Below are 72,089 nucleotides of genomic sequence, written 5' to 3' on the forward strand. Positions count from 1 at the left end.
GCTAGGGTGAGTCTAGACTAAGGCCCAAATTCCTCCACATTCTTCCCATTTAGCTAATTCTAGAGGGTTATAAGCTGCATGATCAGGTAACAGCCCTACTCCTGGTATCGATTTTCTGTATTAGCTACTTTTTTTCATTTCTGTGATAAAAAGTACTGGAAAACCAATCTAAAGAAAGAAGGGTCTGCTTTGGCTCACAAATTGAGTCCCAGTTCAGTTCACCCTGTGGCTGCCAGGATAACATTGAGTGTCTGCTGTCCCCAAACATGGGGAGGGAGGAAGAATGTTGGTTTGATGCTTAACTCACTTTCTCTTTTTTAAGGTTTTTATGCAGTCTTGGACCCCAGCCCATGGGATTAAGCTGTGCTCACTTAGAATGGGTCTTCCAGCTCTCAGTTAAATCTCTCTGGAAACATCCTCACAGACACACCCAGAAAGGGTCTCCTAGGTATTCTAGATTAGTCAAGTTGCTAATGAAGATTAACCATTACCAGTAGAGTTTGTGTGTGTGTGTGTGTGTGTGTGTGTGTGTGTGTGTGTGAGAGAGAGAGAGAGAGAGAGAGGGAGAGAGCATGTGTGTGCACATCTGTGGATGTGTTTATGTATGCACGTGTAAGAATTCCTTCCCTGGAGAGAGGTAAATAAACATCCACCTTCTCTTTCTAAGACCCTGATAACAACCCAAAGAACAATTCCACCAAAGTCTGAAGTCCAACTTGAGGAACCAATGAATTTATTGGACTTACTTAGAGAGTATGGGTGAGGGGCTGCTGCTGAAAACAATGTGGGCAATTCTAAAGCAGCACCGGCTTCCCTACAGAGGCATAAATGCTTTCACGTCTAGTGAACTTTCCACGGTCTACCTTCTCACACTGCTTGGAACCACGAGGCCATGTGCAATTAGTGAAGAATCACACACATGGTCGGGAGGGCGCGGCAGTGTTGCAGCTGGAACCCCAGTTGAGGGTCCAATGACTCTCCCCATCCCCTCCTTCTGTGAGGGAACATCTACAGATCAGAAGCTCTACCACAGTGGTGTCTTGCAAGCAAGCCAGGCTGATGTGATGAAGATGGCAGCTTTTCTGCTTAGAGAAATACATCTACAACAGTCTCACTCTTCTCTCTGTGTGTATGCCCTCTCTGTCTCTGTCTCTATCTCTCTATCTGTCTCTTTGCTTCTATCTCTCTATCTCTTCTGTGTCTCTGTCTCTCTGTCTCTGTCTCTGTCTCTGTGTGTCTCTGTCTCTCTGTCTCTGTCTCTCTCTCTCTCTCTCTCTCTCTCTCTCTCTCTGTGTGTGTGTGCATCCGTGTGAGTTTACATGAGGAAATCAGAGGTCAGCCTGGCATGACATTCCTTAGGACACTATCCACCTTACCTTTTGAGACAGTGTCTCTTACTGGCCTGGAATTGGCCAAACAGCAAGCCCCAGAAATCCCCCTGCCTCCACTTCCCCAGTTCTGTGTTTACAAGTGCTCACCATCACGCCTAATTTTCACATGGGCTCTGGAGACCAAGCACAGGTAAAAGCTTGCATAGCAAGCACTACCAACCGAATCTGTCCTTCCAGCCCCTGCCCTCACTGCTTTTGTTAAGGGTCTGAGAGAGAGAGAGGAACGGAACCTGAAATATAGTCAGTGACTGGATATTCTTCCCAGGCATGATCCATCAGTGGGAATCATGCTTACGTGCTTACGTTCAGGGACTCTGGCTGGCAGTATCTCACGAGATCTCAGATACTCCGACCACTCACATGCACTAAACACATGGCTTCTAATGGTAGAGAACTAATGGTGTCTGTAGGAGTTAAAACCTTAGATGCTGTTGGCGTTCCATCATTAGAAAGCACGGGTCTAGACAGTTTGAAAACTCTTCTTGGTGTTAGGATTCCATTGGCCTTTTAAGTTCTCCTGATTTTGTGTTCTGAAGAATCCACAGAATTCTTTCACAGGACAGTCAGTTCAGTATTTGAAGACATCCCCACCCCATCTTTTTATGACATGTGTTAGAGATCATTTATTCAACCTTGGAAGACATCGAGCTGAGAAATTTTCTGTCCCCTTATCAGTTCTAAGTAGTTCAACCAGAGAACAAGGGATTCTTTTTTAAAATATGAGATGAAATGCAAAACTCCCATTAACGGAGCCTGGAGACTATGGGAAGGGCATCCTGTTGGGCTTCGCCAATATCCCCATCTGGTTGTTAGGGACCCAGCTCCACATGGATTGTAGCTCGTTTAGCTGATGCTTTTCATCTTGGAGGGAAGGGCATCACCGAGCTGTTCCCTGGGGTACATTGTCCTTCCCATCCCTACCCCAAAGTGTCAGTCTGGAACAGCAATGCTGCCACCACATTGACCAGAGATACTTCTGTGGAAGGCAGCTCTCCTGTTTTTTTTTTTTTTTTTTTTTTATCATTTGGAATAATCCCACCTGTGTATTAGGATTCCCTGAGCCATTGGCTTCTGAGCTGGGCACTCAAGTTTGGTCTCCAGCACCCACGTGAAAAATTAGGCATCGTGGTGAGTACTGTGAACCAGCACTGGGGAAGTGGAGGCACATGGATCTCAGAGGCTTGCTGGTTGACCTGTTCCTGGCCAGTAAGAGACACTGTCGTAAAAACAAAATGGACAGTGACCCAAAGCATGACATCTTGGGTTGACCTCTGCGTTCCTCATGTGTACCTTCAGGGAATGGCTCTTGTGACTACATCTTGAACTGCCTCTCCTCTGTTTTCTTTAGAAGTTTTAGAGTTTTAAGTTTTAGATAAGGGTCTTTTCTCTGTTTTAAGATGATTTTGATATAAACATCACAGGTATTTATTTATCAATGATATTTATCAAATGAACATATGCGCGCGCGCGCGCGCGCGTGTGTGTGTGTGTGTGTGTGTGTGTGTGTGTGTGTGTGTGTACTAATAGGCTTCTTTAAATGTTTCTCTTCCCAAAGGAAAGGTATTCTCTATTATAGACATAGCAAAATCAGCCAAAATCTGCAAAGTTATGTGATTTAAAAAAAAAAAAACCTAACTCAGGGATTGAGAAACATTTCAGTGCAGCGTCTGGGCGGCAAATCAGTCCCAGCAAGGTACATGCTCTCTGTCACAAGTCTTGATCTCTGCGACTGAGAATTCAGCCACAGCCAGAACATGAATAAATGGATTTGGCTACACTCCAAAAAAATGTTATTTGTGAAATGCTCACCGGCTGGGTTGGACCCACAGGCTGTGGTTTGCTGAGTGCGGGCTCTGTAATGTCAACTCAGATCTCACCCATACACGAGAGCATGGCATAGCTTTGCCTTTCCGGTTGCTTGGATTCTCAGCTTCATTTAACCGAAACTGGCTCTGTTCTGTCTTCCTCTCTCACAGAGGAGTCTGGGGAAAAGACAGTTCCTTTGCAACATGCCCGTCACCCCGCGTCTGTCTCGTGCGCTGCCCGTTTTTAACACATGGTTTACATTGGCCACAATTGCCCCTGTATCAGTGCTCTTTCTTCATTTCTCATTCGGAGGCCCACGTGCCAACCTTAAAGGTGACCTGACTAGGGTACCGCCACTCTCAGCCTCTCAAGCACCCAGCTACTTGCATGTGGGGATGCCTGTAGGAAGGACGTTTGGGCCAGGAGAAACTCCCCGTTCCCAGATGTCCATCTGTGCATGTACTTCCTCAGCCGATCCTTACCTCCGTCCTCCATGGTGATGAGCTCGAGGTATCTGACCAAAGTCAGTAATGTGCTCAGCTCTTGGCTTCTGGACTTCCGAGTGAGTGCGTGCGTGTGTGGCTCCACAGGTGAAGTGGATGGCAGAGCACCACATCAGGGGCATGTATGTGGGTGTCCGCACATACACTGGACACAGAAAGACAGCTGGCTCTTGGCATGACTTGAGGGTCTCATGAGGCCTAAGAGCTTACACAGTGCCTTCTGAGGGCATGTCCTTCACGCCCTAGTGACCTCCCATAAGGCCTCACTGCTGAAGTCCATGACCCTGCGCCATCTTGGCCAAGACTCAGTTCAGGGGTTCCGAGGAATACCGAGCATACAATTGCAGCTATTTCCAAGTGGAGACATTCCATTCATATAGTTCCCTCCCGGGGCTAAGCTGGAACTCTCTTTTGTACCTGTTGCTTGATGTACTGGGACAGAATTGCAGCTTAATAGCTTGCACTTTTTAACGATAGTTATTTACTGTGATATGAAGCTGGCCCCCGGCTCTTTGGCAGGTCTCCCGTTCTTTGTCCTTCCTCTCCCAACACGTTCACAATGTCCCAAGCTGTTCTCTACCACCAAGAGCTGGCCTCGGCTATTTCTCCTAGCCCAACTCCTTTTAAAGAAAGAGCTTTTGCTTTTATCTAGCATTGTGTGGCTTCTGTCTCCTGGGCATTTTCATTATCTGTTTATGTGAGCCTTGACTGGCCCTGTTTCTAAATCATTGAGGTGGAAGCTGAAGCGCCTTATTTAGGCACCAAAAGCCAAAACTATCTTTGAAATGGAGCTATGATCCCACAGACATGTTACACATGCTTTGTTGTGTGTTCCTTTCTGGCTTCTTCTTTAACTGCTGGGTTATCTAGAAGCACATTTTTGAAATTACTGAACTGGGGGAGATTCTCCACACTTTCTGCCACTGGTTCCTATCTGACCGGGCTGTGGTCATGGGACACTCTGATAAGTGACTTTAAACCCGGTAAGCGACTGGAAACTTTGCTCACAGCCCTGAGCACAGTTATCTGGATACACACGTATCAACAGGATGCTCTGCTATTGTTGGGGCAGATGTCCTATGGGTGTCAGTGAGGACCACGGCCGTCCTGCTGAGTTTTGCTGGGTTTCTGTCAAAAATTAATTATGAAGACAGAGGAACTGAAACTTCCAGCTAAGCCGTGGGTTCAAGAAGGCACGGGGAAGAACTGACAAATGGGGTTAAAGCAAATCACTCACACGGGGAAGGAAAGGATGAACAGAGAGCTATCCAGTGAGGAGGACCTTCCCCAGCTATACTCAGGACAGAGGAGATACTGCTCTCTTGCGGAAAGATTAATAAAAAAAGATCCAATCAACAATTGTGAAAAATGAATTTGTCATTCTTAAAATAAAAAAGAAATACAATGACCAAAAATATATTTAAAATGTCACTAAATTTGGTCCTTTGACCATGCGCCATGGTTCTTGGATGTTGTTTTATTGGATGTTTGAATGTGGTATTTACTCAGTCCTGTCTTCCATCCCTGCCTGGTCTTCTTCTGCCTCATCACGTCTGTCAGGGGTGGTTTCCCTGCTCTTGAAGGCTTCTTCTCTTTTCTGTTTGCTGTTTTTCAAGCTGTTTCTGCTGACCTTCTCTTCCATGCTGCTGGGTTCATCTGTGTCTTGACTCCTTTACTTTCCTGGTTCATCTCTTTCTCTTTCTCCTTTGAAGAAGTTATTTTTAGAAGTTGCCATTTGAATTCTTTACTCAGCTCTTCAACTATTTCAGTGTCACTGGACTCATTGATGGAAAAGTTATCTCTCAGAAGCATTGTGTTTGTCTTGCTTTTTCATGGTGTTTGTGTGTGTATGTGTGTGTGTGTGTGTGTGTACACGCGCACGCGCTGCAGCTTGCATATCTGTTTTGTTTGGTTATCTCTTCTGGATTTATTTAGGCATCTTCTTCATAAGCAACCAACTCTGGAGGGATCACTATCCAGAACCACTCAAAAGGGAGATGAGTTCTTGGCACCATATCAACACTCAACTGATAAGAGTTAGAAACACACTTACAATTGATAACTAAAATAAAACATCAGCCAATACATAACCTAAGGCAATAAAACATCAGCCAATACATAACCAAAGGCAATAAAACATCAGCCAATACATAACTGAAGGCCACACAAGAGAAAACAGGCAAGAAATAATGGGCCACAGCATGAAGTTAATATCTGGGGCAAATGTAGAAAGAGTAAGTGAAGGAGAGAGCAGAAAAAAGAAAACAGAAAACAGGGAACAGAAGCAGACAGGAAATGCTAGGGAGGACAGGGAAAGAAAGGGGAAGGGGAAAGGGTATGAGGCAAGAACGATTCCCCATGACAAAATGAACAAACTCGATGAGCTAAGGGGAGTGAAGCACAAGTTTTAAAATAATGAAGTGTGGGCCTGGCAAGATGGCCCAGGGGTTCGGAGGATCCACCTGGCGGCTCACAACCATCTGCAATTACAGTTCCAAGGGATCCGACACGGCACCCTCCCCTGGCGTCCATAGGTCCTGCACATACCTGATGTATGTCCACAGAGGCAAAGTTCTCAAGTCTCTGGCTTGTGTGCCGCCCACTGGTCCCTTCAGTGCTTCCTGTGGTGCAGCGCTGTCCCGATATCCACTTGCGGTTTTTCTAAGTTCGACCTCTGTCTTACAGGCACACTCCCACCCAGCCAGCATAGGGCTCCAGGGAAACGGGCTGCTTAGCACAGGCTTTAACTATGGGGTGTCCCGTAGGACCACTTTGCAAGTTATCCTTTTTCAGTTCCTATTCTCTCATCCTCCTGAAAGAGTCCCAGTCCCAGAGGCTTTGAGGCTGTCCAGCAAGGGATAGCCAAAGACCAGCAAGTGGTGCATTTTTGTGAATTTCTCTTGACTGGTTCTTGCAACCATACTGCCTTAGGGCCAGCAGCTCTAAGACATATGGTACAGCCTCAACTGCTTGGAATACTTGTGAATTGGCCTTTAGGTGTTTCGAGCTGGGAGCAGAGCTTTCATGTACTTAACTGCCATCTCTGTGTCTTTTATTTCAGAAGGAAACGTACCAATCTTTCTGTGGTTGGTGTTGTCAACACAGTCGAGAATCACAAGGGAAGAGTCTCAGTTGCTGAGCTCAGGCTGGCCTGTGCTGGACTGCCCTGATTGCCTTACTTGGTGTGGGAAGACCCAGCCTGGAAATGGGTAGCACTGTTCCTTGGCTTTGGGCCCTGAACTGTAATGGGTACAGAAAGCCAGCTGAATATTAAGCTCCAATCGATTCATTCTCTCGCTCTTGGCTGTGGTTTTCCGAATAGCTGCTTCACGTTCCTGTCTCAACTTCCCTGTAAAAACAGATTCTAACTCGGAATTGCCAGCTAAGATAGACCATTTCTCCCCTAAGCTTTGTGTCTGGAAGTTTTTTTTTCAGAGCAATAGAATAAAACTAGGCTGAACTTGGTACGGAGGAAGGTGGAGTCGTTGCTGTGATCTGACCACATGGCTTTTAAGGGCTGTTGTAGCTAGCTGTTCAGGGTAAGACTGTGGGGGTGTATGGCGTGTTGGACTGGGCTCAATAGCTCTGTGGTAGTATGGAACGGTAATGGTGCCAGAAACATGAACAGCATGGTCTTACAAGGTCTCAGTGGGAAACACAGCCTCCATCAGTAACTGCGCCAGTAGCCATCTGTGTGGTATCCTGGCCAAGAGTGAGGCTTCATTTTGCTTGTATCCTGAGAATGCAAATGTGAGTTTAATCTAAAGAAAACGGACTGGTTTGTTGGCAGAGGCTATTTTGAGGGGTGATGTTTGGCTGGAGCTGAAGCAGCAGCTCTGACAGAGATCGGCATCATGGCTCTCAGAGAAGCCTCCAGCCCCGCACTGGAGCAAGGGGAAAGTGTTCCCTCAGAGTCAGCACAGCTTGTCAGCTGCAGTCCTAGTCCAAGGGGACAGGCTATCTCTCAAACTGGAAGCAGACCTGGCAGTATTGTGTCATCTGCAAGAACCTGGTCTCAAATGCAAAGAGGAAAGATTGAGGGAGTCACAAGGAACAGCTAGGTCGGCCACCCTGTGGTAGATGTGGCGAGGCCCTGAGAAGCACTGCCTAGAGCTGTGAAAGGGAGCCTCAGTTACAATGGAGACTCCAGATCACAACAGATGCCAGGACCAATGTCCACCAAGAGCAGATGTGAAGTGGGATCTGCCTGAGCCTGAGAGAGCAGCTCTCTGCTGAGGAGACAGAGATGGAAAAATGGGGCTGCCATGTCTTGTGGAGCCCCACTTACACTCCAGCCCCATGTGCTAGTGAACCACTGGCAATGCGGTCATTTCAAGTCACCTGAGATAACTCTTTCCCATGTAGTAGTTTCAGGACCTCTCCACACAGGAAAGTGCAAGTGCAACTGAAAACCCTCTGCCTCGATATCCTCACACTCACATGATGCTCAGCACAAGATCACCTCACTCCATTCCTAGCCTGTTACTCACAAATTACGTCACCAACCCTGACAGGACACAGCTGGCTTCGTTCCAATGCGCTATTAGAAGCAGGAGCCATCTGTTCAACCTAAACTGTGTACCTGGCTGGCAGCAACCCTGCTGACTTTACTACTCTTATTCTCAACACTTGGCCTTCTGAAGGCTTCATTTTCTCAACTGTTAAACATGGTAACAGGATTTCCAGGATTAAGTCAAATGTCAATTTAAAAATATTTCCAAATGATTTTTAAAAATTGTTATTTCCAAAGATGATTTTTTAAAAAAAGCCACCCCCCCAAAAAAAGCAACAAAACCAGGAATTAGGTAGCTTACCACAAAGTCAGAGGTGAGACAGTTTCTATTTAATTAAGAAATTCTATCAGAGGAGTCAGAGGAAAAGGAGGGTGAATTTTATCTAAATATGTTACAGGCATGTATAAAATTCCCAAATAATAAAAAGGAGAAAAGTTTTTAAACTTAAAAGTATTTCTGAGAAAAGGACAAACTTATAATGGGCCAACAGTTAAGACCAAGATATGAAATTTCTAGAACCAGCTTTAGATGAAACAGTTTACGAATTCAATTAAATATTTATTGAACAAATGCAGAATAAATGAACCAGGGCCGTTTTAACCTGAAGATACATTAGCCACCTCAAATTTTCAAGGGCTGCCATACAAGAACAGAATAGATGCGCTCAGCATTTCTACACAGGCTGCGCATGCGCAGCAGGGGCTGCAGCTGAGCTGTCCCTCAGCTCAGAGCTTCCTTCAGCACACCTGCACTCCATGCTCCTCCCTTCTTCTCAAAGGAGGCACCAGACCTTGGAGTTTCCCATGCACACCTTAGTTGAGTTCTCACTGCAGACTGTCTGGATGTCTGTCTCACAATGGATGCTCGCACACATGGGGAAACAAATGTAGCATTGACAAGCTCCTCTCTAGGGGACACCAGGTCCGCCACCACTCAGCTCCTTCTGATTCTACATCACTGATTCCTTGTTCTGGGATAGGAAGGAGAGCAGATTCTCCAGAGCGTGAGTGACAATGTAGGTAGCATCCTGCCCGGGACAGTCCTCCTCAAATCCCAAGCACATCACTTCATCGAGAGGCCAGTGGCACGCAGGGGTGTGGTGTAGGCCACAACACCCTCTATGCTACTTGAAGCAGGACAGCTTGTGTTCGGAGTCCAGTCCTTGACAGAAACTCGATGTATAATACTGATGGCTCCAACCAAAGTTATCAATACAAATGAAAACTGCTCCAAGGACATTCCAAAGTGTCTGAGGAGAAAACTGTACAATGCGCTTCATCTTCTATGTGCATTTTATCACACCCAAGGACACAGAGGCGCTCACCCTGTTCTGAACTCAGAATAAAACTCCATGTCTGTTTGCCAGTGACAGGGACTGAAGGTGGACCTTGAACTCAGAGTGATCGATCAGTTTTCCAGGAAAGCCACATAATCGGTGAGCCTGGCAAGCTGCTGCTCGTTGGGGATTGGCGGGACTGGGGCGGGCTCTGCATGATAAAGAGGGATACACACTGTAAATGAGCACCCTATGTGTGGCAGAGACAGCATCCACCCCCACCCGGCCACCAGCCCACGGAGGCCTTTCTTCTTTCTTTTTTTTAAATTCAATATATTTTTTATTTACATTTCAAATGATTTTCCCTTTCCTTGATTCCCCCCGTCCCTGAAAGTCCCATAAGTCCTCTTCCCTCCCCGTATCCCCATCCTCCCCTTCCCGCTTCCCTGTTCTGGTATTCCCCTACACTGCTGCACTGAGCCTTTCCAGAACCTTCCTTCTTCTTGGACATCATTTAATATGTGGATTGTGTCTTGGGTATTCCAAGCTTCTAGGCTAATGTCCGCCTATCAGTGAGTGCATACCATGAGTGTTCTTTTGAGACTGGGTTACCTCACTTAGAGGCCTTTCTTAGTACACCCCACTTTACACAAAAATTATGCCTGCTAAAGGCCTGGACAGTTCTGAACAGTGGGCACAAAATCTCCATTTTAGCAGCCTGGTTGTGTCAGACAGACATGAATGCACGTCAGGACAGCTGCTGATGCTGCAGCAGGCCATGTAAAGTCTCAAACATGTCTGGTGTGCAGCATCTCGAGACTGCAGCTCGCTTGGACAGCCCCTACTTGGAGGACTTGGGTAAAGAATAATTTCGAAGTGCATCTCATGGGCCTGGTCCAACCAGAACACTGCACTGTGGCCAAGCGACAGCAGTGAAGAAACGCAGGGGTGAACACACCAGAGGACATGCTGGATTGGGCACACCAGGCTGTGGGGACCTTCAGAATACAGTCCAGAACCTAGAGGCCTTCAGAGGACAGGGAGGCTCTGCAGCTGGCTAGGGAACCTCCAGTTCCCTTTTTGTTGCCATGCATATCTCTACACAGTACAGAAAAAAGATTGGCAAACAATACAACACTTAAAATTTCAATGTGAAAACATGTACCTGATAAGGGAATAAACCTGTTCAAGGAGACATCCAGGGCTCCCGAGGCTAAACACAAAAGAAAAGACAGTTACACAGAACTAAGAGAGGCCATGTCAAGGCCGTAACGCCTCACTCCCACCACAAACACTTGGCTCTCAAATGGAGATACGAATGTGCCCCTTTAAACAGTTTAGCTCTTCAGTCGTCCTTATAACCTACACCTGTGTGGCTGAGTGCTGCCAGCTGTCTAAACAGCAGGTGCCCAGAGCAGGGGAAGGGAAGCAGGGTTGATGCAGGAGGATGGTGATGAGGGCAGGGCGCCTGGCTCTGAGGACTGCAGAGAGGACACTCCTGTACCCTGGAGGAAGCAGCACTCACAGGAATGAACGTGGCTGTCTCCTGAGGGTGACATGAAGGGGCGGGGCAGGGCAGGACAGGGCAGGGGACTGACTTAAAAGGAGAGCTAAGCGACTACTCAGGTCAGTCACAGGAGTCTCATGTAGGTGACCTTCAATGCCACTCTGCTCTCACATCAACTGTTCCATGCTTCTGTGTCATGTGTCTGAGGTCCCACCTACCTGGCTTCCTGGGAAGAACCATTCTTGTGGTGGAGTCAGCCTGCCATCCTTGCTCCAACACACCTAAAAGTGCAGAGTTCACAGAGATGGGAGAAGGGCACAGCACTGGCCTGCATGACCCAGCCCTGCCACCCTCTCACCACGCTCAGGTGTTGTGGATTTACTAGAAGGTTACTACAGATAACTTATTTAAAAATATTCTGAAATATACCAAAAGCCTCTCTGGGGCTGATATCATCACTGACATGCTTGGTAAGACCTGAGTCTCTAATTCCAGATAGACACAAGAAAGTTCTAGGATGGCCCTCACAGCATTCTATTAGTAACAATGGCAGCAGGTGTATGCACCCCTGGGTTTAATGCCCCACCTCCAAACCAACTGCCCACAATACAGAACACTGCCACCCATGCCACAGCCTCCAGCACCTGCTGCCCCACGAGTCTGAAACTGTGCAGACTTTGTAAACATAAGAATAAGAATCACACTCACGGGGTTGGAGGAGCGAGAATGTCAATCACTGTAAAACAATGTAACCAAGCACAAGCAGTGTCCTACCACTGGGTTAAGAAGCTCAGCAGGCATGGGACTGACATTTTGAATAGGTAAGGGTTTCTTAACCTGGGTAACTCGGTCAGTTGAGAACTGCTTTCTTAAGTAGCGTGCAGATCTACACAGCTGCTACAGGCAGGCACCCTCCTGTGCATTACAGGCACTACAGAGAGGTGCTATATGAGATGTGCTTTATATCACTTCCTGAACAAGCCCACCACCTAAAGTGCAAAATCATTCTTGGTCTGCAGTTCCAGAGCCACAGTGAACCTAGGGCTTATAAGATTTCTGTTCCCCTCTATGTAACCAAGCTCCAAGTACCTTTCACAGCCTCTTCCACAGGAAGTCCTACAAAGGCTGCAAAATCATCTGCAACGATGGAGGTATAAGCTTGAGAGACCAGGGCGAAGGCGCGTCTCCTCGTTGCATCTATTGTGGGAGGGGAGGGTTGGCAACAGGAACCAAGAGAACAGACTCTTAAACATGGCACAATCATCCAGGTTTTATATACAGGCAAGACTAGACCCACCCAAGCAGACACTGCATGCCCAGAAGGTCTGAGGGACTCTATGACCACAGACATTCCTCACACCAGACTGCACAGGGACAAAAGCTACAATGGCAGCAACATGGAAAGCAACAGCCACAAGATCCCCGGTCACAGGAAAGCAAATGTTCATGAACTTGAGGCATGAGCCTTTTAAATTTCCTTTGCTTTATTTCCCTTGTGAACCCTAGAAGGCCGCCACGGCCGCTGCCCTCTCAGAGGGTCTCTGATAAAGGGCCCCTCGGTGCAGGTGCACACACCTTACCTAGCACCTGCTCCTAACTTCCAAGTGTGCAATAGGTCAGGATTCTAAACCCAAGCCTGAAGGCCTGACATTCAAGAGAAGGTACTGCCCTGCATACAGCCTTCTGTATTTCCCCATTCTCATACACCTACGTAAGAAGATTCCAGAATGAGACAACTGCCCCCTCCCACACAGCCTGTCTTCCTAGTCAGTGCCCTTTTGGAAATATAGAGGCTCCTCCAGAAGGCTGCCAACCGGTTAACAAATATTCAGAATTCATAGTCCACAGTTGGGGGCTGAACATGGAAACTCAACCCCTTACCACACTGCAACTCCCCTCTGCACTCTCGGGCAGCCAGGGTAGGTCCCTCCAGGCACCTGCTGCTCCTGACCAGTCAGTCCCTCAGCCCGGACTACTCCTCACATTCCTCTCTTGAGCTCTGAGCCCCACTGTTTCACGGTCTGAAAGACACCCTTGCAGTACTCCTGTGAACATGGGCTTACTGACAGTACCGCAGGAACCACATGGGGCATGACCTAGCCATAGGCCTTCCCACAGGTCTCAAACAATGGCCCTGAGATAACGGTGTCTGCTACCAAGCCTGGAGGCCTGAGTTCGTCCCCAGTGCCATGTAAAGATGGAGGAGAGAACCCTCTGAGCCTGCATGCACACCATGGTATGTGCAGTCACACACATCAACAACACGCTGACACTATGCTGCATTCCCTCATTTCCCACTGAGCCTGATGCTACCACTGCCCCTTGAGCCCACCAACCTCCCTGTGCAGGGAGTTCCCTATGACAGACAGTCATTTAAAGAAGCAAGGCAGCAATGGCGGGAACACAGAAGCAGCACAGAGCATGCGCTAAACCTCCCACCATCTAAATTCACTGTCTTATACAAGTATTTTGGTCAGATTTTTGGAGTAGGGAATAGACAGGAACCTAACGTGAATGAAGAGCAGCAGGCTGTGGAGATGCAGGAGAGGTCTAACAGGCAGAAGTAGGCTGACAGTAGATGCTGACGGATAGTCTGCGTTCTAGTGACAATCGGCAGCCACACCCTTGCTCCCCTCCCCATCTTGCTCTAGCTGCCATCCCTCCACATCTCTGGAACTAGTCCTGTCCGACAGGCGCCCATCCCATCCGTCAGGCTCTGTGTGCAGAGTGGCTGCTTCAACAGGCACTCGCTCCCTCGGTGCTCTGCCAGCCCTTTCTGGCTTTCTGTCTTAATTCTTGGCTAGTGGTGCTGTTTGGGGATGTTGTGGGACCTTTAAGAGGAGAGGGTATGGTTGTTTTTAACTAGCAAGTTTATCATACACTGAGAAGCAAAACTTCAAACTCTGAACTATTCCAATCTGTCCTAAGACTGCCCTTCCCAGGCTAGCATTTTACAGAGAAAAAGATTTAGGGATCAGTACCATTTCAATCTCAAGAAAATCTTCATGCACAGAACAGAACACTGTCTCAGACATGACCAGTGTTGTCTTACAACAAGAAAATGAAGGCCAGCAGGCGGACGTGCTAGAATGAAAACTCCGAAGCCTGCCTCAGAGGTCAGTCTCCAGCATGCTACACTAAGAGTATGGTGTCTGAGGGCTGGAAGCAACTCTTAACTCACAGGTGCAAGATGGTCCGAGAAAGACTAAAACCCACACAGGAATACTTGCTGGATGGGTTGGGGGCTCCTACCCAAATCCTGCCAATGAGCTTGTGTTCCAAGCTGCCGCCCCCCCCTCCCGCCCCGCAGTCACATGACCTCATTCCATATTCCCCTTCCCCACCCCATCTACCCTGAAATTCTACTCATGTTTATTCAAAGCAGCTCTTTCTGTTTTGTTGTTTACAGTGCTGTGTTGAATGCTGCTCCAGGTACTGCTGCTAAGAGCTGAGTGCAGCTCCCCAGCAATCCTTACCCTCTGCTCCCTGGTACACCCATGTCCTTACTATGCCAGAGGACCTGCCCACCAACTTAAGGAATACTCACTAAAGGCAGGTTTTGACTAAGAAATGAGTGACAGGAAGCACTGAACAACGTAAGAGAGCTCACTGTATGAATGTGTGTGGGGCCACAAAGGGTGTGTATGCATTCTGCTCTTCCAGGACCGGGGTCTTTTTCCTAGCTCCCATGCTGGGCGGCTCAGAAACGTCAGTGAGCCCACCCCAGAGGATCCAATGCTGCTTGCCTGGATTGATCCCCCTGCACAATACCAAGAACCCGAGTGACCCAGAAAGACCGAAAGCATGACAACGTGAGAAAGGAAGGCAGGCTGCAGGGACAGAGCTATCGTGTGTCAGTGCCACATCACGCCAGTCTCTAACCTTACAGAGGAACTGAAAATACAACTGAGTCTCCAGGCACTGCGACGGTTCCTTTTACCAGAAGTATAGAGGGGACATAACAGCTATCAAAGACCAAGGCTAACGAAATCCAAAGTTAAGTTGCTACTTTCAAATACACAGACAAAAAGACTTGACCTGCAGATACCACAAACTTTCGACTGCTGCCTGGTTTCATGTTAGCAGCAAAGAGCACTTTCACAAGGCCACATGTGACATGTAGCAGTGACCCAAAAAGGAAAGGACAGTAGGGACTACAAAGTGAGACTCTCTCATGGACTTCTGTATCCACAAAAGTAATGGTGAAGAGGATAAAAGACATTGCTAATGAGATAACTGCAATCTGGAATCCACAGTGACATCTGCTCCTGGTATATTCCCCAGAACTCCCAGTAATGAGACGAAGAATCACAACAGCATAGATCTAGCTCAAGTCTGAAAAGTAGCCCCCAAATCAGAACTGTCCACTTCAACAGCACACACTGACACAGCACAGCACTGTAGTGCTCCAAGGACAGCCTTAGTGCACATGACTTAACCACAAGGAAACATTACCTCTAAGGGCTTCCATGATTGGCTGCACAGTCTCTGACCACTGGTGGGCGTTGATGGTCGTATAGATCCCAGGGAAATCTCTTTGCCAGATTCGCTGTCCAACTGCCCAAATTCCCCCAAGTTCAGAATTTGCCTGCAATAAAAATTGTTGTCTTTGAAAGTATTCACTGAAATTAATAATGACCACATCTTCAAAAAATATCAGAAATGACAAGATTCGTTAGCTGTATCATTAAAATACACTCTGTTAATTTTAGGAGATGAAATTACTTTTCTAACAGGTTTGTCCACCCTGCCGGCCACAGGGCCATGAATAGGTATAAATTGGGAAACCTTTTCTTCTTAGTAACTTGCATGCCCAGTTCTACACTATGAACTCTGCAGATGATGACATCATTTTGCAATGTCCAAAGGTTGGATCTGCCTGATTCTAAAATGCTGTGAGCAGTTATGTTAACAATTTCTATAATTAATGTTTTTATTGCAATTACAAATGGAAGCATGAGAAAGTAAAAAATATTTCAGAATGAAGTCTGCAGATCAATTATCTTAAGCACTGCTGTTTAAAATTGAGATGCTAGCACTTCTCCATGGGACAAAACTAGCAGAAAGCTGATAAGGAGGCCCTGCCGATTAGAGCCACTTGCAGCCCTCCCAGCCCACCCACCCACGTGGCCGCTTCCTTCTTATCGTGTGCAGCCCGTCTCCTGTTTCACTCTTATAAACAGAAGGGGAAGGGAAGTAAAAGTAAAGTGAAGTTAAGACTTACTTCATGCTACCTGGCAAGAAACTGTTCACAGCTTATTTCATTTCATCTCCATCCCAAGTAAGAAATGTAATTAACACAGTGATCTTATTGCAGTGACTATCTGAGGACACAATGACAGTTTACAAACAGCCATCATTACAGCAAATCAAGTAGTCTGCTGAAATTCCTCAGCCCCGCAGCCGCCTCCTACACCTAACTGGCCAGCAGCTGTGTGCCACGTCAGCACGGCAGGCCTTATGAAACCATCAGCACGTGAGTTTTGAACCATCCCATTACAGAAACATGATGGTTTGGAACTTTAACCTTCACCTAACAATGGTTTCTATGATATATGGGAAAGAAAAGAGGAATTGGAGGCTGTCATTTAGGTAAATGCAGTATTCTAAAAGCCAATAGGGGACACTGCAGGAGTACTTACAGACTTTATAGCAGGTGGGATCCTCTTCCACAGATATCTTGCATTATTCCTAATTTACACAAAGATCAATTACAAACAAGTCATCTCAGTCAGTCCATGAAATGACTGGCCAAAGCACGGAAACAGGCCATGGCATAACTCAGTTTTATATGAATTTGTTGAGGAAAAGCAGTTTTCCAGAAAAAAAGGACATGAAATAACTTTTTTCCAGGTTATTATTATTTTGTTTTTGCTGATTTTTTTAAAATTAACAATTCAGATCCTAAACCACAGCAACACATTCAAACTACAGACTTACAACCACTCAGTACAAACAATGTGTCCAATTCAAGGCTTTGAGTGCCCTCCCCCAATCTATGTGTACACCGTGCTGTTATAATTTGGAGCCATTCTCCTACGGAGTACAAAGCTTAAGGGGTTGGCACAACTATAAGACACACAACCACAAAACAGAAACAACATATGTATGTGTAATGAAGGAACTCCGGTTAGTTCCTGTAAAAGTATCACAGTGGGTCTGGAACTGCGCCAGGCCGCTATTCTCTAGCCCTCTCAAGAGTCTGCTTCCCACCAAGGAAGACTAATTCAAACGTGTCTGCCTCTTCCTGGCTTTCCCAGTGCTGCCTCCCAGCTCCAGCTTCTTTTCTCCCACTGAGTACATATATATTCTTTCAGGGCTTCTCTATGTGGTACTGTGCTGGAGCTGGATCTATAGAGCAGGCTGACCTCAAACTCAGAGATCAGCCTGCCTCTGGCTCCCAAGCCTGGGGATTAAAGGCATGGTGCAGCACCACCCAGTCTCTGAGTAAGTTAAAAGTAAGTTTTAATGTAAGTTAAAAACACTTGATTTTTTTTTTTAAGACTCTATTGGTTCTTGATGCTAGTTTCTCGCAAGAATTTGCCATGTGTTTTTAGGTGTATGTAAAACATATATGACAAAAAAAAGAGCTTAATTATTCTTATGACTAAACAGGAAACAAATATAACAGGATTATGGTAAAAGACACCTATCTGTCGTATGTACTTCTGCATCATCTCAAGGAAGCTGCTGCTCTTCGATTTAGGTAAAAGGCACTAACTACTTACATGTCATTCTGGAGCAAATACAAAGCCAGAAGCTGACCGTACACTGGCGGTGTGGCAATTCCTCCAGGAGCCTAGAGAGGGGGGAATAAAAGAGGGGGAAAAAACCTCATTCCCTAATAAACTTTCAGAAAAGGGAAAATTAAAACTTAAAAAAATAAGTTTTCCAGCACTACGACAGACGCCGAAGAAAAGTGCTCAGGGAAGTATCAAAGATTAAAATCTGAGTTTAGATCTGTTGTGAGCTGTCATTTATCTCCAATGGGTTAATCAGTTTCTTTCCATATTCACAATTATTTAAGTGACATTACCTTGGAAGGTCTCAAAATTAAGAAAAAAAAAAAGGTAAGAAATACTTCCAACCGGTTCTTAATGCACGATTTTTCTGGCCGTTATTTTAAAAGGCTAAGTAAGCTTAAAACAGAAGACTACCAAAGGGTAGTTATCCTCAATCTTTATTCATTCAGCAAGGTCTGCTAAATACTCATCGACAAGCTGCTGCTGTCTCCTTTAGTCGGTGAACCCCTCCTGCCCCCCTCCCCCGCTCTCCCCCCTTCCTCCCCCCCCCCCCCCCCGTAGCTCAATCTGGCTTCAAATTCACCGGCAATCCTCCTGCCTCCGCCTCACGTGCGTCCACAGGATTCCTGTACCACTATACCCAGCCTATTTAGTTAACTTTTTATCCTATCGTTATAAATGGAAGAAGCGTCTTCTGACCACAGCAAGGAGCTGGCTGTGCTCCTTGCAGGCCGCGGCCCGGCCCGTTACCCTGGAAACTGCGCCCACCCGACCGCCCCACCTTGCCGCGCTACCTCAAGCTCCTGGTTCTCGCACTGATCCAACAGCTTTCTGAAACTGAAGGCGTTGTCCGCCATCACCGCCACTGGCATCTTCCCGGCCGCTCTCGCCGCCACCACCCCTGCCAGACCAAAGCACAAGTTGGCCCTCGGGGCGTCGCGCCCGCGATGACGTAAGGAGCTGCCTCTCAATACGCATGAGCGGGCGTGTCGTCATTTCCTAAGCGACGCCGTGGCTGAGTACCAGGGCCGCGAGCGCTCTGCCCCGCAGTCTCTGTGCTCTGGAGGACCAGCCTCAGGCTTGGAGGAACTGGTTTTCTGAGTCAGACCGCTGCCACCTGGAGGGGCTTGACGCAGTTTGGATTCTCCGCACCAGGAAGAGATAGCCAGACTGCATCTTTCACAAGTGGCTGTGGGAGAAGAGTAAAACCGTTGGACCTCCACGCGTTTTGAGAACGCTGAACTGTACTTAAGTTAAGGTGTTACAAGTCAAAGAACTCTAAACCTGAAATTCTTCTTGGCTTGGGCTAAGCACACATCCCTCTTCTAACAAAGCACTTCGCAGCCTGAGACTCAAACCGAGACTCTTATGCGCGCGCGTGCGCGCGCACACACACACCCACACACCCACACACACACACCCACACACACATTTTTTTTTTCTGAAAAAAAATCACCTAGCAATTGTCAGCAAACCAGGACCCCTGTCCACAACCTGCATGGAGCTACAGACACACCCTCTCCAAGTAATGGGATAAGTTTCTTCTCTCTCTACTGACCATCGAACAGATTCCATTCTCTGATAATCCAGTCTTGTGAGGTATGAGGCCAGGAGGTCTGATCTAGCCTGTACTGGTTTTAGGTGCCTACCCAGATAGGTAAACCATGTCTTATAAGTGACTTTGCTAGGAGAAGTTCTTATTTACCATCTTATGCCTGTGCACGCTTGTGAATGTGTTTGATTAAAATCAAGTACATTATGGGAAGAGACATGCACACTAGAAAAAGGGAGGCAACATAACTAAAACCTTTCAATCAAAACAGAATGCATTGTCCCTTAGCAATAAGACTCCCCTTGAACCTCATAAAAGCCCCAAACAATAGGTGCCGGCTCATGTGGCCAGCTGTTGTCAGTCATGACAGAATATTTCCTTCTGATCTGTAGTACGGCTTTGCTTTTGTATAAGGTTTCCTTGCTACTTTGCAAATCTGGATGCCTGAATTTCAGTTCTGGGCATGAGAGAGAAAAACACCCAGCCCAGACCCTAACTAGTACCGGACACAGGAAGCAATGATACAGACACCAACAGCTGCCCCTTTGCTGTCTTTTCGGGCAGAACTGGAGACTGAAATGCAGGCCACATGCATAGTTTTAACACTGAGCTGTACCCCCGGGTCTCCTTTTACTCACTGGAGACGAGGTGTTACTAAGTTGCCCATGCTGGCCTTGAACCTTTGGAAAAGCTCCAAGCTTAACTCTCACTTCTCTATCTGCCCAGTCTCAGTAGACTCCAGCATCGTGTTACCACCTGTGTGCATCTCATGCACACACACACACACACACACACACACACACACACACATTAGAGGTGAGTGAAGTCTCTCTAGCCTGGGCCACTGGTGTGCCTGACCTTTCCTGATAAGCCAGCGCTCCTTAACTCTTCCCTGCCCAACGTCTTTGACACACAGCAGAATCTGGGCAAACAGGATGTACATAGTGTGTAAATGTTCCAGTCTGCAGTCAGGGCGCCATGAGCTTTTGACCTTTCTCCAGCTCCGCCCCCACCACATCTCTCAGAAGTGCATCTTTGCACCGGGCAGTGGTGGCGCACACCTTTAATCCCAGCACTTGGGAGGCAGAGGCAGGAGGATTTCCAAGTTCGAGGCCAACCTGGTCTACAGAGTGAGTTCCGGGACAGCCAGGGCTACACAGAGAAACCCTGTCTCAAACAACAACAAAACAAACAAACAAACAAACAAACAAAAAAAGAAGTGCATGTTTGCCTTACTGAACTCTCTCTTCTGTTCCTATCCACACTTCTCTGTCTAGATCCTTGTTTAGGGACATAAGAACCTAGAAATCTCTGTGGGTGCCCACCAGACCCTGTATTTGCCTATAACACTGATAACACTGAATGCTATATGGAAAGGCAGTACACTTTCTTATGACAGATTTCCCTCAACTTGTGCGTGCTCTGTTGTCTTAATGGACATCACTAGTAAAGCCACATTTTAGACAAACATATCAAATACTTGAAGACAGTAACAGCCATTGCTGATGATTTAAGTATAACGGAGATATCTGTTTAGAAATAATTATGTTTATGTTCTGGTTGCAATATAAATATAGGGGCTGGAGAGATGGCTCAGCAGTTAAAAGCCCATGGTTCTCTTGCAAATAGCCTGAGTTTTAGTTCCTACCACCCACTTCAGGAAGCTTACAAAGCAACTGCTTATAACTCCAGCTCTGGAATCCAACACCTCTGAACTCCAAGAGTGCATACACACACACACACACACACACACACACACACACACACACAAATAATAATAATATTTTAAGATATTTAAAATAAATCTTTTCTTTCTTTATTATTTAAAGATATCTTTAAAATAAAATACTTTAAAGATTTTTAAAAAGTTAAAATATTTTCGAGTTCCATAACGAATTGCCACTAGGTTACAATTTAGGTTTCAAAAGTTCACTAGAGAGTTCATGTGTTGGTTTAGGTCGAACCTTGGCACTCTTGGGGGCTGGGGATGCTGCTGGAAGCTTTCGGAGGTGGGAAGTGGTGGTGGGACCTTGGAGTCACTGGGAGCATTTCTTTGAAGAGGACAGTGAGACAGCCAACCCCTTCCCCTTTCTCTGTTTCACTCCTGGCTGTGAGAGGAGTTACATGGCTCCACGAGATACCATGAGCACACACTTCCAGAGGCCAAAAGCAGTGAAGCTTTCCAACCTTGGCCCAGAGGCAGTGAGCCCAACTCTGCCTTCTTTGCCTGGTGCATTGCTTATCTCAGCTATTTATTATAGCAATGCAAGGCACACGAAGACACAGCATCAGCTAGGGGAGCACATGGCTACCACAGCCAGAGGAGTGCGGAGAGATGAAGTAGCAGGGCTCTATCTACAGCTGCAAAGAAGAGGTGGGCTCCGATGACATCAGAGATCATGTACATAAAGCTGAGGACCAGGATCTAAAAATTCAGTATGTGGTGATGATCTCCCAGTCTGGATGAGGCTATGATGAAAGTGTGGGTCTGGATTTTGTATCCATGACCCCAAGTCATTTCATGTACAAAGTTGTCTCTACTTTCTCCAGTTCTTCTCACAGGGAGGTGTGGTCACTAGAAGACTAGAAACCTTATGAGGGTAGCTGATTCAAAGCTCTGCACTTTCTACCACTCAATCTATTTCAAAAATCTGCTCCGTTCTGCTCCATTCTGGAGTCATTGAAAATGCTTAAGACCCTGGGAAAAGAGACCTCCTGAAGGACTTGGGTTCTCTCTGAAACAGTGGTTCTCAACTTTCCTAGTGTTGTGACCCTTTAATACAGTTCTTCATGTATGGTGACCCCAACCATGAAGCTATTTTTATTGCTACTTCATAGCTGTTATTGTTGTGAATCATAGTATCTGATATCTGATATCTGATATTCTGGATGGTCTTAGACGATGCTTGTGAAAGGGTCATTGGACCCCCCAAAGTGGTCACGATCCACAGGTTAAGAACCACTGCTCTAGAAATTTCCATGCTGTTAACCCACCCTGGACAGCAAAGCTAAGTCTATGAGGACTGTAGAAAATGCCAAAGATCTGAACGAGGAGACCAGAAGGCTCAACATATTTGAGCTCAAGTGTTATGCAAACAAGACATTTTTCATTTTATTATTAAAGCAAAGAAAACATGAGGCAATATCTACTTCAGCAATACAAGCATAGAGAGGGCGTACACCTGGCGTTCCGCCTTGTGAATATTATCTTTGGTCCTGTGAAAGAGCCAAGGATATCCCTCCCAGCTGTTTGCCTTTCCCACAGACGTGCCAGGGCATTTCCTTCACGTCCTTGCTTTCCAGGGCATCCTCTTATTATACTTCGTGGAGTTCTTTCTAGGAAGCCACCTGTGGGAAGAACATTCTTCACTCTGCCCCATCACAGTTCACGGTAAGTCCATGGCTCCCTTCCACAGGCTCCCATGCCACATCAGCTCTCTAGCTGCTTCAGGACCAGAGTTGCCTCAGCTGTCCCTGATGCCGTGTGCCAGGTGCGATCTCAAAGGAAGCCGGAAGGAACAGTCAGCGAGTGGCTGGCTCTCTGCCACAGGGCTCTGTCCCCTCTGTCCTCAGATGACTCCATTGTGTCATGACAACAGGAAGCAGGGGATGCTTGGGCTGGGAATCTGAGGATAATATATGGAAAGAACAATTTATGGGAGTGTCAGCAAGATGCTGGGCAGCTCTAGGAGACACAGCCCAGGACTAGTCAGAGTGTGACATCACGGCCACCCTACACTATTCAGGGGTGTGGTCTGCTTCTGGGAGAGGAGCAGGAGGCACATCTGGAATGGTCCTCAGTGAAATGATCATTACAAATGACAACTATTTCTAAGGAGACTCAGTCCAAGGAAATGATCTTAAAGGGATAGAGCCAAGAAGAAACATTTATTGAAGAAACTCCACTAAAACATGACAAGATGACTGGCATTTGAGCCATGAACTATGTGCACGTGTGTGTGTGTGTGTGTGTGTGTGTGTGTGTGTGTGTGTGTGAAGAATGAGGAGTCTTCTCTCCCATCACCTTTCAAACAAGGGGATTGGTATCTCCTCAGGAAGGTTGGATGCAATTCTAAACCTAATAGGCAGACTTTCAGGTAAGTATGAGACTTTAGAAGCTCCCTTCTTCCCCCAGTTCCTCTTCACTAGACAAAGAAAAGAGTGGGAGGCTCTTCAGACTTTCCGGCATCCATCCTTAACTTGTTTGTGAGGCATTGATCAGGAAGACTGAGGTGACTGGAGGATGACACCCCAGCACCAAGTCCCTGCCAATGGCACAGAGACATTTGTTCCCAACAGCAACCCCTCCTGTAGGAGAAGGAACTCTGCCAGCAGCGATACTGAGTTTCTATGAACATGAGTCCCAGCGAGTGGGGAGGGCAGGTATCACTCAGAGCTGCTGCACAGGACACTGACAGAGGATGGAGAAGGCCTAGTCACAGTTCTATTGCTGTGAAGAGACACCATGTCAAAGCCAACCCTTGAAAGCATTTAATTGGGCTTACTTACAGCTTTATAGGCTTAATCCATGTTCACCATGGTGGGAAGTTGGCCGTATGGTGCCGGAGCAGAAGCTGGGAGCTTTACATCCTGGCCTGCAGGCGGCAGGCGGAGGAAAGAGACGGCCTAACTTGGACCTTGGAAACCTCAAAACCCATTCCCCGTGGCGTGCCTTCTCCAACAAGGCCAAAGCTCCTAATCCTTCCCACACAGTTCCACGATCTTCTGACTGAGCGTTCAAATCCATGAGCCTGTGGAGGCCATTCTCACCCAAATCGCCACCACCAAGAAGAACTAAAACAACAATGCCTGTGGCTGAAACTAAGAATTGAATGTGGTAGAGAAAATCAAGGAAAGGTGAGGGTGTATCTTTTGAAAGTGCGACAAAATCGGTAAGTTGGACTGAATTGTAAAAAGGGAAAGAAAAAAAAAAGACTAATTACATGGGTGAAGGACTTTACAGCTGACTTGACTGAACAAACCAGAGCTTAAAGAACTGCTAAGAAACTGAACGCCAACAAATGAGACAAGACAGGACCCAAAGCTGCAAACTGATACAGCTAGGAGAAACTTTGGAAAGCCAGTAAATTGCTTGAGTCTGTGAGGGAGAGCCCAGTTGTGTGGGTGTATGTGTGTGTGTGTGCATGTGTGTGTGCTCGCGTATGTACATGCGTGTGTGTGTGTGTGTGCACATGTGTGTGCATGCGTGTGTATGTGTGTGCATGCATGTGTGTGCATGTGTGTGTGTGTGTGTGTGTGTGTGTGTGTGTGTGTGTGTGTGTGTGTGTGCATTGCTAGTTGATCCCACCAAATGCAGTGAGGATTCTAGAATTTTGGTTTCTTTAAAAGTACAGAAATATAAGGAAGTGTTTTCATTTTAATCCCAGGTGTGGGAATTTGGGGCTGCTTTGCAGCAGCTGACTATGTTTTGCCTCATGCTCTACCAGAGGCCTGGTTTTTGCCAGCTGCAGATAGTTTCTGAAATTGTGTGATATTGGGAATTCTGGGAACATTACAGGGGGTATATCAATGCTAGCACCCAATATGTGGCATTGGTGGTTCTTGGTTGTTGGGGGGGGGTGTTGTAATTTGTTAGTAGTCATGTTCAAAAAAGAAACAAAAGGAAAGAAATTAGATTCAGGGATCTCTTTCTCCTCTATTTTTCTTTCTCTCCTATCTAGTAATGGGGGGTGAAACTGGATGGGGGATAAAGGGTAAGAAAGAGAAGAACCCACAAAGCATCTAAGAGCTGCCCCAACCAAATATCTAGAAGACAACTCAAATCCTTTCCTTCAAAACTTTCCTAAGAAATAGAAGAGAAGGGCCTTTCTGAGTTATTCTACAAGGCAAGAACCACCTGGGTGTCAGCAGAGACAGTTCACAGGTAGGCTGTAAATAGGTTTATTTATGAATATAGATGCCAAATGCAAATATGCTCAGAAATATAAGCAAATTGGTTTCAGCAGGGCTTTGTACCACTACAGAGATTTATGCAAAGTAAATCAAACATCCAAAACTGAATCATGTGATACACAATATCAACAGAATAAAATATGGATTTAGTATTTTAGATGCAGAATAAATTACATACACACATGTATGTGTACAGCAGATATAGTTAAGATTACTGCTAAACAGGATGAAATAAACAATTGAAGATGATGATAGAGAAAATCAGCTTCTCTTCATAATTCAATACTCAATGGACTATGGACAGAAGACTTCACCCTCAAGTTCATAGACAGAACCCATGTAGACAACACAGTTGTAGTGATTGAAGTTGACAACTTTCTCCGATCATCAGTAAAATCAGCAGCTGCCATTTTTACTCTACACTGTAGTAGTGGTTCTAGATAGAGCCACCAGCCACAAATAAATATGTGCATGAATTAAATGCACAAATAGACAAATGGCATTGTCTTATTGCCATAAGGAGACACCATGACCATGGCAACTCTTGTAAAGGCAAACATGTACTGGTTTACAGTTCAGAGGTTTAGTCCATTATTGTCATGGCGGGAAGCATGGCGGCATGCAGGCACACATGATGCTGGAGAAGAAGCTGAGGAGAGTTCTACATCTCAATCCCAAGGCAGTAGAAAGAGACCGTGTGCCACACTGGGCATAGCTTGAGTACTCCAATGGTGACAGTTGGAGGAGTGGCCTTCCTCCAACAGGGCCACACCTCCTAATCATGCCACTTCCTGTGCACCAAGCATCCAAACTCCTAACTGTAAAGGGGTCAGACCTATTCAAGCCATCATGGGCATCTAGTTGGGAAAAGAGGAATAACCAGTCTGTTTAAGGTGGCAATCTGGATGATGGCCCAGAACTCTAAGGACAAGGCTAAAGACTTGTAGGCTGTTTGCTAATAGAATCTGGGAAGGTGGGTGATTCGTTGTTAGTTTCGTTTCTAGTTGGTTTTAATTCTGTAAATTTGTTTACTGTGAGTCCTTAATGAACAGGTGCTTGGTAAACACTTGCTGACTTGTTGGCCGGATGTCCTCTTATTCGGTCCCTGATAATAGAGCCTTGCCTTCTCTCTTCCTGCCCACCCTGGATGCATTCCTGTTAGCCTTTGGCCTGCACCAGCAGGATGTAATACGGTTTTTAGCACCATTGAAACCCTGATGTAGAGGACGCTGCACAAAAGGATGTGCAGAGTCCACTCCTCAGGTCCCAGTAAAGAGGATTTGACTCACTGTGTTATTCTACACTGGGTTGGTGCCTGGCTAGAGCTGTTGCTATCACTGGTATCTTCTGAGGGCTGGACAGGGAGCCTGGGCTGATGTGTCTCCAGGAGTCCTCGCTCCCTACTTTACATGTGCAAGCCTCCAGGATGCCCAGGTCTGCCTGTAGAGTGTATTCTGCCTTGCCTGGCTTCCCCATTCATTCATCCACGCCTACAGAAGCACCGAGAACGCCTATCCATTCTCATAGCCGAGGGCTCTGGCAGCATATCTATTGCTCTGGAATCTTCTCCCTCTGCATTTCCTCCTTCCCTAGTTTTTAGAAGGGGAGGGGGGTTGTACACATGCAGTTGTCTTGGGACCAATGAAGGTAATTTTGGACTGGATCCTGCCCCTGCCTCAGACACCAGCCATGGCTGGCATCACTAATGAATTCCATCTTCCTTTTCTGCCTAGCTAGGGAATCAATTCAGAGCTTTTATCCAAAGAGAATGTGTGATAACTCCCATCAATGAACGGGGTTGGTATTACAGTACAACCTGCCGCCATCTCTAGGCCAGAGTGAAAGATGCCCCCAGACTTTTGTCCACAGATCTCTTGAGTCATCACACTCTGAGCACTGGGTCAGGGTCTCAGTCTTCTGAAAGCATGTCCAGAGATGAATCAAGTTTGTTTGTGCCCTGTGAAAGTCCTCTTCCTGTGCCTGTTTCTCTCCTGCCTTCTTCTTTCTCCACTCCCAGCCCAGCCCAGCCCAGCACTCTTTGTGCCCAAGTCTTACTGTGTCACAGTGACTCTCGAGCTAGATCTGTGGCAGCAGATTGAAGTGAGTTGGCTCTGAGTGTCTCACTGAAGCCTTCTCACTGCCGCCAGCCACCTTCTGGGGAATGAAAGCCTTCCATCAACTCTCTGGCCCCTCAGTGTCCAGCCCAGCTTCTTACACTAATGCAATCCATAAACTCTCCCAAAGGGATAAGCTATACTTTCCTAGAAACAAACTGGAATAAGGAGCTACTATACAGAAGCCATTACAAAAAATCAAAAATCAGAATTATATAAATAAAACCCGAGTTTATTACATGGTCAGGAGAACCTTTTTCCAGGCACTTGACACCAGTGCACTTGAGAACTCGGGCCTGGGAATCCTGGTGTGACCACTCTAGTGGAGAAACATCCTTACCTCATCTCACCTCTAGAACTAACAGCTAACATGCCCTGGGGGGCTGTCTTGAGGGCTTCGAGGTCACATATCCACTTCCTTATTCACACAGGACTTTAAGCCAAATCTGTTAAACCTCTGATAATGAAACATAGATCTTATATTATATTAACTATTCTGGAAAGAACACAATTCTCCAGGAGTCATTTGCTGGTTTATCTCCTCTAAAGCAGAGGGAGGGGAACAGCCAAGTAGAAGCCAAACTCAGGCTGATGCCAGACTGACCAGCAGGGGGCGCGCTGCCACCACTGCCAACTTTAACCTAGTGTAGGATGGTTTCTTAGTCTCTAGGGTTTGTTTGTTTTGGTTGGGTTTGTTTTATTTTAGTTTTAGTTTCCCCCCAGCTCAGGACAGTTCATTCCCTACAGTTACTTTTCAAGTAGAAATTTGGGACACTGCTTTCGAGTAGTCCATCTACACGGAATTGTGTCTCTCAGCCCCCCCTCTCTGTCTACCCCAATTCACATGGTCCAAATGCACTGCACACTGGGTGAAAGGCTAAGCCTGGGGCACCAGTGGGCAAATGGAATTCCCAGGCAAGAAGGAAGAGGGTGGAGCTTAGGAAACTTCTCCACTGGGGGGTCCCCCAGTCTCAGAGTTGGGGAGGTCACTTCCTAGTGATCAGAGTCCAGTTTCTGTCCCAAGGAGCTTACAGTTTAAGGCAGAGGATCCGATGTGGGAATAAATGGGGGCTCCTGGGATCTTCCTAGGTTAGCCACCGTTCACCCCAGCAAGACAGAGAAGGTCTCCTCTTCAAAACAAGGAGATAGCAAGTACAGCAGTGCCTGGCTCACTGCCTCTCTGATTTGTAGTGGAGGCAAAGTCAGGAGCATCCAGAAGAATGGAGGCTGGGCATAGATTTCAATCCATCCTGACTCTGACCTCTAAGATGCTGGTCCTTCTTGTATCCACAAAGGTAGAACTACCTGCAGCCAAATCACCCAAAGTGCCTCCAGGCTATTTATGGCCAGCCTGATCTTGTGAGTCTAAGACTCCCAACATCTTGTACCGTCTCTGCATCCTTTGGTCCAAGTCAGCAGTGTTGCTGCTGGGAGAACTGTGCGAAGGTTACACAGATGGATTCCAGCAAGTGGGTGAACGGAGTGTCTCAAAGTGGGCGACGGATCTGTGTGTGAGGCACAGTGAACTGTTACGTGACACCTTTTACTATTTCATAACAGATGTTTGGAAAATTCTTTTTTATTATTTATTTTTTTTTTTGGTTGGGAGTGTTTTGAATTTTTTTTAAATTGGGGGTGAGGGGTGTCATCTTACATGGTAGCCCAGGCTGGCCTAGAACTTACTATATAGCCCAGGCTGGCCTTGAATTCATAGCAATCCTTCTGCTTCCTAAATGCTAGGATTGCAGGCATGAGCGATCATGCCTAGCTGGAAACAGATATATTCACGTGACTGGAGAGATCGATGGACAGATTAAAGAGTCCATAATGGACCCACGTCCCTATGGAGAGTCAGAATGTAGTGGGAGTGGCATTTCAAATGATAGTGATAACATCCAACAGCACGGGGCCGTTACACAGCTCACAGCACACACAGCAACACACCAGTTAGTGGGAGACGTGAAGGTGTGCGGGCGCTGCGGGAAACTGCACACGGCACTTAATCCAGACATCGGGAAAGAAAGCCTGATAAGGTTAGACTCAAAACCAGAAATGCGTACGGTCACACATCTCAAGATACGCTGGTGAGATAGTCATGATTTGTGTTAGAGACAGAGCTGATTTCATCTGTGTTTCAGTAATTCTGGAATGTGGCATGGATGAAGATGCCACACTAACTATCCTGTGTGCCTGTGTGTGTGTGTGTACACGTGCGCGCTCATGTGTGTTTGTAAGAAATGAGGGAGAACAAAAACAAAAGCAGAGGGAATCCCTGAATCATCTAGTAGGCCTTAGAAGAAGGAAGCCGAGACATCCAGGAGTCCTCTAGACAGTGTAAACTAGGGTAGAGCTCTGGCATAGCCACACAGCCGCAGTCAAACTGTGGTCTTGGGCACTAGATTCTGCACAAAATTTCCTTCACATGACATACCAGCCATGGAGGAATTCTAGAGTGGAACAAACCTTTGTCCAGAAAAGGGTTGCAGGGAAACAGCTAGGGAAAGTCCAGAAAAGCCTGGAGCAGGAAAACTGTCAGGATGTTTCTCAAGTCCCCAGCATTTTATTTTATTTTTTTAAGCATTTACAAAATTGTCCAGCAGAGAGCGCTCTGCAGAGCAGGGAGAGCCTGCAAGAGTCTAAACACAAAAGACTCCACCTTGAAATGCACAGAGCTTCCCAGCAAAGTGGCAGGTTACAACAATACACACAAAATCAGTAGGTATCCCATGCACTGGTGACAAACACCCTGAAATAATCCCATTCACAAAATAAAGCAGGATAAATAAATAAAACAGGATGTGTCTGGGCACACTTCTAGCCAGGGAAATAAAAGGCGTCTACACTGAAATGGAGAAAGACCTTAAGGGAGACAGGCGGAAAGACCTGCTGTGCGCAGGGATGGAGGAATGGATCCTGCTGTGCACAGGGATGGAGGAATGGATCCTGCTGTGCACAGGGATGGAGGAATGGATCCTGCTGTGCACAGGGATGGAGGAATGGATCCTGCTGTGCACAGGGATGGAGGAATGGATCCTGCTGTGCACAGGGATGGAGGAATGGATCCTGCCGTGCACAGGGATGGAGGAATGGATCCTGTCGTGCACAGGGATGGAGGAATGGATCCTGCTGGCAGTGACCATCCTGCCAATGCAGCCTGCGGATCCAATGCAATCCCAATCGAGTTTCCAGGTCCTTCCTTCACAGACATAGAAAAGTGCATAAGGAAGCCCAAAAGACCAAGGCAACCAAAGCAACCTGAACACGAAGAAGGCCGTGGAGGGTATTGCTGTTCCTGAGCTCAGTTATGCTTCAGGGCTATAGTGATAAAAAGCAGCATGGTTCCAGCCGGCACAGAATGACAACAGACATGGGGATTCTGGGAATAGAGCTGAGGTCTCGGATGTAAGTCTGTGTGACTACAGCCCCCTGATTTTTAAAACGTATTTTATTTTTTTATGTGTGTGAGTGTCTTGCCTGTAGGTCTGTATGTACACTACATGTATGCAGTGGACATAGAGGACAGAAGAGGACGCCAGATCCTCTGAAATTGGAGTTACAGAGCTACTGTTGTGAACCACCATATGGCGTTTGCAAATCGGGGCTGGGTCCTCTACAAGAGCCATCAGTGCTCTTAACCACAGAGTTGCCTCCCCAGCCTCCACCATTTTGACCAAGAGAACCAGGATTCTTTTTAACCAAGAAGAAGAAGAAGAGGAAGAAGAAGAAGAAGAAGAAGAAGAAGAAGAAGAAGAAGAAGAAGAAGAAGAAGAAGAAGAAGAAACAGGAGACAGAAAAAAGAATGGGAACACATGCAGTTTGATAGGAAAAATAGAGGTGAAAAGACCCCAGACCCATTAGGGACATAGACAAAGGTCTGGAAAGACCTTCAAAGTACACACTAGGCACTGAAGAGCAGACGCTCTGCTCCAGTGGTGGCAAAATGGTAGGACTGAAATATGACATTTTCTCTAAGTTGTTTCAAGAGGGCGTCTGCCTGAGCTGTGTGTGTGTGTGTGTGTGTGTGTGTGTGACAACTTGAAAATGAAAGGCAGAAGGATCCTCGGCTCTAGCTCGCCCTCAGCTACTTAGTGAGTTCAAGGCCAGGCAGGACTATGAGAGGCCATACCTTGATCAGACAGGAAAGGAAAGTTAGACGGTGCTTGTCCCGTGTGTATGCGCCAGGAGCCAGAGAAAGGGCTAGGTACACGCCAAGTTCCCACAACCATGTCATGTGTCAGATTCTCTCTGCCCTTAGCATCCACCCTGGTTTTAATTAAGAAGCATTTTTAAAGTTGCCTTAACACTTTCAAGGTAAACTTCTGGAATGTGAGAGTTAGCAATACCCTCCTGTCAATGTAGCAACCACAAACACTTAACCAGGCTCCCAGAGCGCTGGAGGATGGAGAGATGGGGGCATTTATAGAGAACGTGCAATTCTGTATTACACCGGGACCCGAGTAATATAGAGAGTGCCTCTAGCTCAACCCTCAGACCTTCAGCCTCTTTCTGTGAGCTTACTTGGGCTTTCCCATTAACTACCCAGAGTATTCTATGAAATTGACTGAAGCATCGTTTTTTGTGCATTGTCCTGGAGGATGCAGACTCACCCACCGTGTGACTTGGATGATAAGGAAGGGCGGCCAGTGATTCTTACCTTTTGTATAGTCTTGTGGGATTTCCAGAGGTACTTTAATCAAGAGGCCCGGGGCTTTCCTCTTCTGCTTTCGTTTTCTTTCTGGTGCTAGAACAAAATACTGGGAGGTGGGCACATTACCACACAAAAAAAGAGCCCCCCCCCACAGGGTCTCTCTGTGCAGCCTTGGCTGTCCTGGCTGTCCTGGGACTCACTTTGAAGACCAGGCTAGCCTCGAACTCAGAAATCTGCCTGCCTCTGCCTCCCAAGTGCTGGGATTAAAGATGTGCGCCACCACCACCTGGCAAAAAGGAGGTTTATTTCAGCTTACAGTTTGAGATGCTGTCTGTAAACTCTTATAACAACTTTGCTTGGGAATTGCGGTGGCTCTGAGCTGAGCCTGGCCCCTAAGGTGGGAATGGCGCAGTAGGCTGGGTTTAGCAGGGGGATGCAAGTGTGAGAGGCCAGGAGATGGGAGGCCGCAGAGCTGGAGTTTGGTAAAGGATTTTACTGCCTCAGACCATTAACTTCCTGACTCTGGGAAATACAAAAGGCACCACAAGGTGGCGCTCATCACAAAGACTCTGACCAGGCACAGTTCTGCCATGGAAAACCTGGTGACTAATTTTTGGATTTGCAGAAAGGCAGACAAAGGCAGTTAGACTCACCCTAAAATTTGTAGTTTGATTGGTACGATTCCTAGTTCAGCTAAGTGACCTTCAGACAGGAAGCGTGTACAGCTACAGCCACTCATGTATGTTCACCCATAGGCACTCACACACATACTCTCAACGTATGTGCACATACATGCACACACACACACACACACACACACACACACACACACACACCCTCCCACACACACACAGCTTTACATGACCCCAGCTCTTTCTCAGGGCGCCAGAAGAGGGTGAGGAGAGTCAGGTTGTGGCACCTCGAGTCATCCTGTGACTTCGTTCTAGTCCTCAAACTACAGGAACATGGAGGAGTTTGGTTTCATGCAAAAGTTACCCCCTTTCTATACACCCGCCACTTATGCTGTTGGTCACCACCTGGTCCATGGTCCCTGATTGTCCCACTAAGACAGGTAACAAGGTTTCAGACAGTAAGAATGACAGAGGCTTTCCAGGGCCCAGTGTGTGCCACCTTCCCTCCCCCCTACCCCCCCCCCCCCAGTGTATTTCTTGAATTTCCCTGCACTGAGCACCTCTGACACAGCCAGGGTCTATGTCTGAGCTGCTTGGTTCTACAATGCATGGAGCGGAGATCTGCTCTGGAGACCTGGACCCATCTCACACTAACACACACTAACAACACACCGGTCCCTTACCTCAGTGAGCAAAGCAGACAGCACAGCGAGACCACCCGGCCTCACCTGTGATTCTCCTTTCACCACAGGACTTCAACAACACCGCGCAGGACCTAAGGGGCAGGTAGTCCTGGGTAGGACAGAGTACGAAGGGCATGAGACGCCATGCCTCACCTTGCACAGGTCAGAGCCAGAAGGACCTTCAGGGTCAGGAGGAGGCCCAGCTCTGAGCATCGCCACTGCTCTTGTTCCGTCTCTGTCCTGAACTGTGCTCTGTGTCTCCACTGCTGTAGGGTTGGGACCACATTCTAGTGTGTGTCACAGAACTGGCCTCAAATGTGAGACTTCATTTCATTGTCAAACCATCCCCGGAGTTAGAAAGAAAGAGAACTAAATTGTTCGTGTTTCTACACTTTTTGTGTGTTTTCAATGAGGGATTCCTAAAGTCTTAGGTAGGAGTTGAACTCTGCAGTAGTGGTTCAGGAACAGAGCAGGAGACCTGAATGTGAGTAATTTGCTCTGTCTGATTCAAAATCAGTTTTCCCCACAGCACACAGCACAGCCCATCATACTAGCTTTGTTTCCATGGGAGTGTGATTGTTGTTGTTGTTGTTGTTGTTGTTGGTGGTGGTGGTGGTGGTTTTGCTGTTGTGTCGACTGGCCCTGACTGAGCTGTTACTCCCTGTCTGTGCTACAGGCCCAGGGCCCATGAGCTCCTGACCTCTTCACTGTGTCCTGTCTCCCTCAGTTCTCTCTCTTCTTGCCACCTTGGCCGTGATGCTCAATCTCCCAAACACATTATGTCGTCAGAAAATGGACCCCTGCTCATCAGCTCCAGAGGTAGTCATGCAGATGAGGAAAGGCCGTGGTCTGTGGCTGGAGCATACAACTTTCCAGTCACAGGGTCTTAAGTGGAGCAGAGCAGCTGGGCTGTGGGAAGAAAGAGCACAGGCTGAAGAAGATTGTTCAGGAACCACCCTGTGTGGCCCGTCCAACGGAACAGCCTGCTTTATCTTTAAGAAGACTGCCTCTCTCTTAGCAACACACACTGAGGTGCTGGGCCTGACCTTTAGACCAGCTTGATATGATAACTGAGCTCTCAGCCGATCAGGACTCACCAGCTCCTGGCCTTCACTCTGAACCTCTTTGTTTAATGAGACTCTGGTGTCTCTTTGTTCTCTGAACTTCTAAGAGACCTCCCTGGCCTCGGCCTGTCCTCCATGACAGTTACAGGTTTGCAATTAGTCCCAAATAAAATCTTTTGGTTGGTCATCTCTGGTTCTTGGCCTTGACAACTCAGATCCAGGCAGCCTAGGGATTGTGGTACGTCGAACACAGTGATAATTCAAAGCATCCAGAAATCATGAGAGCCAGGAATGGGGCGAGACCCTACTCTGTGAGACAGACTGCCAAGAGTAAGTCCTCGGGAGGGTAGGAAGTACGGGTTTGTCCTGGGTCTCCCCAGGAAGCAGATGCCACAATGTTCAAATATGTAATAATGACATTTTACAAAAGTGTCCCTGAGGGACAAGGCAGGCGAAGTTGGGTAAGGATGGAAGGGGTCTCCTGCTGAGGCGAACGTGAGTCTGGAGAACTGTGGGAGATAAGGGTGATGGAGGGCCCGAGCCACCACTGTGTAAGGGAAATCTGCAAGTGATTGGACTCCTCGCTCACTGGGTAGAGCAGCCAGAGGGGCCCCCTGGATGGATGCAGATATTAAACAGCTCACAAGCTAGTGCTCAGGGAAAACACAGCTCTGCTGTCTTGGATAAAGGCAACAATGGGGGTGGGGGGAGGAACATGGGAAGAACTGAGAAGAAATTCTGGTAGCCATGAGTTCTGCTCGCATCTAGAGGAAACCATGTTTAATATGAAGCCTGCTTCAAACCCAGGCAATGGAGAGGCAACTTTGAGCAGATCTGGAAATGAGTGTTATGTATTTATGAAACAAGGCTGAGAGACCCTGGGTGGCAGAAAAGGCTGCTCCGAACAGCAAACCGCAAGCTTGTCTCTGCAAGTATAGAAAAGAACGAGCTCAGGCCAAGTTACCAGCGTACTAGTCCCTGTGTGGAAAGTGACCTTGGGTTTTGGTTCTTGTTGTATTCAAGCTATCATTGCTGTGGTGCTGGTACTGCTGCTGCTGATCAAGCCCGGGGCCTCACGCATCGTGCAGGAAAGCCCTTTACCATACAACTAAACCAACCCTGTATCAGCTATAGTTTCTGTTGCTGGGAAGAGACACCATGACCACAGCAACTCTTGTAAAGGGAAATATTGATTAGGGTTGGCCTAGAGTTCAGAGGTTCAGTCCATTGTCAGCACGGCAGGAAGCATAATGCGTGCAGGCAGACAAGGGGCTGGAAGGGTAGTTGAGAGTTCTACATGTGGGTTGGCAGGCAGCGGGAAGAGAGAGTGACACTGGGACTGGCTTGAGCATCTGAGACCTCAAAGCCCGCCTCCTAGTGACACACTTCCTCCAACAAGGCCACACCCACTCCAACAAGGCCACGCCTCCTAATAGTGCCACTCCCTATGAGCCTGTGGGTGACATTTTCATTCAAACCATTGAACACTCCCTAATTTAAAATAGATGCTTTTAAATTCCCACGGTTAAAACACTCTCCACATGCCTGGGGGTGCGTTAGGCTGACCTGCTGACCCCTGCTTGCCATCAACAGGGAACAGGCCAAGTCACTCATCCATGGTAGGGTGTGTCCGGGGGCAGGTCCTGCTGTGTCAGGGTACAGGAGAGAGCTCCATCCCTAGGCAGGGTTTTAGCACCTTTCTGTTCTTCTCAGGGCCTATGGTGCTGACTTAGATGGAGCTGCCAGGGATCCAGATTTGGCTCCTATACCATATGGTTTCTAGTGCAGAACTAGAAAGTACTAGAAAGCACTGAGAATCTAGAAGTGGCGCCGCTCACCTGGGCTCACAGCCCTCCATGGCTCATCGTGGGGGAGAGTAATTAACTTCTTTCTGTTCTGTTATGTCAACCTGCCTCGAGGTGAAGCTTGGGGCAATCCTGTTCTGCTCCCCAGATCTCCCACAACCCTTGCCCTCTGCAGGCTGCCAAGCTGGGAAGTAAGTTAGTTTGCCCACTCCGCTAAGTTCTGCTCCAAAGCCCTGGGCAGTCACTTGGCCTCCTAGCCATCACCATTAACTAAGCAGTGTCCACGGACCCATAACCCTGAGCATTAAGTAGACCTGCTGGAATGTGACCCCAGTGCATAAATTCTTCGCCTACCCTTGGATTCCAGAAGGTTCTATAAACAAAGGCCTCCGTCTGTTAACTGTTCATTGGGGATATAATACAATCTCCTGCCAGTTATCTGGATTCTTTTTTTAAAAAATGGATTATTTCATCTCGAAGGTTTGTGGGTCCTTTCTTTTCTGACAGTAGGAGGGAGTCTTGGCAGAGGCGAGCACTGGCTGGCCGCATTAGCTCTTTAACCTTCCATTCCAGCCTTGCTCCCGGCTCCTGTAATAAGAACCCGTTCTTTCCCTGTGTGGCTTTGCTGCTTAATGGGATGACTTCGCATGGCTTCATTAGGGTCCAGCCTCGTTCTGACCGTCGCTTGTGAGCGTTATACAGCCCCGCTGCTTCCATTATTTCCAGAAAGTTGAAAGTGGACATTGGCAGGGAGGCTAGGTTCCACACACAGCCGTGAGAGTCCCGTGGCATAAGCCACACCAAGAACATGCCGGGCCAGATTCTTTCTTTTTTTCTTTTTTTTTCTTTTTCTTTTTTGGTTTTTTGAGACGTGGTTTCTCTGTATAGCCCTGGCTGTCCTGGAACTCACTTTGTAGACCAGGCTGGCCTCGAATTCAGAAATCCACCTGCCTCTGCCTCCCAAGTGCTGGGATTAAAGGCATGCGCCACCACTGCCCGGCGCCAGATTTGTTCTTAAACATTACCTAATGTTGTTGGGCAGCTAGCTGGCTTTCAGCTTGGATGGGGGAAGGGGCTTCAATCACACTCCTGTTTGAGGACGCAAAGTCACATATTATTAATGGATGCTCTCGGCTGTGTTTACTAAATCCAATAGAATGCCCGAACTCACAGCATGTCCTTACACATATGTTCATGGGCTGGAAGACCTCACATCACTGAGACATGGTTTCCACCCAGCCTGCCACATGCATCCCCAGCCTGTCAGTCTTGGGGACCTCTCCTGATCCTGGCTTCCTTCTCTTCTCTCTGGTTCCCACATACTGTACAGAATGGCTCATATATTAACCCAGTGCTCCTCAGGGTCTGTCCTGCCTGGAACAGCTGACCCCACCCTGAGCAGGAATAAAAAGGTGATAAGGTCTGAGAAATCTCAAGGACAAAGGGTCTATAAGCCAAGTGAGCATTATAGATCTCGGGAAATTCATCAGTGAAGCGTCTAGTGGTCCATCCTGAGTTTAAAGACTGCATCTTCCTCTCATAGCCAAAATTTTCATTACATCATGGAGGCAGTATTAATGAGGCCTTACTAATACAATATACACTTTGTACTAAGTATTTGAAACATTTTATAATACACTTACAGCCTATTTTCAAACATATTAAAAAGTTCATGGAAAATACTCGCTCTGTATTGGAATGTCATAACACTTATACTTGAAGGTTTATCTTTCTGTTTTGTAGTAACTGAACTGAATGTCTGGCTTTTTGTTTTTCCTGGTTCTAGGGGTGGATCCACCGCCTCAAGTACGCTATCACTGAGCCCTGGGTACCCATTTTAATTCACAATTAATCACAATGAAATGTGAAAATCGATTTGTCCGTTGCAGTAACTACAGGCTCCAGCAGTCACAGAGGCCAGCGGTGTAGCAGGCCTGGGTGCGGAGTAGATCTACATGCATCTCGTTTCCAAAGCCTGTCACATCAACAGCTCAGCAGCTCCTGCCTGCCTGGTGTCCACGTGAGCAGGAAGCCATGGAGGCATTCTTGGGCAGCGTCGAGGGGTTAGAGCTGGAAGTATAAAAATCTGAACATTCTACTGCAAGTGGACTCCAAACCTTTACCTCAAAAAGCACAGATCTGCAACTGATCTCCGGGGGCTTTCCTACCTGTGGTGCTTCGAATAAGAAATGTCCCCATAGGCTTATGTATTTGAATATTCAGTTTCCAGTTGGTGGCTCTGTTTGAGAAAAATGGGCAGTGAACTGTGTCAGTGAGGGCTGTCTTTAAGGTTTTACAGGTCACTGTCACTTCCTGTTCTGTTTCAGGTATGTGGATAAAAACATGGTGATCCAGCTTCCGGTTCCTGCCTCTAGCCTGTGGTGTTCTCTCCATGTGGTCCTTTCCCTCTGACACCACTAGAAAAAAAACCTTTTTTCCTTAACCTGCTTTTGGTCACAGGGTATTATCACAACAGAAAAGTAATTAATACACTGGCCATTGTTCATTCAACACTAAAGTCATTTAACTGAGTCTTTGAAATAGGTAACTATTTTTAACCATTGATTTTTGTGGGAGAGTTGCATGGCCTCAATGCTGATGTCTAAAAGTGATTGTGGCTTGTCTTTAATTTCCATGCAAAACTCATCATGCTAGCCAGAAAAACTTTCTCATAGCCTGATGTCTGAGGCCCCCTAGCATCCAAATTCTGGGTTTCGATGGTAGAGAGAGGGAACTCAAATACTTGAATGCTCCCTAACGAGGGAGACACAGATGTATTCAGGTTGAATCCATGGTGTGGGCCATTTCCTAGTCATCAGATAGAGTGGAAAGAGAAGGGGAGAGGAGAAAAGGGAAGGAAAGAGGAGAGATGAATGAGAGAAGAGAGGGAGAGAGAAGTGAAGAAAAATGAACGAGAGAGAAAAGAAAGAAGAGAAAAGAGAGAGCGAAGAGCACTCACAAAGGCTCTGTTATGCCTAAGGCGAGCCCAGCCTGCCAGCCATCCAGTTATACACAATCCAGTCTCTGCATAATCTCCTACAAGATAGGCATCCACTCCTCCACTGATCCACTCTCCTGAAGTCCCTGGGATTCTGGATAATGGTGTGGTCCCCCAATTCCTTCCCGGCTGATTTTCCCATTCCTACTGCAGGACAGTTGGATTGGGGTAAATGCCAATCAAAGCTCTCTCCTTCAAAAAAATCATGCCTTGTATTTTTAGTTTTGATTAGATTTTGAGACCAGGCAAGCTATTGCCTTTAATTAGTTCCAGACTTCAATTAGGCCCATGACGCATTATCAGGAATTCTTGAGTGAAAACCCACAGGCTCAGCCCCTTCTCTGGCTTTCTTTGCTGACATCAGTGAGGTCCCTTTGCCCCTGATCTTTTCTAGAAGCATCCTGGGGTTCATACATTCACTCCTTAGCTATTTTGCTCCCTCACTTTCATTTTTTCTGGCTGTAAGCCCCTAGTCTTTTCAGATTTTCCTTTCTTTCTTATTCATAACACTTGGGGTCAAGGGAACCGGTATTGTAATTTACAGTCATGCGTGACCATAGATTTCCTCCCTGTGTTCAGCCCCAGCTCCTGAGTTTTTAGACACCAGTTCTTGCGACTGATTCACACTCCTAACCACCCCTGCCCCGTGATGGTTATATAAGTACATTTAATTTTTTCATTTTACTTTTATTTATGTGTATCTATATGCACTTGAGCGTAGGTGCCCTCGGTGGCCAGAGGAGGATGTTAGATGCCCTGGACATGAAGATGGTGAGCTGACTTGTGTGGGTACTGGAAACAGAACTCAGGTCCTATGCAAGAGCAGTATACACTCAACTGCTGAGCCCTACAAATACATTTTTTGTATAAGGATGTACTAAATAACATGAGGCATAGGTATACAGAACTGATTCTCTATGTATCCAACATTCCAGTGTAACTGAATGTTTGTTCTCCAGACTGGCCTCTTCCCAAACAATAGGACTTCATACCCTAGTCATTCACAACTTCGCACTTACTCACTCAGTGGTGGTCTAGCCCTCCTGTGTCCCAACAAGACCATTGTGTAAGAGTCATGACATCAATGTATGTGGTTAGGACATTCATTAATGGATATTTGTAACACAGCATAATGCATGTTAACTGAACTCTTTTATCACTTCAGATCCTCCTGGGAGTTTGAGCTTTTTATTCCTGTTGTCCTCAAACATGAAAAGCATGTGCGCATATACACACATGAACACATGCACACATACATGTACATACACACATGAAAATATGCGTGTATGCATACATAGGCTCATCTTTCCGGATGTACAATGATGGGCAATAATTTTCACATACTAGTCAGTCCGAATCCAGAGTTTCCAAAACATCATTTTAAAAATCATTTTGGAGGTATAATTTTTAAAATCTGCCCACATTTTACGATATGTCCCCAGTGGCCACAAAAATGATTTGCCTCTTCAGCATTATATTGTCTTGATAGTCCCTTCCTGCAGCATCTTCTTCTCCCCTAGAAAGCACTTTCTGTGAGCTGTTTAATTATGCAAATATGAGCAAAGGATGATGAGCCAGCCATGAGCCCCAAGGCAAAGTCAAATCTGCCGTCTCCACCTAGGAAACTGCTGATAACCTAATGACGGGGGTTATTAGGGAATAATTTAGAAATGTGGCAAATTGGTATTATTGGGTGTTCTTTTAGTCAACCCTCAGCTCTAAGTATTGTTCATGGATAAGTCAGTAAGTTCCAGGCCCCTGGTTGAGACTCCCTGGTCTGGTCCCCTAACCTCTTCCTAGACACATTCCCATCTCCTATTCATTTGTGTTTTTCTGTCCATTATTTTCGTACCTTTATCTACAGAACTGATATACTGGATAGCTTTGCAGGTTTTCCATCCGTGTGTGTTGTTTGAGACAAAATTCATCCCCCCCCCAGATCTGATTATATTCCATTTGGCGTTATGTTAAGATTTAAGATCCTCATGACTGTGTGTAAGCTTGGTTATCTGTCTAGTTTATTAGCACAGCGAGATACTGCTATATCAAACACACTTGCTCTTTCAGAAAACAACCCAAACAGGTAGAATATCTTAGCGCTTTCCAAGATACCAAGCACTAACTCTTGAAGCAGTGATCCTTCTGGGACAGCCAAGAAACACCAAGGAGACCTCTTCCTGTTTACTCATCTTTTCTTCAGACAATTTCCATGTTGCAAAATGCAGTGGGGCACAGCAGAGCTTGGATTCAGGAAAAGTAGAGCAGTGTGGCTGGAGGCCGACATCTTAAGATACACCCGTTCTCAAATGGTAGACATCTGCATCTGCAGTCATCTGGCTCTGAACTGAGTGCCAGTGGGGAAGATCTGCAGAGCTGAATCTGGAGATGTGAACAGGGACAGCCTGGGGTGTTGAACTTGACGCTTATTGCCGCGTGAGCCCTTCAATCTGGGAAAGAAGCCTTAAGCATTAGCAGTGATGGGCCGGGGAGTTCACCTAGGGTTGACACGGGTGCCGTTCCCCACCCCACCCAGGTTGTCACACTGCACAAGCCCGCAGGACGTGGATCAGAGGCCTCAGAACATCCTCATCACAATCCTTAGAGTATAATTAGCATCAGTCTGATTAGCCATGGTTCTGACTACAAAAAGCCCCACAAACAAACAACAAACAAAAACCCAACCAATGAACAAGAATATTGAAAATATGTAGCCAGGCTTTGATTGCTATGACAAATACCCAGGAGAACAATTGGCTTATGATTTCAGTCTATAGTCAGCTGACTTCATTGAGACTCAGTCCACTGAGATGGCTCAGTGGTTAAGGGCACTTGCTTTCACAGAGGACCCAGAGTTGAGTTCCTAGTGCCTAGTACAAGTGGCTCATGACCACCTGGAACTCCAGCACCAGGGTTCCAGAAGCCAGAAGCCCCCCTCCAGCCTTTATAAGCACTGCATTCTTGTATGCACACACACACACACACACACACACACACACACACACACACACGTTCTCTCTCTTTCTCACATACACAATTAAAAACAAAATAAATCTTTTTTAAAAGATTTATTTATTTATTATATGTAAGTACACTGTAGCTGTCCTCAGACACAGATCTCATTAAGGATGGTTGTGAGCCACCATGTGGCTGCTGGGATTTGAACTCATGACCTTTGGAAGAACAGTTGATGCTCTTAACCACTGAGCCATCTCTCCAGCCCACAAAATAAACCTTTAAAAGGGCATATATTTTAGAAAATGTGAAGTATTTAAAAAATGCTGGATGGTACCATGTGTTTGCATGCTACTGACTGAAGTATATGTAGCTCTGTAAAAAAAAATCTTTTTCTGTGTCTTCTGCATCTGTCCTTTGAGACAGATCCTCTCTCAGTGGCAGCCATCTGCAGGATACTAACCTCTTTTTGTTATACAAGAGGTTACATGTTTGTGCTGAGCTCAGCAGTGGTTGGCAGACATGAAGACAAGAGAACAGGGTCAGGTATTTACAGGGGAGGATATCAGTTCTTTTTGCAGGTGAAAATTAAAGTCTTTTATATAAGTCTCAACTTTTTGCTACTACCCTCATGTAAAGTGTTTGTTTGTTTGTTTGTTTGTTTGCTCTAATGGAATTCTTTGGCAGTCAACTTTCCATGGTCCCAACTTTACAGGTGTTCTTTCTTGGGCAAGCTGCAAGATTTTCACGACCCTTCATTCTGCTTTTTGTTCATAATTCTCACTGTAAATTTGGCTATCAGCAGCTAGTAACAGCCACACAAGACTCCAAATGCTAGGCTACCTTGCAACTCTACCCTCAAGGTTAATGCAGCCACTACTTTAAACCACAGCCTCTGGTGATACCTTAGAGTACAGACAAATGATAGAAAATTTATTCACCACAGCATCTCTGGAGAAGTCTCCAGTAGCCCTCATTCCCACCAGAAATCTCACAGGTACAGTCTTTCTTCGTACAGATTAACTTTAGTGGGTGGGGGACTTCAGGGGTCATAGGGAACTGAAGCGCTGGATGTGAATTTAGCAAAAGTTAAGGCAGCCAGGACGTGAGCAGGGAATCAGCCCCCACCCTGTAACAACAACAACAACAACAGCAACAACAGCAGCAGCAGCAACAACAAAACAAACACGTTTTTAGGTTGTCAGTGTGTCTGTATCCACTTTCTACTTGTTCTTGGGAAGCCCCAGCTGAGTGATGTTAGGGCCTGTCTCTCCACCATTTATGTGGAGGTCACAAAGCTTCTCTGGGACCCCAAATGAGTCTTCATCAGTGTGGCCCATCCCCATGTGTTATAATCAGTGACCCATGGGAACCAGGCTCTGGGAAGCCCCAGGAGACTCCATCTTAATTTCCACATCATCGTTTCAATTGAGAATCTGAGGGTTTCTTTCTTTCCCATCTCCTCCTGTCCCCACCTGCCCTGACCCAAGTGTGATGGCACTCCTGTTAGTGAGCTGATACGGAGGGTTTCTAAACTTTCGCAGGACATCATGGAAAGGGTAACTTTTCATATTCATTTTAAGTCCTCAGCTTTTGATGGTGGTGGCTTGTCTCCTAACAGGTAGGTGAGCACTTGGGGCAGTGTCATGTGGAGTGGACAGCATGAACAGAGCAGGGGCCACTTGGGCAACACCGTCCTAGCTTTGGGCACGTCACAGGCCCCAGCCCTTCCCTGTACAGGCAGCTGAACATCAGGAACATTTGCCAGACGATTTCATATAAACCAAACACCACAAGTCTCCATGGCGGTCTTCCTACAGGACATGAAACCTTAGGGCTTGCTGTCATTCTTGCTGCACACAGGGTGTTTTAGCAGCCTCCCTCACTGGCCCCACCTGCTGGTGATGCCCGTAACTGCTTGCCTGGGAGATGGTTTGACTCAAGTGTGATTCTTATTGGAGAGTCTTCTACAAGGACAGAACTCTAGAGAGTTATGGTGTTATCAAAGTTAGCATGTCATGAAGCTAACTTAACTTACCTGCGTGCCTTTTTGTAAAATCCTCCCTGATTTCTTTACCCATTCCACGATGCTTTTGTGGAATTCCTAGAATACCACCTCCCCCTCCACACATACAACTTCTCTGAGGCTCCACCTGCTTATTTGCCTCAGAAGATCTCCTTTAGAAACTCTGAGATACACATCCACATATCCTAAATATTTCTCATTATGGATTTTACAAACCAGTACAGAGATTTAGGATGGGCCAGTGTATTTTTTTTTCCTGTGACAAAAGGCATGAGAAAAACAACTTCAAGGGAAGAAGGTTTGTTTTGGCCCCTAGACTCTGAGGTTTCAGTCTTTGGTTGGCCCCACTGCTGTGGGCTGGAGGGAAGTCAGAACCTCACGGGGCATGGGTGTGTGTGTGGGGGGGGGGAGCACATGGTGTGGAAAAAAACCTGCTTTCTGTAAGACAGGACTGAGAGAATGTGGGGAGCGGGGAGGGAGAATGTTTATCTGTGGATATGATATGGCCTTCAAAAGCACACCACAGTTTAGTTCATCCATAAAAGACTCAACTTCAAAAAGCCCAGTCACCAGTGGTGAAATCAGCAGTAGATTAATTCATTGACAAACAGCACTTCCAGCTAGTGAGCAACAGAGTGGCCTTTCTGGGGGACTTCTTCATATCAAGCCATAGCAGGGGATGCCCCTAGTCATTAACTTTTGAGGTAAACTTTAGTACCATTTCTATCACTTGACATCTTTGAGCATTTATTGTTTCACACAGGACCAATGACCAGAGAAATGAAACAGTATTTTTCTGATTGAATCTTTAAATATACTGGCCTTCCAAGAAACTCTGAAGTGTGCCAGACTAAACAGAACAGAGAGAAAATGAAACCCGGCTCACTTGCGTCTTTATGACTCAGAATGGTCCTGGGGACCACACCTACTCGGTGTGGTAGTGTGGCAGTTAGCCAAAAGGTTAGGACTTATGTATGGGTACACTGTCACAGTCTTCAGACACACCAGAAAAGAGCATCAGATCCCATTACAGATGGTTGTGAGCCACGATGTAGTGGCTGGGAATTGAACTCAGAACCTCTGAAAGAGCAGTCAGTGTTCTTAACCACTGAGCCATCTCTCCAGCCCCGGCTTGCCTTTTTTGAAAGCTCCTCTTGGTACTTTAAAAACTTCTACTTGGATCTGGCTGCCACAGGCATTCCTGAACAGTATGAACGAACACGTTCCTCAGCTCACTGCCTCCTAATCCTATGCATCACCATCTGCTCGGCGCAGACCTGGTAACAGTGGGCAGGGCAGAGACGAAGCTGAGGAAGAGGGCCAGTCAGCCATGAAGTCCCATCTCTGCCTGGACTCTTTTTTCCTTTAATGTGAGTTCAGTGATTGAATAAATGAATAAGACAGATCATGGCGATGGCTTCCTGGAAGGAACTGCTCCTCCCAGAGTTCTCCAGGCGCACGCCATGAGTTTTCTGTGTACAAACTGCACAGATTATGTATGCTTTCTTGCTTGGGTTCTTACAAACAAGATTCAAATAATGAGTGCTGCAGGGGCAGGGGGTGACAGAAAGGAAGAAAGAAAAACTGTCTAAATATCATACTGTCAAATTTCTTAGGGAAAGCATATTGAGTCAAAAATCTCTTTGATTATTTCTCTTTAAAAAGTCAGTTGCTAGCATAGGGCTTAAAGCTTTACCTGTAAAAGTCTTTCATCTCCTGCGAAGGCTTGAGAACACACCAGGAAAAGGAAAGTGACTGTTGGGTGTCCTGAGACATTGTCATAGCGTAGACACCAATTCCTGGCATGCAGGGTGAGGCCAGGCCACCCCCACAGCCTGGTGTATGTCACTCCCTTCCCCTCTGAGAAAGGACTAGCTGTTATTGTCTCCACGCCTGCCTTTCCGTAGCATCACAGATTCCTCTGATGCCACCAGGGAAGAATGGAAGACGCCCAGTCATGGAGCCCGAAGTAGGGAAGTGTCATGAAGTCCCTTTGGGTGTTTGCAGTGACATTTTGGCAAATGCTGTGATGTTTCCACGTACAGGATCACGGAAGCAAACCGGAATGAACATCCACATGGTGTTTTGAGGCACAGTGGTGAGAATCCATATCGAAGTCACTGTTATCTGATTAATCACACAGAGCTGGGAGATAAAAGGAGATGGTGGCATCCGTGTGCACTCACTGGGGCATCTCCAGCTGCCTCTGCGGTGTCACTAAGGGTTGCTGCCAGAGCAGCACTGAGTCTCCATCGAAACAGGCCAGCTGCAGGTTCATGACTGAGACAGCCCAGGGGTCAGAGCTTGCTGAGCAGTAGGGTACACGCCACCCACCTAGCTTTACAGAGACAATGGCACAAACTGGCTCCTTCATTAGTAAAGGCAATATTTAAAAGAAATGCAGTTGTATTACAGGTGACTAGGGGGCACGACTGGATGAATGGTTAACTCGTAAAGAGGATGTGTGCTGCGCAGGCCTCTGCCTGGGACTCCCTGCCAATGCCTCTAGACAGCCTTTAAGCACAAACATCAGCATGGGGTGTGTGAATTATTCAGAGGGTTTGACATCTGTCCCTTTGTCATCTCATTTTCTTCTCAACCAAGGCCACACCTCTTACACCTCTTACATGCCCTCCACACCTAGGTTGTAATTACACGTGTACTTCGAGAATGTGTTCATGTCTGTTTCCTCTAGTACCCTGGGGAATCCCCAAATAGGCAGGAGTTAATCAATGGAACATTATCTTCCAATCTGGAATAGAGGCTACAGATGTCCCTGCATCCCACAGCTCCTGGAAGATTAGGAAGAAGGACACTGAAAGGTACCACACTAGCTTGCTAGTGACTGGGGGGTGCTTTCTCACTGAAGGAGGATCTCAGGGATGACTGGTGGGGCCCTCAGGCTGTAGGGGTGGGTTCTTGTTTGGAACTGAGAGCTAAGTACTGCCCTATTCCCAAAATGAAGTTCTTGATCAGTTAGGGTCTGAAAACTTGCCAAGGTCTGCATGCAGGCATGGAGAATGTGGATTGGGGTGGGGAATTATTTCAGGAACATATATGAGAAAGCAGGTGCTTAAAGGAAAGCAGGCTTGTGTTCCTTAGTGAAGTTGCCATCAAAGCCAGGCCACTGGGCTGCAGAATCCCATGTGCTGCAGAATCCCGTGTGCTTGGCCACCACGCTATCTCATTTTAATAGCTTTCTTGTTGCTGAGAAAAATATTTGACTACTTGTGGGATGAGCAGTCTATTTCGGCTCATGTTCTGATTGGTGGCATCTGGGGCTAGAGAGATTATGGCTCAATAGTTAGGGCCAAATGCTGCTCTTCCAGAGAACCCACATTCCATTCCTAGCTCAACCACCTGTTGTAACTCCAGCGCCTCCTTTTCTGGCCTCTAAGAGCACCCCATCCTTGGAGTATACCCTTACAAAGACATGCACACTTACACGGTGTACTGGCTGGTTTTGTGTGTCAACTTGACACAGGATTGAGTTATCACGAGAAAGGAGCTTCAGTTGGGTGAAGTGCCTCCATGAGATCCAGCTGTGGGGCATTTTCTCAATTAGTGATCAAGATGGGGAGGGCCTCTTGTGGGTGGTGCCATCCCTGGGCTAGAAGTTCTAGGTTCTATGAGAAAGCAAGCTGAGCAAGCCAGGGGAAACATCTCTCCATGGCCTCTGCATCAGCTCCGGCTTCCTGACCTGCTCAAGTTCCAGTCCTGACTTCCTTTGGTGATCAACAGCAATGTGGAAGTATATGCTGAATAAATCCTTTCCTCCCCAACTTGCTTCTTGGTCGTGATGCTTGTGCAGGAATAGAAACCCTGACTAAGACACACAGTCATAAAAATTTAAAAGGAGATGTAGTATATTGCAGTGGGGAAGGTGTCATGGTTTGTGGCAAAAGGACTCACATCTTGAGGGGTTAGGAAGCATCAAAGCCAGGGCTGTAGGCTGCAGGGTCTTGTAACTATCACCATACAGAGGTCATTGGCCTCTCACCCTCTTCATACCTTTTACTATGCCGTCAGCTATAGAGTGGCAGTCACGAGAGGTCCTTGTGTAATGCTAACCCTGCCTGCTCCTCGGCTTTAGATTTCCTGGGGCCCAGACCTTTAGGAAATAAGTCTTTGAATTTTATGAACCATCCAGTCTCAGGGGGTTTTGGTTCTAATGGCGCCAACAGACTAAGATGGCGACCTTGTTTGGAAAATAGGATCTTTACAGAAGCACTCAAGTTACGATGAAGTCATAATAGAGAAAGATGTGTCCTAGCCTAGGGTGATAGGTGATGCTGTGGGAAGAGAGGACTGTGGACACAGAGGAGACCACTATGTGAAGGCAGGCAGAGTGTCCCCTGAGGCCAACAGGAATGTTAAAGGCTGGGTGTGGTAGCTTAACAAATTTTTTTTTTTGGTGATTTTATATACATCCATGCAAATTCTTCATGAATATTTTGCATTTTTCCTATTTGGATGATTATTTTTCAAAGTTAGCACAAACTCGCTGGGATTATCTTGGGAAACGCTTGGCTGTGGTGGTTCAGGGCTTACATCTACACCTCACAATTTGTCAGTGCCCTGTGACGTCATCTGTCACCACGGCAGGACCCTCTGTCTGCCCTTGGCTCAAAGTGAACTGTTTAGCCAGCTGTGAGGAGATGTCTTTTTAGCTGCAGTCATTTATAAAATGCCATTGCAGACTAGAAGTCCTTGCTGGGCTGTTCAGTGATTAAAGTTAGTCTCAAAGAGTCGAGAAGACTCAACATATTTATTCACTTCCCTGAAAACAGAGACCTACCTATGTCACCTTAACTCAAGGTCAAATGAAATGATCCTTTGTTCAGATGATACAATTCCTGAGGAACCCGGCACAGAGGAACCCAGACCTCCAGTGCCTTGGGGCTGGGGACACAAGGATCAAGTGGCTCTGCTGCCAGCCTAGATCTCTCTCTCCCAAGGATGCTTCTGCTGGCTCCCAACCTCACAGACTTCACATACAAGCAACTGCAGGAGTCGGTTAGCAGTAAATGTAGCAGAAGATGGGCCCAAGATACATTCTTGCTAAATGGCATATTTTTATTTTTCGTTATTGCATTTGGAACACATTTTAAATATGGTTTGCCTGTCATCATAATGGATTGGCAGTTAAAAATAACTCAGGGAATTCATAAAAAAAAAAAGGACAACAGAAAAGGGCAAATAATGACACCGGTAATGACGGCAATGCAGACAGCAGTCCATCAAGTTCACGAGGAAACGTATTTGGTCAATGTCAAGTAAGGAACGGCAGCCAACATGCTCTCTATGTCTAAAGTCAGAACTAGCAATTTCATTTTTGGAAAATAATGCCATCTGTCATATCCAGCAGCTACTGGCCTGAATTGCATTCATTTTAAGGTCAGAAAGAAAATTTGTGTTTCCTTTATAAATGCACAGTGTTCACGAAAAAGTGGAGATTAGAGATAGCTTTGTGTAAGTTCATATCTAAGTAACATTGAGATGAAAGAATTAGCCAGATGTGGGAATTTAGAGGATTATTATTATTATTATTGTTGTTGTTGTTGTTTTTTGAGACAGAGTTTCTCTGTATAGCCCTGGCTGTCCTGGAACTCACTCTGTAGACCAGGCTGGCCTCAAACTCAGAAATCCACCTGCCTCTGCTTCCCAAGTGATGGGATTAAAAATCGCCACCACCGCCCGGCGATTATTTTCTTTAAAGAAAAAAAAAAAAGTCAAGCTGAAGTGGCAGGGCCCACATGGTATTCCAAGGCTGAAAAATAACATTTTCCATGGGTTTCTATGATTCCAAAGGAAGTAGCTGTTCATTGCAGCAGCAGCAGCAACAACAACAACAATTTATAACTCTTACCCACAGTGTTTAATGATTTTTATTTTTTAAAGATGGCATCTTAGGATTTTATTGCTCTGAATAGATACCATGACCAGTGCAACTCTTATAAAAGAAAACATTTAATTGGTGCAGGCTTACAGTTCAGAGGTTCAGTCCATTATCATCATGGCGGGAAGCAAGGCGGCAGGCAAACATGGTGCTGCAGAGGAGCTAAGAGTCAGACATCTGGATCCGCAGGCAGCAGGAAAAGAGTGACACTGGGCTTGGCTTGAGTTTCTGAAACTTCAAAGGCTGCCTCCTGCAACACATCCTGTCCAACAAGGCCACTACTCCTAATTGTGCCACTCCCTACCGGCCTATGGGGCCATTCTCATTCAAATGACCACAGAGGGGTTTTCTATAAGTGTTTAATTTAGTAAAGCCAAAATAATATGAAACTGTAAACCTCTCTCAGTGGTGTTACAAGATGGTCGAGTCATCTTCAGAGAGCAGCTCATGATGGCATCACTTAATCAAAGTGATTCCTATCAGGAAGCTGGTGTTGGGTATAAAGGTGTGATCTATGGAGACTTTCTCCACATGACGGCTGTTCTTCCTGCCTGAGAAATGCTGGAGTTTGCTGAGTGGCTCCACTAGGCCCTACTGAGACCCTATCCTCTACTCTGGGCACTCAAGACCAGACCCACAGCAGCAGGGATGGGCCTGAGGGGCCAAAACCAAAGGGGGCCCTTCTTCAGTACAAGGGGTGGGGGGAGATAGTGACTTCAAAAGATTGACCTTGTGGGTGTGTCAGGATAAGATACACCCATGTCCATATGAACAAGGCTTTTAAAGCAGAAATGGGTGGGGAGTGAAGAGGATATTACATTGAGAATGTTCTAGTTGGAGCACTTTCTCCTAAAGTCCCATATGGATCTGAGGTATGAGTGCTGGGTTGAGCACAGCTATCTGCTCCATGAGCATGAAGCCTCACCAGGGCTGCATGCTCGGTTAAAAAGTTACCATCAGTTCTTGTCTTGGTTGCTTTTCTATTGCTGTGGAGAGGCACCATAACCAAGGCAACTCGTGAAAGAAAGTGTTTAGTTGGAGTCTTGTGCACCCTTTTCAAGGGTGAGTCCATGGCTATCACAGTATGGTACTGGAGCAGTAACTAAGAGCTTAGGTTTGATCTGCAAGCATGAGACAAGGTGGGGAAGAACTAACCAGGAATAGACTTTGAGACCTCATACACAGTGACACACCTCCTGCAACAAGACCACACCTCCTAATCCTTCCCAAACAGTTCTGTCAATCAAGGACGAAGTATTCAAATAAACTAGCCTATGAGAGCTGCTCTCATTCAAACCATCACAGTTCAGTAAATGGGGTCAGAAGGCCTAGGTTGGAGAGGTCATGGGCTCAAGAAGGCAACATACTACCATGGTTTCTCTAAAAGGACTTGTCAAAAATACCTTCCAAATATGTATGTCTATACTCACAGATAAATGTAGCTCTCAGACTGGCACAGAGGCTCCTTTACACAGAAGGTGTTGGCAAATGCAGACGCATATCTGGTTGAGAATAAGTAATTGCTCAGTCCTAACTGGATTTCTATATCATCCTCCTTCAAGGCCAAGACAATATTAGGAAGAGGAGCAGAAGGAATACACGAGCAAGAGAATGGGGGAATGTAGATGCTGCCATCGGGATATGACACGGACATTCCACGAGCACAAAGCAGCAATGGATACCTGCAACAGGAAGTTGGGCCCTCCAACTTCCTGTAGGTATTGTGAGGCCCCGCCCTTTCCGGAGGAGTCATTGACTCTTAATGATAGTCTTCAATGATGTGGCCGCTGGGGACTAGATGGGAAGAAAAAGAGTTAAAAGGAGAAAGGAGGTGGGCAGAAGCGGGCAGGGAAGGGTGTGTGTAATCACACTGTGCGTGAGACTGTCGATAAGAAAGACACGAAGCCCTAATAGCCCAGAAAGTCTCCGTTCCTTCTTCATTCTGTCGAAACCTCTTAAGCTCTGGCCATGTATCAGCTTCTCATTTTATTTTAAAATGTGTTTTGAAATTAATTTGGCACCCAGATGCACAGAACGGCACACAACGAGGCATGATCAAGTTCTGATTGCGTGTGTTTCACGTCACGTCTAAGCCAAGCTGAAAATACCTATCTGAGGAGTTTCTTATCCATTAATGAAAAAAAAAAAAGCTCATTGTTTTAGTAAAGTTTCCAAAACATAACCTCCCCCAACACAGGCACTCCTAAACATTTCAACTTCCACAGCTCGTTTTGACACATTATTTTTCTCCATTCGCGTGTTTCCAAAGCCTGTCCTTTGATTCTTCCTCTCTCTCCCCCCAAACAGAGGGAGAGGCACAGAGAACCACAAACACGCAGATGGCGGCTGCAGGTGCCCCAGGGCAGGGCTTCCTTGGGTAGTCTGATAAAGAAGGTGCTTTGCAAGCCTGAAGTGAGGAACTTTTCACCTGGTCAAACATGCTGGCTTCAAAGCTCAGCTAGGCTGTCCATCACCAGCTTCCTAACCTGTCACAACCCTGCTGAATCTGCACCACACCAGAGTCTGAGCACTGGGTAGAGGGCATCCATCTCCACTGGGCTCTTTGATGCCAGGGGAAGGTATATACCTGGAGTCCATTACATAGTGTTTGGTGATCGATGTGGACTGAAAGAGAGACTCCCGAAGATGTGATTAAACTGGGGGTGGAAATATCACCCCAACCCCACCCTCAGGCCACAGAACAAGTCATGGAGGCAGGATCTCATCGCTTCAGGCCAGCCCTTTTGTTTTGCTATGTCTTTTTCCATGGTAAATTACCAAGGAGGAGGCCCTAGAGCCCAGAATTGTGAGGGTGTTTTGTAGCCATTTCCTGCCAATCACTAGAGGGAAAAAGGAGAGGTATGTGGAATTCACAAGAAGGTTACAGACTCATGAAGACCCTTACTAGCTTTATATAAGCAGCAAACAACCCCTGGGTGAGAGAGAATTCTTCTGTGGAACTGCCTACAACCTGCACAGGGAACTCCAAAAATACAGCTTTGTGAGTCATTATTCATCGTGGGTGGGCAAGGACAAGACTTTTTAGTTGTGCAGCTGCCAGAGTCACTCATGCTCCTGTAAGGAACCCCAGCAATTCATTACTTCACCAGATAGACTTGGTGGAAACATTGTTTCAGCCCGTGGCCCAGGTCCTATGGAAAAGGAGTAGACATGTTTGTGTCTCCCTAGGCAAGTCATGAGAAAGATGATCAGACAGCCCTAGGTTTAACATTGGGGATGTGATGTTCTCTGATTTCTTTCTCAGGTTTCATAAGGGCCGTCAAAGGAGAAGCCAATGCCTCACTGAGAGGAGGGGTCATTGTGCTCCAGGGAGCACCTAAGTTGGTGTTCAGGAGTCTGCAAAAATCAGTGTTGTAGCCTTGAGAACCCTCTGATGATCCAGAGGGAGGAAAATGTGACCTCAATACAGAGGTTCTGTTCCTTTCCTAAAGGTCTACTCAGCTGGTTCCAAGTGGTCAGCCCGCCATAACCACGTGCCCTGCGTTTGCAAAGTCAACCTGCTCCAGATCAAGATGGCGATACAGTCTGAAGAGCTGCACACAGCATTCACATTGCACTGGGCCTTATGGACAATCTTGGGAAGATTGCAAAATAGGAAGATGTGCCTGAGGTTCCATACAAAAACCAGACTGCTCTCTGTGAGGTATCTGAATAGCACAGGGGTTGGGATCTGAAGGGAGTCTTGAAACTGTGTGGTATACAGTGCTTAGCTTTGTATTTAAACTGGTAGGAATCTACATCCTGGCTTTTTATTTTTAAAACCAGCCATGTGGTTCTGAATGCCTTATTTAAGCACCCCAAATCCTTGATTTTCCCATCTGCAGAATGGAAATGGGGTTACTAAACTCTTAGGGATGTGGTGTCTGCCAGACACTGTCAGTCAACACAGTTTCTCACTCTGGCAAGCAGATGCTGGGACTTGGTAGCGTGGGTCCCATGAAATAAAGACTCAGTAAATTGACTCAGTGAAGCTTCCACAGATCGGCACACGGCCTCTTCATCAGCACGTGGCTCAGTCAGGGGACAGCTCTGGGTGAGGGCCACACTGAGCTTGCGCAGGGGACAAAGCACACGGATGAAACCTTGTGTGTGTATCTTAAAGCTAGGGTATCAGAATCTGTCAAAGAGAGAAGAAGCATGGTGGTGGTCTAGGCCAGTGGCCCTCAACCTTCCTAATGCTGCGATCCTTTAATACAGTTCCTCATGCTGTGGTGACCCCCCAACCATACAGTTATTTTCATTGCTACTTCATCACTGTAATTTTGCTACCCGTATGCATCATATTGTAAATATCTGTTTTCTGGTGGTCATAGGCAACCCCCATGAAAGGATCATTCAACCCAAGTGGTCACGACTCACAGGTGGAGAACCACTGGCCTAAAGTGCCATAATGCTGACTTTCTGTCAGGAAAAAAAATATCTGTGGTGAGACACCCCAGCTCTGCAATGGGAAAGCACATGCTAGTTCTACCGTGGGCGAATAGACGCTCAGAGGCTGAACCGAGGAGGCCTACGTAAGCCGTCCCGAGACCACAGTCCTTGGCTGCAAGCCTTAATAACAAAGTGACGTCAGCCTGAGGTCTCAGACAGTTGTTACGCACATGTCTCGGTGGAGTGGCTTGTGTGTGAGGCTGTGCTGATCAATGAACACGCCTGTGCTTCTGGCAGAGTCTGTGAGCCTGTTACTCCCAGGCAGCCATGCGTAAGAGCTGCCTTCCAGGATCTGCCTCTGTGTTTATTTTTCCTCAGTGCTGACACGAACAACTCTGTTTTGATCCCCCATAAATCCAGTTCCTTAAGAATACATTACTTAAAAATTATTAACAGAAATATTTCAGCAAACCAGAACAGTCGGAGAGAAAACAACATCTTCACGCTCCGACTATGTCTAACTGTGAATGAGTGATTGCTTAAAACCGAAGTGATCCCAAGCGCATTAGGGTTCAACGGCCTTGGCAAATGCACAAAAATCACCATCAACTTTGAATAATTATTAATGGCCCAATTGCACAGAGGACTGGATTCTTGATGGACAGGACCCAAATTAGGGAACACTGGAATAGAACCTGCTCCTGCAGGTTTGGCTCCTCTCCTAGGCAGAGTCCCCATGTTTTGTAGAAGGCACCAGAGCAGTGGAAGAGGTAGGAACAGTGGCAGTATGCTTAGAGGCCACCCCTGGAGCTGAGCTGTGCAGGGTCCCAGAATCTCAGCTCTTTCAGAACCCGGGCTCTGCTTTTATATTCACTTGGCTTACTAATTAAAAGGAACAAGACCCAACAAAGGTAGAGAATGCACCCAATTCCCCGCCCCCCTTTCTTTTGGTGGCAAGGCACCTTGCCTGGGTTTCTTTCCAAGCAATAGAGCCAGCTGGCTCTTTCTTCTTGTCCTCCTTAGGGAATCATCTTCAGTGAGTGGAATTCATGCTGCTTTGGACCAAGTTTTAAGTTCTTGCAATACTCACCACACTACCTGATCCATCTCTATTAAACGGTGAAACCTCACTTTGTGGGTTGAATGTCTCTTTCCTCCAAAATTCAGGCTGGACGTTCTTTGCGTGCTTGAGACAAAGTCTCTATGCACTCTGGTCTGGACCTTGAATTCAGTTTTCCTGCCTCAGCCTGCCAGTTGCTGAGATTATAGGCATGCACCACAATGCTTGGCTCAGTTCATGCTGGAGATAGTGTTAGATAGTCACCCCTACTAAAGTGGCAGGAAGGCTTTTCCTACCATGGACTCCTTTTGTAAGCTTTGAATACTTTGTAAACTTTGTATACTTTGTAAACTTTTGTATACTTTGCAAAACCCTCAGTGCAGGAAAGTGGCCGCCTCACTCTGAGAAGCTCCAGCCCCAGGCCACTCCCCCACACCGCCCTGTCATAACAGAAGGTTTCCGGCCTCTGAAACTGTCACAGAGGTCATCTCCAGCCCCTCACCAGAACTCTCCCCAGATTATGCTAAATTTAGGTAAAATGTCTGGACAAAAGCCACCAATCCCTGAACTGGAAAACCCACCAATCCTCCCTTGGAAATCTCTATCCTAGAAAGTGCCGCCCCTCCCCCCAGAATTCCTTTTTTTTTTTTTTTTTTTTTTTTTGGTTTTGGTTTTCCGAGACAGGGTTTCTCTGTGTAGGTCTGGCTGTCCTGGAACTCACTTTGTAGACCAGGCTGGCCTTGAACTCAGAAATCTGCCTGCCTCTGCCTCCTGAGTGCTGGGATTACAGGCGTGATAAGCACTGTTCTTTGTCCAGTGTTGCCTGCTCCCTCCTGAGAGCACAGGCAGCCACTCTTAAATTCATCCCTCCACACTCTGAACCTTCCAATAAATTTTTCATAAGATTTGCTGCCTGATGTGACTTTCTCATCAGAAGAAGACAAGAAGCAATGAAGAGAAGAAGAGAAGACAGATAGAGAAGCAGCTAGGCTGAGGCTCCTGCGCTCCCTGGGGATACCCTCTGCTGGGAGCTGCAACACTTCTGCTGAGGAGGCTTCCTCTTAGAGCTGTGTGGTTCCTGGGCTCCAGTGTCTCAGGATGCCCTTCCCTTGGGACACTGTCCCACCTCAGAGCTGTGTGCTTCCTGGGCTTCAGAGTCCCAGGACACCCTCCCATCCAAGCAAAAAGGCCAACAAATGGGACTGTGTGGGATGTGATCACCACAGCAGGGTCCTGCTGCATGGTGGGCTAATAGGTTTTTGTAAACCACTGATGAGAAATGTCTCACCTGAAACATATGTGTTCCCCCAAAGACTAAAGATTAGAGAACTGTTGTTTTAAATTTAACTGATCAACCCAAAAACTCCCATGCAGAAGCCCTTTACAGAATACAGAAAAACAGATCATAATGAGGCCTTATATGAAGTTATCACTTGAGCCCAAATTCTCAGGAGGACTATGGTGGGTAGTTTTAACTGTCAACTTGCCACAGTCTAGAATCACTTAGGGAGAATGTTTCTCTAACAGGTTGGCCCAGAGCATTTCTGTGGAGATTGTCTTGATAATTGACAAGAAAGACCCAGTCCACTGTGGGTGGCATTATCCCCTAAACAGGAATTCCTAAACTTCATTAGAGTAGTAAAAGCTACGTGATAGCAAGCCAATAAGCAGCAGGCAAACGTGCACTTATTTTGTCTGCTCCTGACTGAGGTTGTGATGTGCACAGCTACTTGAATCCTTGCCCTGCTCTCCACTCAATAATAAAGTATAATTTGGAATTGAAATGCAAATAAACCATTTCTTATCGAAACTGCTTTTTTCCAAGCTATGTGTTCACAGTAACAGACATGAAATCAGAACAGGAATGTATTTAAATGGAAGGAAAACATGGGTGCTAAAAATGTAGATTGTACTTGGAGTGCACAGTGTTTCTGAGACATCGTGAAGAACAGAGCTCTGAGCGTCCCACAGGTCCTGCCACTCACAGATCAATAACCATTGCCCCTGGTAGGAAATATCACAGCCTGTTTGGCTCTACCCAAAGTAGAATTCTTCTGCTGCTGTTGTATATTTTTCCCTCTATCACAATATGGTAAAAGAAGTAAACACTGCCCTTGAGTTTTCTGTTGTTGCTATGCCTCAATATAAAGTTGCCATTAAAAATGGCAATTACATAGTGTGTGAGCCAGACAGGAAACTGGCCACAGATATGTTTTCAGCCTGTAGCAGGGTACTGAGAACTGGACTTATGTTTGCTTGCTTTGGGCTTTGATTGGAGCTGAAGTGAGGATGTTGAGTCATGGTTGAGTGGATGTGTTTTGGAAAAAAGTTCACACGTGGCATTTAGATCTGATAATTTATCTCGGTTTAGGGGCTATGGTTATTCAGAGGGAAGTGTGGCCAGCAAATGCTTCTATCTGACTTCCACAAGAGCAGTTATTTCAGGCATCACTGGGAAGAAAAAAGCCGGTCCCTGGGAATCATCGATGGAGGACTTTTTTGCCCTAGATGTGGGGAGAGGAAGGATTGTATGGCTGGCTTATCCTTTCATTCATTTAACAAGTGACTGCGGCACACTACTACATATATCCATGCCACACATAAGGCCCTGCATCCCAGGGTCTGAGTTTTCTAGTGGATGACGTGTAGAGGAAACAGAGAGTAAATTTTAAAAAATCCTATCTAGAATGTACTGTGAGAAATGGTGAAATCTTGGCCAAGGGAAGAGAGGGTTATGTCAGCACAGTCAGCTGCAGGGAGTGATTGATCCTGAGAGGCTGTGCCAAGGACAGCTGGAAGAGTGAAAGAGTAGGCCACAGGTCTCCGCAAGGGAGGAGTGGGTCAGAAAGAGCGAGCATCCCGTGCAAAGGCACTGAGGTGGTAGCAAGGTTCCAGGGTTATCTAAAGCTACTTCCTTCTTCCCACTTTATCCTACATCCCACCAGTCCCCTCCATCAGCCCCGGCTCTGCCAATATGACAAATATCTTGAGCATAGCTCTGTTGAGGTGTAATAGATATAAAATTCCTATTCCTATTTATTATCAGTAAATGCAAAGAACAGAAGGATGTTCCTCCAGCGAAGGGCCATCATATGGAAATCAGATGTGCTGAGTATTGGAGCCAGCCATGAAGGGGCTGGGAGAGCTTTTCTGCAGGGAGGGAGGGAGAGAGGGAGAGAGGGTAAGTGGGAGGGAGGGAGGGAGGGAGACGCTGAGGTCCGGGCTGCTGTCAAACCTTCTTTGCAGGAGGCAGGAATGGGCTCCAAGAGCAGGCAGTTGATGCTGGGTCAGCTGCAAGGGAGAGCTTCAGTGCTGTGTGTGTGTGTGTGTGTGTGTGTGTGTGTGTGTCTGTTTCCTGTCTCCCTGTCTCTCAGCCATCTCTCAGCCTTTCTCTGTCTCTGTCTGTCTCTCTCTCTCTCTCTCTCTCTCTCTCTCTCTCTCTCTCTCTCTGTGTGTGTGTGTGTGTGTGTGTGTGTTTTGGAGATCAACACCAGCTGTCTTACCCAATCACTCCACACTTTTTTTTGAGAATTGAGAAAGGGTCTCTCACTGATCCCTGTAGCTCATCAATACAATGAAGCTGAGTTTGCTACTAAGCCTCAGGGATTCCTCTTGTCTCTGCTTCATCAGTTCCAGGATTACAAGGCACACTATTCTCTCCATTACTTTTCTGTTTCTGGGATAAACACGATGACCAAAATCAGTTGGAAGAGGAAAGTGATTATTTGGCTTACACATATGAACTCTGTTTATCACTGAGAGAACTCAAGGCAGGGACTAGGAGGCACCAGTGAGTGCCGTGAGGGAGTGGTGCTTATTCGTTTGCTTTTCCTTGACTTGCTCAGTCTGCTTTCACAGGTACCTCAGGACTGGCACCAACATGTAGTCTGAGCCCCCCCACACCAATCATCAATACAGCAAATGCCTATAAGCACGCCCATGGGCCAGTCTGGAGGAGACATTTTCTAAAGCTCTTTTCTTCAGATTTATTTTTCTTTAATTTATTTGTAGTGTAATATTTTAATTAACTCATTAGGAATTTTATACATGTTTACATTGTACTTGGATCATAGTCACCTACTCCTTCTAATCCTCCAAGATACACCCCTACTTCCAACAATGACTTTTGAAAAACATGTTTTGAGATAGAATAACATCAATTCCCTTTTCCTTTTCCTCCTCTAGCTCCTCCCTGCTACTTTCCCCTGGGCCCCTCCCAGGCTCCCACTCTTAAGTTAATAGTCTCTTCTTTTATTATATATTATATATGTGCATACATGTAGATATATGCATATGCAAATACACACATATGTCCTACTGAGTTTGTTTTCTTAATGGCATGTATATGGTTTCAAGCCTGAACCCTCTGCATTGGACAACCAATCAGGGATATCATCTCTGGAAGAAGCTATTTGTCTTCTCTGCAGTCATTGGCTGCCTATAGTTCTTTGTCTAGAGGTGGGACTCCGTGACACTTTCCTGCTTCTGCACTAACATGTCCATTGATAGTGTGTTTGTTCCGGTCTTGCTAATGCAGCCATTTCTAGGGAAGACTGTTTCACAGTGGACTGTTTTCTAGTATACCAACTCTCATCTTTCCATTCTCCATCCTAGTACTCCAGAGTCACAGATGCAGGAGCTATGAAATAGATGGATACATTGGGGATGAGCTCCCAACCATCCATGATCTCTGCACTGTCCATGTATGATTTTCTTTACTGGGGTCTGCGTGTTCTCTGAAGAGATGGCTTTTTAATGAGAACTTGTAACTAAGCTTCTCGGAGGGTACAAAGGAAGTTTGGTTAGTTGAGGTTCTCTCCTTGAACATGACTCTAGCTTGTGTCAAGCTGACTTGAGTCTGGCTAGTGCAGCTCTGAGGCCTGGCTCTTTCTGTGGATTCTCAGGATCCAATCATAGCTTTCACAGCCAAGCACTTCCCAACTGAGCCAAACCCCAAAGCCCTACTTTCCTTCTGTACTCTTGAGTTTGTTCACAAATCAATCCCTTTAAGGAATTGTGGTGGTTTGAATTACGCTTGGTCCATGGGAAGTGGCACTACTAGGAGGTGTGGCCTTATCGGAGGAGGTGTGACCTTGTTAGAGGAAGTGTGTCACTGAGGAGGCAGGGCTTTGAGGTCTTATATACATACTCAAGTCTGGTCACTGTGACAAAGTCTCCTTCTGGCTGCCTTCCAACCGAGATATAGAACTCTTGCTCTCTCAACACCATGTCTGCCTGGATGCTGCCATGCTGATAATGGACTGGGCCTCTGAAACTGTAAGCCAGCCCCAGTTAAATGTTTTCCTTGTAAGAGATGCCCTGGTGACAGTGTCTCTTCACAGCAATAGAACTAACTCTAAGTCAGAACTTGTTATAAAAAGTACAGGGAGTTCTTGGAACTCCAGAAATTACATCTTGAAGTTTCCATATATGTGTGTTTTCCTGGAGGAAGATTCCATACTGATGTTTTTTTAGGGGCCCTGTGTCCCTGAAGGTTCTGGGCCTGTTCATCTGCATGGGGCTGCTTGCCACTGCCAGGGAGACAATCAGTGTCTGGCACTGGTTCAGCCCCAGCTGCTTCCCCGGGGACTTTTGTGTTCTTGTTTGAATACGGAAAAGTTAAACTACCCACGTGCCTCTTTGTCCAACAGTCCCAGCTTCATGACCCTGAGCTGACATGTAATAAGTCTCTGAAAGAATCTGAGTAGAAAAGATCTGAAAAGCTGTGTACTAGAGCTTGACCTCTTCAAAATGCCCTGTACAGACAGTAATGAAAGTAGTAACCATCTCAGAAAACTGAAGAGCCCGAGCTGCAGGGACCTCCACATCCCAGGCTGAGCATGTTTCCAGGGCAGTGTGGAAGCTCAAATCTGTTTTCAAAGCATCCTTTCTGGCAATCTTGGGTGGGGAGCTTTCCTTCAATAATGGGGGAGCTAGAAGACACCCACATCGAGGTTAGAAACCCCCAAATGATGTGAGTAACATCAATTACCCTTTCTGGAAGGACCATAAAAGGCAAGAAACATTGAACTGAACATTGAGAATGGTAAGGGAACCAACCTAGAGATTTCATGGGCCATGAAAAGTGACCTCAATGCTCCCCAGGCCAGGGCTCATCTAAGCCTTGTTGGTCCAGGTGGAGACATTCTGGGATGTCCTTCTCTGGATCTTCTGCAAGCAGTGATGTGGCTTTGGGCATGTCTGGTGCACCTCTGTGGGTCTTCAACTTTCCCTCCAGGATCTGTGATCACAGTATGGACAGAGCAGGGTATGTAAGGCAGAGAGGGGTCTGTAAATTCAGCCAGGGTGTGCTGTGGTTTTCACTACAGACATTCCCAGAGCTGATGCTGATGACTCTTCTGCAGCCTGCTTTATGGTCTTCCTTTATGCCATCCCCTGGCCACAGGTGGACTCAGGTGCTCTTCCTCAGATGCGAGTCTCAGCCTTCTAAGCAGTCTTCCTTTCCAAGGTGCATGCACAACTGGAGAGGAGCCATCTCTCCTTGACAGAGAAGACAAGTCCTGAAGTCACACGGCTGGGTGTAGTCAACTCCTCCAGTAGTCTCTCATCCCCCAACACCTCATGGGCCAGCTTGGAGGCGGGGCCGATTGTGGATCAGATCAGAGCATGCCCCCACTCTAGGGTTACTATACCATCAGCCCTTTGATTAGAAAATGCACCCTAAAAGTTATGCCCTCGAGCTCATGTTGCTGGACTCTTGGTCTCCCCATCAATGTCACATGATTAGGGAGCGACGCCCTCCCCCAGTCTCTACTGTTAGTGGGGCTCGAGACTCCTACACATTGGCTCACTTATTTCTCCCTACCTTGCTCCTGGATGTGCTCTCTCCTAAAGTACATCTTAGTGAATAGCAGAGCACTCTACTCTCCCATCTTCCTGTGGGCATAGAAGTGATGCTTTCCTTCAGTCAAACGATCTCTTACGACCTGTGTCTGGCTTCCATGATGGCCATAGGATACTGGAACTCTCATCTCAGCTTCCTTCCCATCAGCCTATTACTATCCCCTAAACTCCCCACCTTTCCCTTCCTCACCACATAAACTTTCTGGCTTTGTTTAGTGTTGGATATCCCCTTTGTGGTCCTCCCAACCTCATTTGAAATACATAATACATTAGAGCAGATGATAGGTGTGAGTTCTCTGCCATCACTACTGATTTTTATGCCAAATATCCCTAAGATCTCTTTAAGTCCAGTGCTCCATCCCTTTCTTCCATGGTCCCTTCCACCTTTGACTCTGGCACACCCTGATACCATTGGAAGATGACAGATTTTCTGACTACTTAGTTCAAGGTCATAGGTCTGCCTATCCACTACATTCAGGGGAGAATATCTGTCCTAACCTAACCTAACCTAACCTAACCTAACCTAACCTAACCTAACCCCACTTGACCATTTCGTCAATGTCCGACCCACCTGGGGATCCTACCTTTTTTCTGATGTGCCTTCTGTCCTCCTTCTGCAGAGGCTCCTGGCTTATAATGGAGTCTTGTCCTGATAAACCCTTCCACAGACAGGAAGGACCATGGGTCAAAAGTGCATTGATATTCCTGACCTACTGAGTAGTCCAGACAGACAGACATCCAGGGTCCTCTGGGTGCTATGCTGACCACAATGACCAGCATCTCCAAAGAGGATCAGGATTTATGGTCCTTACCTAGAGAAGAGTAAGACTCAGAGCCTAAGGTCTGGATCCTGTGGGAGAAATGTGGCTTTTGCATTATTGTAAAAGTTTTGGGGGAGAAAAAAGCCATGTAGAGACAATTTTCGGGTCCATCAGTATTGGATGGATTCTACCATGTGGCTACTCTCTTATGCATTCAAGGTTACTCTTCCTCTTTCTGGCCTTTAAATCTTGGTGGTCCTGGAACGTGTCTCTTCTCTATCCTCACCCATCACAAGGGGCTACAGCCGTCTCTCAGCTTCAAGTGGCACCCACATCCTGACCCCGGGTAGTGTATATCTGGCTGGGCCTTCTCCTGGATCTCAGCATCACGCATCTGCTTATCCTGGTGTCTCCTCAGAGATATCATCATTATGTCTAACTCAGTCCCTGTGGTTCCACCAAGCCTCCAGTTACAGGGAACCCTTTCCTCAAGCCAAGTGCCGTGGGGAGTGGGGGAGTGTGGGGTGGGGTGTTGCTAATCCCTCCCCTTTCTTATGTCTCATATGAAACTGATTAGTAAGTCCCATTGGCTCTGGGATCAGGTCACGTCCTTGCCGCCCACATTGCCAGTCCCCCGTGACAAGGCTCCTCCAGTGCTCCTGGCTCCTCAGAGCAGTGTCTTTGTGAGGCCTGGCCTTCTCCATGGCCTCTTCCCCCAGGACTGCCACGGTCTTCTGAGGCAGCCAAGTGACTGTGTCTCCTCAGACCCTGCCAGTCTTCTGAGTCTTCATTGTCACATGGAGTTGAGACACCCTGGCCTCATTATGACAGGCAAGTTTGTAATGTTGTCTCTTCTTACAACTGTCCCCAACTTCTTCACCCTGGCGGAGCCAGTGTCTCCCGTGTGCTGCATCCAGAACATACCAATGTACCCTTGCATCAGCTCTGCACACGTTCTGTTCTCTCTGCCTGGAGCACCGTCCCCTCTGCCTGGAGCACCGTCCCCTCTTCCTGGAGCACTGTCCCCTCTGCCTGGAGCACTGTCCCCTCTGCCTGGAGCACTGTCCCTCTGATTGGAGCACTGTCCCCTCTGCCTGGAGCACCGTCCCCTCTGCCTGGAGCACTGTCCCTCTGATTGGAGCACTGTCCCCTCTGCCTGGAGCACTGTCCCCCCTGCCTGGAGCACTGTCCCCCTGATTGGAGCACTGTCCCCTTGGGCATTTGCTTGTCTCTCTCTCCCTGACTTCTGGGGGGGGGCTTTCAATTCATGTGGGCCTTCTGGAGCCCCTGACACTAAAATGTCAACCCAGCTCCTGTCCCTGCATGCCCACTGATCTCCTCTCCCGCACCTTCTTACAGGACTGCATGTTAACTAAAATTTTCAGTGTTCTACTATTTGTTCATCTCTATTTTTTCTCACTGCAGTGGAAGCTTCAAAGAGCAGGTTTGCTGTATTTTTTTCAACTCCCCCGATTGCCCTAGTGGGAGTCCTGACCTGTAACTGCTGCTCAGTAAGTGCTTGAAATAAGACAATGGGATCATTTCTTTTTAAAAGACTCATTTTATGTGCCTGAATGTTTGCCTGCACAAATGTCTGTCATGTGCATGCAGTACTCAAGGAGTTCAGTAGAGGGCACCACATTCCCTGAAATTTCATGGGATTCTGTGGAAGCTAAGAACAGAACCTGGGCCCTCTGCAAGCAAGGAGTGCTCTTAACGGCAAAGCCACCTTTCCAGCCTCTGGAGCGCTCTTTCTATCCCCTCACAAGTCCACCTGCTCTAGAAACGCTCACATCCGTTGTCTCACCGGATATTTGGGGGCTATGATAAGATCTCCCAGAGCATAAATCAGAATGGCAGCATGTGGTAGATTCATTTTCCATGCCCCTTCCCACGCACACCCTTTGCAAAATAACGTTGAATGAGAGGCAGAGTCCCCAGCTCTGCAGTAGCACTTGCACGTGGACTTAGATTCTAGCAACAGCACATCAGACAATGTTATACAAGCCAAGCTGCAATGTGCGACAGGGGTGGGCCTGCCTTCTGCCACATCTGCTGTCACAAGGATGGGGAGACGCCTGACATATCTTCCTTGTTTGAGCAAACGTCTGGTCTGTGTCCTGAGGGCAGTCAAATGTAGCAGAGATGAGCAGAGCCACCTCCAATGACTTGCAGCACGTGGGCCATCTTGTACATTTTTTAGTTTAGTTACACAGCAATAGCTGTGTACTACATCTCAATAACTCCAAGGTCCATCCCCCAAGCATACACCCCATCCTCAGCTCAAGGTGATCTTGGTAACTGTCACTGGGCTTGGCCGGTCACATCTCACAGGAGTTTAGGAATCATCATCTCCACAGTCTGCTTCTTGTCTCCACCCTTTCCTTTCTCAGCTCTGAGCTGACTCAGACACGTTAGTTGGTCAATTTTTCTGCTCATTAGATGGCAGGTGGCTTAGTCAACCAATGGCTTCAGGTTACAAACTATCTCCAGTCTGCTTCTGTCTGTCTCTTTAGCCATGTTTTTCCAAGGTTGGCTGCTTCTCTGATGCAGGATGGTTGTCACTGCAATTCAGCTTCCCTATTCCTTAAATACATGCCGTGTGTGTGTGTGTGTGTGTGTGTGTGTGTGTGTGTGAGTCTGCGTATGTGTGAGTGTGTGAGTGTGTGTATGAGTGTGTGTGTGGAGTGTGTGTATGAGTGTGTGTGAGTGTGTGTGTGAATGTGTGTATGGAGCGTGTATGTGTGTGAGTGTGTGTGTGAGTGTGTGTGGTGTGTGAGTGTGTGTATGAGTGTGTGAGTATGTGTGTGAGTGAGTATGTGTGTGTGTGAGTGTGTGTGTGAGTATGTGTGTGAGTGTGTGTGTGAGTATGTGTGTGAGTGTGTGTGTGTGAGTGTGTATGCGTGAGCGTGTGTATGTGTGAGTGTGTGTATGTGTGAATGTGTGTAGTGTGTGTGTGGTCTTTCTGCAAACACCAAGAAATAAAAGCTCTAGAATGTTATTCTACTGGGATCTTTTGTCATGACCATGGTGGCTGGGGGAATGACACTTGCTATGTGGCTCAGAACTGAGCTGGTGGATGGAGTTAGGGTGACTGAGAATCAGCTCACGGTGGGTCAAGAAATGATATGGAATCCAGGGCTCCAAAGGAGAGCCTGGCACGTCTGTGTTTCCAGTGTTCGCGTGTGTCTCCCCAGCTGCCTTGGTAAGCCCTCATCTCTCTGATGGGTTCCATGTCTGCTCTCTGATTATGCTCAGAGCTTTTCTTTCTTCATGTTTTTATGGCTAAGCTTTTTCAATGCCACTCCCATCTCATGAGCAATGGCTCACATCTCAGAGGAGGTTAGTGTGTGGAGGTGGGAAGACAAGAGAGCTTTGATATCTCAAAAGAAAACAAAACAAAACCAACACCACTCACGCTGGGGTTATGCTCTCTGGTTTAGTCAGACTATGGGGCTCAGAGCAGATTCTGGTCCCCAATGTGTGTGTGTGTGTGTGTGTGTGTATGGGTGTGTGTGCATGTGTGTGTGTGTGTGTGTGCATGTGGTGTGAGCATGTGTGTGTAGTGTATGTGTAAGCATGTGAGTATGTGTATGTGTGTGTACATGTATGGTGTGTGTGTGTTTGAGCATGTGAGTGTGAGTATGTAGTGTGTGTAAGCATGTGTGTAGCGTGTGTAAGCATGTGTGTGTACATACATATGTACAGTGTGTATGAGCATGTGTGTACATGTGTGCGGTATGGGTAAATATGTGAGCACATGAGCATATGTGTGTGGTTTGTGTGTGTACATGTGTGTAGTATGTGAGCATGTATGCGTACATGTGTGTACATGTGTGTATGGTATGTGTATGTGATTGCATGAGCATTTGTGTGGTGTGTCTATGAGTGTGTGAGTGTGTATGTGGGTGTATGTATGTGTACATGTGTGTAGTGTCTGTGAGCATATGTGTGTGTACATGAGTGTGGTGTGGGTGAGTGTGTGAGCATGGTATGTGTAAGCTTATGAGTATGTGTGTGTGTGTCTAGATTCCTGTCTGTCTTTGAGACTGACACATTCATCCATGCGGTTGTGCTATATCTGGGGACACCAGAGTCATGCACAACTATATTCTTTATTGGCCAGGGCTCAGGAGCACATGGTGGAGTCCAGGGATGTAGGCAGGAGCCTGACCTAGGCACAGAGTAGGCTGAGAGGAGTGAAATCCAGGCCCTGAGGCGGGACAGAGTGGCCTGTGAGAGAAGAATCACAGTGACTGAATGAGATAGTGGGGTGAGTGGGTGTGAGACGGGGCTGGTTCTTCTGGGGATTGTCTGGACCAGATTCCTTTTGATCTGAGGAAAAACTGTGTGCCCTGCAAAGGCTGAATTACAGAATTGCTCTTCTGGGACCCCTGCTCCCAACCTCTCCTTCTGGATGGAAACTGAGCAGAAGCACAGGAGCAGACAATGTAAGCCCTAGATTCCTGATAGAGAGGTGGGGAAGGAAGGGGGAGGAAAGGGGGGAGGGGGAGGAGGGAGGGGGAGAGGCAAGAAGCAGGGGAAGCAGCAGCCTGCAGAGCTCCTGGTGTGGCAGCAGACAGGACTTGGGGCAGGAGCACCATGAGCAGCAGAGGGAAGGCAGAGAGAAGACAGGAGAAGACTGGACCTAGGGCTATGTAGAATTCAGGGTCATCCAGGGCCAGCTCTCCCCTCAACCTCAGCACGGTTGCTCACAGGTGGCGGTGCCCAGAGGACTTGGATAAACCTCAGACAAGACCATTTCTAACAAAAATACCACACAGCTAGACATAAGATGTTCACACTTGGGCCAGATAGATGGTTTGGTGGTTAGGAGTTCTCGCTGCTGTTATAGAGCTCTGAGTTCAGTTGTCAGCATCCACGTGGAGATCACAATGGCTGGTGATCCCATCTGCACATCCAATGCCCCTTTTGGTCTCCAGGGCCACCTTTCACCCACAAACTCCATTCCCCCAACACACGTACACATAAGCAACTTTTTAAAAAAGATCTTCCTTACAAGTTTATACTTGACATTTTTGTACAAAAGGAGTCCTTTATATTACAAAAAGGGTTAAGAATACTTTACATTCAATAAACAAACACAACTTTATTTGAAAGGAGACCGATCTGTATTCATTGAAGTCAAGACTTCAACTCATGGGATCCTTTCTGGTTTCAAAATGTCACGGCCCTTTATCTGGGTCTCTTGCTGAAGATATATGGTGCTCCAGGAAACCGACACTTTATTGAGCCATCAAATATGTCAAAGGGAAATATAGAGCGGGTGGCAGGAAGGGCTTCAGAGCAGAAAAATCTTATGGCAGCACAGAAAATATTTCCCAAGGAAGTTGTTAAAAATCCATTATGTGAGCCATTTTAATGTGTTATTTATCAACATCTAGCCATTAAAAAAAAGTTAGACAGCATTATCAACAAAATTCCCCCACTGGCAAGATGGACCAGATGCCCATACGATGTTCCACATCTGCTGCTGATTTAAGTTCCGGTATTCTTTCTACCTTTGAACATAATAGAGAACAATGGGTTTTTGCATTATAAAATGTTACACCAAAACCAAACATTTTCTTTCTTAGAAGGAGTAAGGACAGGCTTTAGTGGTCCATGAGAGATGCTCAGAGGTCAAGTGCACTCACCACTCTTACAGAGGACTCGAGGTGGTTCCCAGCACCCACATGGCAGCCCATAAACATCTATAATCCCAGTTACAGGGGATTCAATTTATGCCCTCTTTCTGACCTCTGTGGGCACCAGGCAGGCGGCATGTTGCATACATGCATATATGCAGGCAAAACAGTCATCCCTATAAAATAAATAAATCTAATTTAAATTCTTTTAGTTATTTTGTATAGCTCCCAAGTCATAAAATTTACAACTGTATGACTTCAGATGAATGTAATTTTTTAAAAGTCAGAGTCGCTCTATGCATTTGTTCTGAGATGACACAAAATTGATTTATTACTGATTAACAGGACCTATCAACAGTAACAAGATCATTAGTACACATTCATTTAAAATGACCCAAAGGGAGGCAGAGCAGGCTGAGAAGGTCCAGGGAGGCCTGGCTGCAGAGGCCACAGGAAGGGCGGAGCAGAAGCAGCTGCAGGAGCGGGAGAGTCTACTACAGTCTACAGTGTTTTGTGTGTGCAAGAATTGTGTGCCAAGTACTCTCTGTGTTGGTGTGGTGCCCCTGAAGACAGTGGCCATAGAGCTCTTAAAGATGGATATGCATGCACCATGCATGCATACACATGCGCATTCACACACCAAACAGTTGATTAAAAATGGCAGCTGGATATCTCCAAATGGATAGGCAGTTACTGATAACAGGGAAAAATGTACCCCCAAGAGGCACCTCAATCTGCGCTAAGGACACTCTGTATATATGCACGGCATGAATAATTCTGTGCTCCTTTAGACTTCAAAGTCTCAGGGGGGGGAAAACCCGCCATGCAGAGCCAGCAAGATATCAACTACCAGGCTCTTAATTCACAAAGTGACCCTAAGGAGCAGAGACGATTCTGCACCAGTGTTTGAAGTGACCACATAAAGTTCTGTGAGTACGGAGAAGATTGAAGTAAAATATTTATAGTACTGAAGGGCTCACAGGCAATGGAAACTCACCAAAATTAAGAACATCTGGAGAAAGTCCCAACCTGGTCAGGCAATGAAAGCATCAGGGAAGAGAGAGCAGTACTAGGGAGGAAGGTGGCGAAGAAGGGGGCTTGGGCAAGCTCTGTCTGTCTGTCTGTCTGTCTGTCTCTCTTACTCCCACACTCTCTCTTGCTTTTTCACTCTCTTTTCTCCCCCTCCTCTCTCCTCTCTCTTCTTTCTCTCTGTCTCTCTGTCTCTCTCTCTCTCCCCTCCCCCTGCCTCCTCTCTCTCTAATGAGTTTGCCTTCCTGGGCCAAGCTTAAGGGAAGTGATGTGATTCTGACTGAATTTACACCCTGCCAAATGGAGAGATCGATACCTCTCATTTCACAGAAAGGAACAGTTACTGATGTATAAGGCAAACCTCTGAGTTTAAAAACACGCACAGACATAATTATTTCAGAGCAATCCATTGCAGCACAGGTCATCAACATAAGGAAGGAGGGTCACTTAGGAAAAAAACAGTCATCTACAGTCACACCCACTTTACACTTTAATAACTATGGTTCCAGGCCAGTGAGGTGAACCCCTCCCAGCCCCAGTCTACGCATCTTACAGTGTGCTCTTATGAGGACTGGAGAGATGGATCTCTGATTGAGAACACAGGCTGTTTTTTCAGGGGGCTCCCGTTCGAATCTCAGCCTCCATACAATGGTTCACAAACATCTATAACTCCAGTTCCAGGGGATCTGACAACCCTTTTCCAGCCAACACAGGCATGCCAGCAACACACAGACACACCTACAGTCAAAACACCCATACACAGTAAGTAAACAAGTAAATGAGCAGATTAGTTAGTTAAAATATGTGCACATGGGCTTCTATGATGCTTAACTGAGGTGTCAGTAGGCGAAGCACACAGTGCAGACTACCCGGTGTTTATTACAGTCTTGCAATAGCCTTTAGTTAGAAAATCCGAAAAATCTAGGGGTCAAAGGGAGCTTGAGGTTCCATCCAGCACACTGGTGTCCTCCTGGGAAAGATGGCAAAGTTTTGTAGGTTTGAAACTCTCAGGAGTATTTGGGCACGAAGGCACAGGCACAAGCCCAGGAGTCCATGCCATGCATTGTGGGGGAACAAATGTGAATAAAACCCAAAGTGAATAAGCAGACCTCCCTTCCCCACGTCTCTTCCACCCAGATGCTTATAATAGGATGTCACACAAGGGGACAGCCATCTCACCACTGCTGCCTACAGTGACACAAACGACTATGACGTTCAGGCCATCCTTAGAAGTGTGTTATTTATCCCATGCATGGTACACTCAATTGTGTCACCCCTGTGAGAAACTCCTGTTGCTTGGGTGTTGGAAAATCTTGGATGTTAAGAATGTGGTAGGCGTCAGAAGAGGGCTGTTGGCAAAATGCAAGTAAGTATACAGCCCAGCCGGGAACCAGGACAAGACAGAAGAGTCTAACAATATTTAAATCACAATTAGGTCCGCTTGAGTCTAAATAGCAAGCTACAGAGAATTCCTAGGCTTAGGCCTGTGTGCACTGCCTCACAGGGCACCTGGAGCAGTTAATAGTAGTGAGTGATACAGGATGCTAGGGGATCAACTGGTGATGTCTGTCACTGGCTTGGGCAGAGGACAGCAGCACACCACAGCTTTTTAGACTCCCTGTCCATACTGTAAGACCTGGCTCAAATGCTGTCTTAAAGTCATAGGAGCTCAATGGTGATGAGGTTGTCCCTGCTGGTGTATATTTTAGGCAACTGCCTTATTACCCAATTCTGTATTATTGACTCCTTTCTTTTCCTTATTTATAAGCCTTCCCCACCCTCACCCCTCCACCCACTCTGGATGCAAACCCTCTCTTAAACCATCATCACGTAGCCATGATACCCCTTTCCCCTCTCATGTCTGAGTTTGACTTTCTAGCTTTCTTCTGGTAATTTGAACGCGTGCTCAGTACGCACTGGGGGCTGGAGCTGGGATCGGCTGAGACACAGCTGAGGATTGGCTTAACTGCATGGGGCACCTGGCTCCACACGGTGTTAAGCTCAGCTCTGCTGATGGACCTTCCTTTGGAATTGTTGCATTGTGCTCCTTAGGCTTGGCTGGTTCTGAACTGGAGGCTGGGGTCAGGGAAGGGAGGATGTGGCCCAAACTGAGTCTGACGGACCGATACGAATCATCAATGGACATCTGAACAGAGTCTATCTGCTGTGGTCATAGCATTAGTAAGGGGATACCAGATAGGAAGAACTAAATTCAGAACAAAAGACCAGCACGTAAAGAGATGGGGTTCTCAGTAACTAGGCTGCTGGTAGCAAGATAGGGCTGCATTTTCTCAGCTCGCTGGTAGTTT

The 72,089-nt window shown here is 46.7% G+C and overlaps 1 protein-coding gene across 1 annotated transcript; it reads right to left on the reverse strand.

Annotated features, from left to right (window-relative positions):
- Window positions 1–8,751: 8,751 nt before the first annotated feature.
- Cops8 (COP9 signalosome subunit 8) lies at window positions 8,752–18,690 on the reverse strand. Its single transcript, XM_052192935.1, has 8 exons — window positions 18,535–18,690; window positions 17,726–17,796; window positions 16,640–16,688; window positions 15,453–15,585; window positions 12,087–12,194; window positions 11,216–11,278; window positions 10,656–10,703; window positions 8,752–9,701 (listed from the first exon to the last, which is right to left on the reverse strand). The coding sequence occupies exons 1-8, from the start codon at window positions 18,610–18,612 to the stop codon at window positions 9,622–9,624; spliced, it is 630 nt and encodes a 209-aa protein (XP_052048895.1). The 5' UTR covers window positions 18,613–18,690; the 3' UTR covers window positions 8,752–9,621.
- Window positions 18,691–72,089: the final 53,399 nt, after the last annotated feature.

This window comes from Apodemus sylvaticus, chromosome 9 (assembly GCF_947179515.1).
Source record: "Apodemus sylvaticus chromosome 9, mApoSyl1.1, whole genome shotgun sequence".
In the NCBI taxonomy this organism is placed as follows: Eukaryota; Metazoa; Chordata; class Mammalia; order Rodentia; family Muridae; genus Apodemus; species Apodemus sylvaticus.

Coding starts and splice junctions, on each gene's coding strand:
- Cops8 (XM_052192935.1), bottom strand. CDS start 18,612: ATGCCAGTGGCGGTGATGGCGGACAACGCCTTCAGTTTCAGAAAGCTG. Junction 15,586..16,639: donor TCCCACCTGCTATAAAGTCT/GTAAGTACTCCT, acceptor TTTTTATTGCAG/GCAAATTCTGAACTTGGGGG. Junction 11,279..12,086: donor TGTGGAAGAGGCTGTGAAAG/GTACTTGGAGCT, acceptor CTGCACTTTTAG/GTGTGTTGGAGCAAGGATGG.